The sequence below is a fragment of the Euprymna scolopes genome, chromosome 23 (assembly GCF_053919585.1).
Source record: "Euprymna scolopes isolate OS-2025 chromosome 23, ASM5391958v1, whole genome shotgun sequence".
Lineage (NCBI taxonomy): Eukaryota > Metazoa > Mollusca > Cephalopoda > Sepiida > Sepiolidae > Euprymna > Euprymna scolopes.
Window position 1 is genome coordinate 118,326,953 of NC_136504.1, and position 64,488 is coordinate 118,391,440.

General features: G+C 32.3%; 1 protein-coding gene across 1 annotated transcript; it reads right to left on the reverse strand.

Moving 5' to 3' along the window:
• Window positions 1–1,826: 1,826 nt before the first annotated feature.
• LOC145246167 (uncharacterized) lies at window positions 1,827–57,283 on the reverse strand. Its single transcript, XM_080108034.1, has 2 exons — window positions 57,192–57,283; window positions 1,827–5,699 (listed from the first exon to the last, which is right to left on the reverse strand). The coding sequence occupies exon 2, from the start codon at window positions 5,620–5,622 to the stop codon at window positions 2,611–2,613; it is 3,012 nt and encodes a 1,003-aa protein (XP_079964160.1). The 5' UTR covers window positions 5,623–5,699; window positions 57,192–57,283; the 3' UTR covers window positions 1,827–2,610.
• Between the last annotated feature and the right edge of the window lie 7,205 nt (window positions 57,284–64,488).

The window sequence follows — 64,488 nt, forward strand, 5'->3', positions numbered from 1 at the left end:
AATGCAAAGTACACCTGCATATACTGTACATATCAAAATAATTTACAATATATTTATAAATAATGTGTATTGCATTCTTAGTAGGTAGTAGATCATTTAGATTTAGTCATGTCATAACTTTTATGCTGAAAAAGTGTGTGCACCTCTGCCCTATTACAAGGAGATTCTGTTGTATTACTGACTTAAATGAGAGGTGACGGTGGTCAAGTGAACTGGACAAACAACCTGATTGTTCCGAGTTCAAATCCAGTTCATTCCACAAAAAATCACTTTCATTTAGGATGTTGGCAACCTTCACATGGTCTCTCCCATAAGTATCTGATTTCTTTATAGAAAGAATTCTGACTAGAAAAATATCAGGGAAACCAATGGCAACAATAAAGTCTTCAGATTTATACAATATGATGATTGGCTTAACTGATAGCAGTAATATAGGTATGAAGAAGAAAAAAAAAGGCGAATAGACATTTAGACTGCATTCGGATTATAAGTTTGTAAGTATACTGTAAAAAGGTGGCATTAGCTTAAACCCGACAGGTTATATCTAGTAGAGATAACTAAAAACTCAATTTTCACAAATTGTTTTTGAAAGCTTTTCATTAATAATTAATTTTCAGTCTTATCGTTTTTCACAATTTTTGGATATTCTAATGACTGTGACGCGACAACCTATTCTCTATCCCTACAAATCTATCAGACCATGAATAGAGTTGATTGTTGTCATATTTCGGCTGGTGAATCTATGTTCCATTTGAAGTTTCTTCATAAATTGCAGAAACGTATTTGTAATTTGATTGGCCTCCATCCTTTCATCTTCGCTGCAACCTCTCTTTCTCACACACGTGATGTTGCTAGTCTCAGTCTTTTCCACAAATACTATTATGGCATGTGTTCATCAGAATCGTCTGATATATTCCCTGCTTCCTTTGTTCCAGCTCGCTTGACTCATTGGTCCAGTGGTCTTCATCAATTCATTAAGTACCTCATCATAACACAGCTTCCTATTCCAATAGCTTCTTTCCAAGTTTGTGGAACTCTCTTCCTGCTCCCTGTTTTCCTTCTACTGACAGCCTTGGTCTTTTCAAGACTAAGGTTAATAGGCATCTCCTGTCTTTGCAATTATCATTTTTTTGTTCTTGTTAGCTCTTTACATCAAGTGGCTTCATGTCTTGTCTTGAGCAATTTCCATAAAAAAGAAAAAAAAAAAAAATGGTAGATACCATTGGTTTTTATTTGAAATTCATTAATTTGATTTTTATTAATGAAAACAGTTTTCGAAGACAACTTAGTGAAAATTGAGCTTTTAGTTATCTCCCCGAGATAAAACTTGTGGTTCGAACTATCGCGAAAAAAGGTCAATTTTACTGAGATCGATTTTTTGCTATTATTAATTTAAAATAAAAATATATTAAAACAGTCCATACTATTTTCGAACATCTTAAACAAAATTAGCTCAATAAATTTGATGAGTGAGAATTCCCTTTCAGAATGAAATCGTCTCGAAGCAATATTGCGTTAGCAGCTAAAAAAGATATCTGCTGACTTACTGGAAATGCTGCCTACGGGGTCGACCATCCTGAATCTTGGATTTCGTGGTTTGTGATAAGTACACCCTTGTCATAGCTGCACTAAAATTTGTACACCAAAGTCAAGTATTATGGTTGCGCTGTGCTTCTAAACCAAACATAAACAGTATTTTTTTCTGCGCAATGGGTGTGTCGATGAACAATGAAATGAATCACACTCGCTTATTCCCTGGAAAACCACGTTAAAAAAAAAATTGACATGAGCATAAGACAGAATGACGAAGAATAATCAAATAATTGGAACTTGGATAATTTGGTTTTCTTTGTGATGAAAATATTCAGTTTCTTAAATTTGGTTTGGAATTATTGTTTTTTTTTTAACTACGTTGTTTTGTCTTTTTTTTTTTACAAATCAAAAACGGGGAAAATCATTTGCATCTTTCATTGAAGGATCAGAAGTTTTGCCAAATCAAAGTCAATGTTTTTCAATCGGACAAATTCATATCAAGCTGAACGGCCATGTTTGCTTTTTAGGTTCTTACTTAGAATTCAGCCTAATTAAAAAAAAAAAAAAGAAAAGATACAAAAAAATCTTTACGATGTAGCATCTGTCACAGAATGAATATGTCATATTCCAAAAGTCACATAAATTGATCAACTAGGACAGATACAAAAAACTCTTTATATGATGTATGTAATGATAACAAAATGAAGATGTCATATTCCTAAAATCATATAAATTGATCAAGTAAAGCAGATAAGCCCACAATAATTAAAACCTGCGAGATCAGATTTGTAATGCCATCAGTTTCAAATTAATAACTTTAAATCGTTTACATAATGGTTTTCCTTACAAAAATAAAACTACTTGATCAATTTATGTGATTTTTGGAACGTGACATTTCTGTTCTGTGAAGAGTATGTATGTTATAAAGATTTTTCAGCAGTTTTTTTTTTTTTTTTAAATTAAGTTGAATCCTAAACATAAGTCTTTTTCTGTTGTTTTTTTTTGTTTCTAACGTTTATGGCTTCCCCCACTCCCCCGTCTTTCTCGATTTCTACATAATGACAATCAGTATGCATGCTAGGAATGTTGTTCTGTTTGCGTTTGATTCGAAATGCCAAAATCGGCATGCTGTTGGTGCGTGTGATGCGTGTGTTGAGTGTGGGGATTAGCTTGTTGTTGTGGCTGTTGAGGATGGGGTGGTTGTTGTTGTTGTTGCGGATGGGGTGGTTGTTGTTGTTGCGGCTGCTGCTGCTGTATTTGATGATGATGATGTTGATGCTGATGGTGGTGATGGTGATGGTAATGGTGGTGATGCATGTGGCGATGCTGAGCGGATGTCGTCACTGGCGTCATTTCGGCTATGGTCGGCAAAGGAGTCGTCGACTGCTTGTTGTGGCAATAAGAAGTGGCTGTCATGGCCGTGCTATTTATGGTCAAAGACGACGAAGTATTGTTAGGCGTACCAGGTACTTGTGCTTCCTCGTCATCATCGTCGTCGTCGTCGTCGTCGTCATCGTCATCATCGTCGTCGTCGTCATCCTCTTCTTCAGCATCGTTGTTGTTATCATCATTGTCATCATCATCGTCGTCATCATCCTCCTCCTCCTCTTCTTCTTCTACGTCATCATCGTTGTTGTTGTTGTTGTTGTTGATAGGCGAGACACTGTTTGCTGCATCTTCCGCAGCAACTGCAGCCGCATGAGTACGTACATGCCGATGCAGTCCATACTGGTGTGCAAACCCCTTACCGCAAGTAACGCAAATATACGGTTTGATACCAGAGTGGATGGTGATATGGTATTCGTATGACGATTTCTGAGCGAAAGATTTTCCACACTGCGAACACTTAAATAGACTTTCCCCTGTATGAGTGCGGGCATGCCGCAGTAACAACTGCCGAGTGCTGAATGACTTGCCACAGTCGATACAGCTGCACATTATTCTAGCACTTTCCTGTGGCATGCTGTCACTATTATTAACAGTAGTAGTAGCAGCAGCAGTAGTAGTAGTAGTAGTAGCAGCAGTAGTAGTGAGAGCGGTATCAGTAGTGGTGGCGGATACAGTGGGCGTAATTTTTGCATGGACAGTTATAATATGGTCGCGTAGGAGGGTGGCTTGCGTGAAGATCTTAGAGCACTGGAGACACTTAAAGGTCTCGATTACAGCCGGACTCTCCACTACTGCCAGTGGTGTCGACAGTTCTTCCATTTTCTCGACTTTTGCCGTCTCACTGTCGACAGTCGTGTGAACCAAGTTCATGTGATGCTGAAGTGCAATCTCCTCTCGGAAACTGTCTGTACAGTAGGTGCAGTGCCATAACTCCTGCAGCTGTTCCGAGTCGTCTGCCGAATGGGTTGTGGCCACGTGGTTCTTAAGGGACGAAAGTTCACAGAATGCCTTCTCGCACTGCGAGCACTGGTGCGGACGGACCCCCGTGTGGATGCGGAGATGCCGCTTGAGACCCGAATTTTGGGAGAATTTCTTCCCACAATGAACGCACAAATAGGGCTTTTCTCCAGTATGAGTTCGTTCATGCTGTTGCAATCCAACCTGTCGAAAAAATCCCTTACCGCAGTGATTGCATTTAAAGGGACGATCGCCAGAATGCAGCGTCGAATGTCTTTTCAGTGTCGCCTCGGTTGGGAACGATTTGTTACACTCGCTGCATTTGAATGCACCTTTCTTTGCTGCAGCTAAACTTGCCTTGGTTGGCTTGCGGGGTTTTTTTCCAACCTGTGGGTCTCCACCTGCCGCTGCTTCTGATTCTTCAGCGACGCCATTGTTGTCGGTAGAGGCTCCGTCTTGGAGACTTTTTGGAGACGGGTTATGACACGTGATGTGGTGCTTGAGGGAGGATTGGTTGTGGAATGCTTTGCCGCATTCAACGCAGGAATATGGCTTTTCATCCGTGTGGATACGCATATGACGCCGTAGGGAGGTTCGCTCTGAGAATGACCGGTTGCATTCAATGCATACAAAAGGCTTTTCGCCAGTATGAGTTCGGAGATGCGACTTTAGATGCGAAGCGTGGATAAACGACTTCTGGCATCGGACGCACTTATAAGGTTTATTCCCTGTATGCTTGGCAAGATGATTCTTGAGCGAAGTCTGGTTGTAGAACGCCTCCGAACAGTAGACACACACGTACGGACGTTCCCCACTGTGCAAACGTAGGTGGCGCTTCAATGACGACTGCTCTGAGAATGCCCGCGGGCACTTGAGACAACGATGAGGTTTCTCCCCCGTATGAGTCCTCAAGTGCGATTTGAGATGGGACGTTGTTGCGAAGCACTTCTCGCAGTGCAAGCACGTATATGGGCGGTCGATATTGCTGCGACGCAGATGCGAGAACAGCTGGTATTTTGTCTTGTATGGCTGGTTGCTCTCCTCGGGCTCGTCGAACGACCATTCGTAGATGCTTTCTCTCTCTTTCAAACTGAGCCCCGAGCTGCCCCCGAATTTCTCGGGGGCACCACCATCCATACTACCACCAGCGTCTCCACTGCCTCCACCTTCACGATTTACTTGTCCGTCACCAACATCATGCATGTCAGCATCACCACCAGTGTTGTGATTGGCGGATTCTTCTTTAAAATTATGGATCAGTTCCTCGTCATTATTATTATCATCATTGTCGTCTTCGTCATCATCATCATCATCATCATCCTGCTGCTGCTGTTGATCTAAACCATCTTCCAAGGATTCATTAGAGTTAACTATTGGTTGATGATGATGATGATGCTGATGTGGTTGCTGATGATGATTGCTAGTATTACAAGCTTTGTTATGTGATGCTGATGCACAGTACATCTTGAGGTAACTGTTGCCGCCTTTGGGGTGTGCCATCCCGACACCCCCGTCCGTCTTGGCAACTGGACCACTGCCATTGGAAATGGAATTACTAAACTTGGTTGCAGCAGAGAAACTATTGTTGCTGTTCCCGCTACTCACAGGGAACCTGTTATTGGTCGCGTTAGTTTCAATGTTTTGAACGGGTGATTGGAGCTTGCCGATCGACGGTAGTGGGCAGCGTACATAATTACTGGCAGCGTTTTGTTGAAGGTCATTGTCGTATTTTCCATGCTCCATCACTGTAAATCAGATGACCAAATACAAGTTGGTTTACTGACATCCGAGGGGGAAGATTTTCACACTGCCATTATTGCCTGTAAAAGAAAAGAAAAAAAAAAATATAAATAATAAATATATATATATATATATATATATATCAATAACAACAAATTACAATTATTATTCAAAGAATTTTATGTATTGATGGGACGATTCCAAAATTTTTCCCAATTCCAATCCAATTACCAATTCCGTTCTAAATTTCCGATTTCGATCTGATTCCGATTCTTTTAATATTTATAAATATTTAATTAGAGATTTGGGTTTTTTTTTGTTGTAAATTTTCAAATTATCACATAAATCCCTGGGTATATTTTTTCCCAAATGTTTTCTTGGAATGCATTGCAAACTGAAAGACAACAAAAGGTTTATTTTAAATAAAGCAAAATTGTATCAGTTCGTCGTTAGTGTACAACGTGCTACTTGAAAGTTTTCATAAACAGTTGAAAATAGTCGATGATTGGTAGGTAAAATGAGAAAACGATGTAAGAACAAAATATTAACAACCGGCCCCCACCCCATAGCTACAAACAAATTTCTGAATAACAATGTTACTATTTAGAAAACCATTTTTAACATGGAGAGGGCATTGGGATTTGTTAACTATTATGTGCCTTCCTTCTATGAATGTTCAAATTTTATTTTAATTATATAAATTTGGTGGGTTATTAAATTGATTTTCTTTGCTGTCAAAAAAGAAAAACAAAAACAAGATGCAAATAATAACAACTAGCGGGATCTGTGGAAATTCCACAGGGACTCATTCATATGTAATATATTGATGTTGGCATTCATGGCATAAATAGACATGTTCTGATATTATTGTAACTCCTGTTAAAACTACAAAAGTATTTATCTAGCAGGGACGCCCGACGTAGCCCGGTCGTAAAATACGCTTAAATATTATATTTTAATTCTTGCATATTTTGTATATATTATAATAGAGTTAATGTTCTATCAATTTTTATATATTATAAAGTTGCAATTTCAAAAATAAAAATATGACTTGAGTGTATTAGCTTGAGTTTTTTCAGCTATAATCGAAACTGAAACCAAAATTTATGAAGAATCTTTGATAAAATTATTTATTACAAAAAATGGACCACTGGAGTCCCATCAGCTATAATAGACACCATATGGCCATTTATCAAATAGGTGCGAAAAGCTTTTTAAAATCTGTGATATTGGATAGGCAAGTGAACTCTAGAATATTTACTTTGCTTACAATAAAAACTAATAAAAACAAATTAAATTAGGTTCGGAAAGTCTACATCTGGGAATGGGTTTTCAAATATGCTTGGAATAACAATTGCTACAACCGTGAAGGATTTCCTTGTCAAAAGAGGTGCCATAAAACTTTAATTATTTCAGAAGAAGCCGATGACAGAAAACCCAATGTACAGTTGGCTCCAACAAAATTTAACCCCCTCCCCCCGCCCAGAGTATTTAAAACTTATTAATATTCATAGGAACAACTTCTAATAAAAAAAATAAAAAATAAAAAAAATTTGTGCAGGTTTCATTTTTTATTTTCAAATTGTAAAGAATCGGTTTGGAATTTTCCGATTCTGATTCCGATTAATTGTACCAAGACTAATTTTATGTTTACTGAAAAGTTTGGAGTAGTTTATAAAATACTTTCTTTTTTTTTTTACATAGGCATCACCACATTATCAAGGCCAAGAGGCCACTCAAGGATAAGGGTTAAAGAGTGTACAGTAGAAATTGGACAATATAGTAATCATTAGTAATGAAAGTTTGGTAAATTTGATAACTTATATGGAACGGCTCATCAAGAACTTATTTACGTTAGACTTGAAGACAACCATATTGTAGTCAGCTGGAAAGCAGGAAAACGGAAGACAATTCCACAGGCGTGCAGTTCTAAGAAAGAAGCTTTGTTCATGGAATCTACGTTTAGGTTTAGGTACAGATAAAGAGCGGGGGGAATTATTGATAGTGCTTTCAGCTAAACGAGTGTTTCTTGTGAAAGTTTGGCGAGGGGGGACCATAGATTGAAGCTCATTCGAACACTTTCCATGAAAATAACGATACATCAGAGACAAACCCGCAACATCTCTTCTGTGAGATAGAGGTTGCAAGGAAGAGAAAAGGACATCTCCTACGAGGCTACGAAGTCTATTTTGAACTCTATCAAGGCAGGAGGACAAGTCCTTTCTAGCAGCTCCTGCCCAGATGTGGCAACAGTATTCCATCCTTGGACGTACCTGGCTCTTATATAGATAGAGAATAGCATCAGCAGTGAGATATCTACCGGATCGATAGAAAGATCCCACCATTTTTCCAGCGGCCTTGGCAACAGATTTGATGTACGTGTTCCATTTAAGATCAGGAGTAATGGTCAAGCCCAGAAGCTTGTCAAAACTTGAGGCCTCCTGAAGACGAGAGCCATTCATTTCAATTGATGCCAGATGTGGATCAGAATGTTGATGATGTAAAGAGAGAAGCTTTGTTTTAGATGCATTAAAAGTAACCAGCCACTCCTTACCCCATTGTACTACGTGCTCAAGATCAGGAGAGAGAATTGGAGAGAACTTGGTCGTTTACTGTCTTAGATGTGCTACCATAAATGGTAGTGTCGTCAGCATAAATGTCTACAAATGATGTAAGAATGTGATTTGGAAGATCATTAATGTAGATCAGGAAAAGAGTTGGGCCCAGGATGGACCCCTAAGGGACACCAGCATTAATACTGTGAGCTTTTGATTTTTGCCCCTCAACTAATACTCTTATGGACCTATCAGAAAGAAATGATTTAATAATTGAGAAGACATTTCCAGCTATACCATAGCTAGAGATCTTATGGAGTAAACCTTTATGCCATACCCTATCAAAGGCCTTAGATATGTCAAGAGCAATTGCCCTAGAAAGGTTGCCTCCGTCGAGAGATTTGCTAATCCTATGAGATATAACTGTAAGCACATCTGCTGTAGATCTAGCAGAACGGAAACCATATTGAGTGTCACTAAGAAGGTTATTTTTGTTGAGATGGTTGATTACTTCTGTATTTAACACAGATTCCAGCAACTTACTCATGACGCACAGGAGACTTATTGGCCTGTACTGAGAGGGGGATGAGCGATCACCTGAATTCTTAAATACAGGGCATACTGATGAAATTTTCCAGGGAGATGGGAAACTATTCTCCTTAAGACAACGTTTAAACAGTTTTGTAAGTATGGGCGCTAGTTCAGGTTGAAGTTTTTTGAGTACTATAATTGGAATACCGTCAGGGCCAGTTGCTTTACTGGAATCAAGGTTTTTGATTAGTTTGGCAACATCACGTACAGATATACGTATATCACATAGCGTGTTTTCTGATACAGGAGGAAATATTGGGGGTTGGCGGCCTTGATCGCAAAGGGTAGAATTAGCTACAAAGTTCTTGGCAAAGAGTTTGGCTATGTCTGATGCTGACGAGATTACCTCAGGTCCATTGATAATAGTTGGGACGGAGCACACGCTTCTGTTCAGGATTCTGTTTGCTATTTGCCAAAACTGGTGGGAACCAAGCCGCTGCTCAGCTACTTTGGACTTAACAGATTGAGCATACAACTCTCTTGCGTTCTTTATTACTTTCTTACAATGGTTGCTGGCAGTCCTGAAAGCGGCTTTAGTTTCCATACATCTATTACGTTGGAAACAGTGGAAAAAGTGATTTCTGTGCGCAATGGCAGCAGCACATTCTGGAGAGAACCATGGCTGGCTGTTAGGTTTTTGCTGAAACTTTTTTGAGGATATGAAACGGTCAATACCTACAATTAACCATTCCGTCAGGTCTAATACTATAGAGGACACATCCTTTTTAAACATGGAATGCAGAGGTAGATCAGATATAAATGTACGGAAGCTATCCCGGTCAGCCTTAGTGTATCGATATACTGTACGATGGAGAGGTACGTCTGGGGACTTATTACATTTCATTTTTATCTTAATTGATACAACAGAGTGGTCGGAAGATCCAAGAGACGACAGAACAGAAACTGAACATAGTTCAGGGCAAGTTGTGAGAAAAAGGTCTAGTAGGCTCGCATACTGGCCGTCATTGTCGGGCACATGGGTGGGTTCCTGAACAATCTGAATGAGGTCATAGGCAATGAAGAAATCATGACAGAACCTCCCCTCATCATCGGTCTTGTTTGAGTGGGTCAACCATTCGACGTTGTGAACATTGAAGTCTCCACATACGTGAATGTTAGCTGAAAGATAAGCAGATAGGACTTGGTCAATTTTCTCAGATATGCTTTGAAAGATAGTAACTCCGCTGTTGTGGGGGCGATAGAGAGTAAATATAAATGCAGTAGTGTGAGCTAAAGCAACCCGGAAGCACATATAAGGTAAGTTAGGATCTTCCCTGAAGATGTCCCTACCACATGGAAAGCTATCTTTAATATAGGCACATATTCCATGCCCATGACGATCTTGGGGGTCAGATTTAGAAATTAAGTTAGAGTATCCTTTAAATGCGAACTCTTCTAGGGAAATAGCCTGTCCAATGCCAGTTTCACTTAAAAATAAAAGGTCTGGTTTAGTTTCCTGTAATTGGGTTTCAACCTCTGGAAGGTTAGAACGTAGACCCCTGATGTTGGAGAAGGAGACATGGTAGTAGGGGTCTACGTTGGAACTTGGAGAACCGGGTTTAATCGTGTATTTTTTCTTGAAACTTGTCATGATGAAATTTTGGAATTTGTGGACTAGGTCGTCAGATTTACTTAGAGCAGGACAGAGAGGGGAAACTAAGAGAGAAAAAGAAACGAAGAATTTTTTTTTTTTTGTAGCTAATGATAAGGTAAAGCCGTAACAATTACCCACTAGTATGGCATCGAGAGGCCCCACCAGAAGCTACTGCATGGTCCAGAATCCATTCACCAAATGGCAATACAGCAGCCCCAGTTCTTTGCACTTGCTGATAGGACAGCCTCCTTAGTGGTTAATCCAAGGTTCGGGTCCCTGACTATCAGGTGGATAACGTCAGCCCAGACAAAACGTTTACCTCCAGCACCCTTACTAGTGACATGGCTACAAGGATAGACATAGACACAGAAAATTTCTGCCATCTCTGCCAACTGTTCGCGCAAAATACTGCCAACCTAGAAAACAGCTTTTTCTTCTCCCTTTGTCAGAAAAATCACTCATTAAAAAATGAGGACTGAGGGACAAATAAGAAGAAGCGAGAGTAACAGGAGCTGCCGATAACGCATCCACAATGCGTTTTCTACTCTCCATTAAAAAAAAAAAAAAAAAAAAATTATTAAGTATTCTACTTAATAAAAGTCCAACAGACGTGTTTAAGGGAAAGTATGGTGATAGATTCCCCTCTCACGAACTAAGAATGAGTACAATTTCGTAATCTATTTTTGCAATCAACTCGGTAGATAAATAAACATTTATGGACGAGAAAAAAAGCTAGCATTTAATAAAACAGAAATACATAAATTAAATACTGAAATAAAATGGAGTTATTAATATTTGAATCTAAAAATAAAAAGTATGATTAAAATTGAAATCACTTATCTCAACAAAAACACGTCCGTCTCCAAAATGCAAACTGTAGTGAAGAATTTAAGTTAACAGCGTTCAAAAGATATTTTTTAAATTAACCGTTAAAAGAAAAGCGTGATTTTATTCTGAACTTTAGCTAATCACTTGTTGACAATTACTGTTGAGACGATTAATCTGAATTGGAAAATGGAAAAATCAGAACTTTGGAGGGTATTGAAATCAGAAAAAAAAATTGCGCCTACTTTCCGATACCAAAAACGATTCTTTTGTCTTTTTCATTTGATTTTTCTTATTTATTGATTTTTAATTACTAATAAAACTAAAATCTATAGATCATCCTCACAAGAATATTTTTACGTTTAGAACGTGTTTTTAGTATTTTATTTGGAATTCATTATCGAGATGAGTATTATTTATTGATTTTATTTATTGAAGACTATTATCCTCATCTTTTCTTAAAATTAATGTGTTTTTAGGTTAATTGAGGAAAAATGTAGCAACTCTATAGTTAAATAGACATTTAATCAGAATCTGTAATTGTATTGGAATTGGAAATTTAGCACAAAATCGATGAATTGTGTTGAAATTGAGAAAAATATTGGAATCGTTCCATCTCTACTTGCAATCCTGGTGCAACCAGATCAGGCTGTCGAAAGATGACTCCATGACACAAATACACCTACATTAACACCTTTGTTTTTCTTTTTTAATTATTTGCACAACTAAGTCATGTTCTGCAAAGCCTAAAAACAACAGTCCCCTTCCCCTCCCTCCCCACCTTTTTTCTACACAACCACTTTCCTGTAAAATGCAAAAAAAGCAATACAATTGTGCAAAGCTACTCTATGCAAATTTAGTATACACCCAACAATCAGAAAACTTGAAATCCTTCAAAATATGCAGAGCCAAAACACGGCAAATAATCATTATTTTTGTTGTTTGTATTATTTAGTACATTATTATTTATTATTATTTAGTACATTATTATTTATTATTATTTAGTACATTATTATTTATTATTATTTAGTACATTATTATTATTTATTATTTAGTACATTATTATTATTTATTATTTAGTACATTATTATTTATTATTATTTAGTACATTATTATTTTTTATTATTTAGTACATTATTATTATTTATTATTCAGTACATTATTATTTATTATTATTTAGTACATTATTATTTATTATTATTTAGTACATTATTATTTTTTTTATTTAGTACATTATTATTTATTATTATTTAGTACATTATTATTTATTATTATTTAGTACATTATTATTTATTATTATTATTTATTATTTTTTAGTACATTATTATTTATTATTTTTTAGTACATTATTATTTATTATCTAGTACATTATTATTTTTTATGAATTAGTACATTATTATTTATTATTATTTAGTACATTATTATTTATTATTATTTAGTACATTATTATTTTTTATTTAGTACATTATTATTTATTATTATTTAGTACATTATTATTTTTTATTATTTAGTACATTAGTATTTTTTATTATTTAGTACATTATTATTATTAAGTACATTATTATTTATTATTATTATTTAGTACATTATTATTTAGTAAATTATTATTTTTTTATTATTTAGTACATTATTATTTATTATTATTTAGTACATTATTATTTATTATTATTTAGTACATTATTATTTTTTTTATTTAGTACATTAGTATTTTTTATTATTTAGTACATTATTATTTATTATTATTTAGTACATTATTATTTATTATTATTTAGTACATTATTATTTATTATTATTTAGTCCATTATTATTTATTATTATTTAGTCCATTATTATTTATTATTATTTAGTACATTATTATTATTTATTATTTAGTACATTATTATTTATCATTATATTTTAGTACATTATTATTTATTATTATTTAGTACATTATTATTTATTATTATTTAGTACATTATTATTTATTATTATTTTTATTATTTTGTACATTATTATTTATTATTATTATTTATTATTTTTTAGTACATTATTATTTATTATTTTTTAGTACATTATTATTTATTATCTAGTACATTATTATTTTTTATGAATTAGTACATTATTATTTATTATTATTTAGTACATTATTATTTATTATTATTTAGTACATTATTATTTTTTATTTAGTACATTATTATTTATTATTATTTAGTACATTATTATTTTTTATTATTTAGTACATTAGTATTTTTTATTATTTAGTACATTATTATTATTAAGTACATTATTATTTATTATTATTATTTAGTACATTATTATTTAGTAAATTATTATTTTTTTATTATTTAGTACATTATTATTTATTATTATTTAGTACATTATTATTTATTATTATTTAGTACATTATTATTTTTTTTATTTAGTACATTAGTATTTTTTATTATTTAGTACATTATTATTTATTATTATTTAGTACATTATTATTTATTATTATTTAGTACATTATTATTTATTATTATTTAGTCCATTATTATTTATTATTATTTAGTCCATTATTATTTATTATTATTTAGTACATTATTATTATTTATTATTTAGTACATTATTATTTATTATTATATTTTAGTACATTATTATTTATTATTATTTAGTACATTATTATTTATTATTATTTAGTACATTATTATTTATTATTTTTTAGTACATTATTATTTATTATCTAGTACATTATAATTTATTATTTTTTAGTACATTATTATTTATTATTTAGTACATTATTATTTATTATTATTTAGTACATTATTTTTTTTATTAAGTACATTATTATTTATTATTATTTAGTACATTATTATTTATTATTATTTAGTACATTATTATTTAGTACATTATTATTTATTATTATTTAGTCCATTATTATTTAGTCCATTATTATTTATTATTATTTAGTACATTAGTATTTTTTATTATTTAGTACATTAGTATTTTTTATTTAGTACATTATTAGTATTAAGTACATTAATGTTTATTATTATTTAGTACATTATTATTTAGTAAATTATTATTTTTTATTATTTAGTAAATTATTATTTTTTATTATTTAGTACATTATTATTTATTATTATTCAGTACATTATTATTTATTATTATTTAGTACATTATTATTTTTTTATTTAGTACATTAGTATTTTTTATTAGTTAGTACATTATTATTTATTATTTTTTAGTACATTATTATTTAGTCCATTATTATTTATTATTATTTAGTACATTATTATTTATTATTATTTAGTACATTATTATTTATTATTATTTAGTACATTATTATTTATTATTATTTAGTACATTATTATTTATTATTTTTTAGTACATTATTATTTATTATCTAGTACATTATTATTTTTTATTATTTAGTACATTATTATTTATTATTATTTAGTACATTATTATTTATTATTATTTAGTACATTATTATTTTTTATTTAGTACATTATTATTTATTATTATTTAGTACATTATTATTTATTATTATTTAGTACATTATTATTTATTATTATTTAGTACATTATTATTTAGTCCATTTTTATTTATTATAATTTAGTACATTATTATTTATTATTATTTAGTACATTATTATTTATTATTATTTAGTACATTATTATTATTTAGTACATTATTATTATTTAGTACATTATTATTTAGTCCATTATTATTTATATTATTTAGTACATTATTATTTATTATTATTTAGTACATTATTATTTATTATTTAGTACATTATTATTTATTATTTAGTACATTATTATTTATTATTATTTAGTACATTATTATTTATTATTATTTAGTACATTATTATTTATTTTTATTTAGTACATTATTATTTATTTTTATTTAGTACATTATTATTTATTATTATTTAGTACATTATTATTTATTATTATTTAGTACATTATTATTTATTATTATTTAGTACATTATTATTTATTATTATTTAGTACATTATTATTTATTATTATTTATTATTATTTAGTACATTATTATTATTTAGTACATTATTATTTAGTCCATTATTTATTATTATTTAGTACATTATTATTTATTATTATTTAGTACATTATTATTTATTATTATTTAGTACATTATTATTTAGTCCATTATTATTTATTATTATTTAGTACATTATTATTTATTATTATTTAGTACATTATTATTTATTATTATTTAGTACATTATTATTTATTATTATTTAGTACATTATTATTTATTATTATTTAGTACATTATTATTTATTATTATTAAGTACATTATTATTTATTATTATTTAGTACATTATTATTTATTATTATTTAGTACATTATTATTTATTATTATTTTGTACATTATTATTTATTATTATTTAGTACATTATTATTTATTATTATTTAGTACATTATTATTTATTATTATTTAGTACATTATTATTTTTTATTATTTAGTACATTATTATTTATTATTATTCAGTACATTATTATTTAGTACATTATTAATTATTATTTAGTACATTATTATTTATTATTATTTAGTACATTATTATTTTTTATTATTTAGTACATTATTATTATTTATTATTTAGTACATTATTTATTATTATTTAGTACATTATTATTTATTATTATTTAGTACATTATTATTTATTATAATTTAGTACATTAGTATTTATTATTATTTAGTACATTAGTATTTATTATTATTTAGTACATTATTATTTATTATTATTTAGTACATTATTATTTGTTATTATTATTTAGTACATTATTATTTATTATTTAGTACATTATTATTTATTATTATTTAGTACATTATTATTTAGTCCTTTATTATTTATTATTTAGTACATTAGTATTTATTATTATTTAGTACATTATTATTTTTTTATTTAGTACATTATTATTTATTATTATTTAGTACATTATTATTTATTATTATTTAGTACATTATTATTTATTATTATTTAGTACATTATTATTTATTATTATTTAGTACATTATTATTTATTATTATTTAGTACATTATTATTTATTATTATTTAGTACATTAGTATTTATTATTATTTAGTACATTATTATTTATTATTATTTAGTACATTATTATTTATTATTATTTAGTACATTATTATTTAGTCCTTTATTATTTATTATTATTTAGTCCATTATTATTTATTATTATTTAGTCCATTATTATTTATTATTATTTAGTACATTAGTATTTATTATTATTTAGTACATTATTATTCATTATTATTTCGTTGACATCTATGCTGATGACACGACTATCTATGGCAACACATCAAAGGCTGTAAATGATGAAGTTCTCTCTGATTCTCTCTCCTCTGATCTTGAGCGCGTGGTTCAGTGGGGGAAGAGGTGACTAGTTACCTTTAATGCATCTAAGACCAAGCTCTGGTCCCCATCTGGCATCAATTAAAATGGATGGCTCTCGTCTAGGGGAGGCCCCATGTTTTGATAAGCTTCTGGGTTTGACCTTTACTCCTGATCTTAAATGGAACACATACATCAAGTCTGTGGCCAAGGTCGCTGGGAAAATGGTAGGATCCTTCTACCGCTCCAGAAGATATCTTACTAATGATGCAATTCTCTATCTATATAAAAGTCAAGTACGTCCAAGGATGGAGTACTGCTGCCACATCTGGGCAGGAGCTGCTAAAACCAGCCTATCCAGCCTTGACAGAGTACAAAATAGACTTTGTGGCTTAGTGGGGGATGCCCTTTTCTCTTCCCTGCAACCTCTTTCCCACAGAAGAGACATAGCAAGCCTATCTTTGTTCTATCGTTATTTCCATGGCAAGTGCTCGTCTGAGCTTCATTCAATCTTTTTCAAAAAACACCTGACTAGCTGAAACCACCGTCAATAATTTCCCCCACTCCTTATCTGTGCCTAAATCAAAATGTAGATTCCATGAACAAAGCTTCTTTCTTAGAACTGCACGCCTGTGGAACTCTGTTCCGCTTGCCTGTTTCCCTCCCAACTTCAACCTGGATGTCTTCAAGTCCAACACAAATTCCTGATGAACCGCCCCCTTAAGTAATGACACTTTATCAATTCTCCAATACTCTTACTACGATACTATTATTTATTATTATTTAGTACATTATTATTTATTATTGTTTAAAGCGTATCTTGATGTTTATTGTTGAACCGTGTTCTTTTAATCATACATACGTTTGGTGGACAAGAGTTACCAGATCATGTGAAAGAACTGTCTCATGTCTGTGTTATTGAACTGTTTATTGTATACTAGGGGGGAACCCTGCTTTGCCCAATCATAAAATATGCTTAAATATGATATTGAACTCAACTAAAACAAATGCATCATACTTTCGCACTCACTATCAGCAATCTCGTACAAAGAATCAACTTCTGTTAAAATGTTTTTGATTGGTAGTGAGGGTACGACCCTAATGATTCCGACGATCTTACTTATAACTTACGGTTAGGATAATCAACCAATCAGAAGCCTTCAAATTTATTATAAAAAATATCGAATTTTGGATTCAACTCAGTTCGCTGTAAACCTCTGTCTCAAAATGACTGAATCGGGACTGCATTGATTCTTCGCCGCCATCTTTGTTACTAAGAATTAATCAACACTTGAGATTGTGACTGCATTTGATTCTTCGCCGATTTGATTTACTGCCGCCATCTTTGTTCAAGATAATGTCTCAACACTTAACAACTTCCTTACCCAAAACAAAGACATTACCTTCTGCTGGATACCCAGCCATATCGGACTGAGAGGGAACGAAAAAGTAGATACAGCAGCAAAACTATCACTCGAAATCGACTCAAGCAACACAAACGTACCCTACACTGACTACAAACCATCAATCAATAACTTCATCATATCCAAATGGCAAGAACTATGGAACTCCTACAAAGAAAACAAACTTTATCAAATTAAACCCATCCTCAAAGAATGGGCAGAAGTTAAAATCTCCAACAAGAAAATGACAAGAAAATAAGAAATAATAAAAGCAAGACTTAAAATAGGCCATACCGCTGCCACCCACTCATATCTACTTGAAGGCGAACAGTCACCAAGCTGTACACCATGTCAGGAACCCTACACAATGAAACATAGCCTAATCAACTGCATAGATTTCAATTAAACACAGAATATTATCAAGAAAACAATCTGAAAGACATTGATTCTAAAAACCTCTTAGAATTTCTAAAAGAAACAAAGTTCTACAATAAAATATAATTAGGAAAAACAAAAAAACATCCAGAAAACACAATATATAACTGTTACCTATCAAAAAAGCATTACTTTTCCTTAAATTTCCACACCAACAAAATCTAGAAAAATAACAAACAACAAATAAACAAAACAAAACCAATTCTTCAGCATTAAATTACGCAAAAGGGTTGATATGCTGGTAAAATAAACTACTTGCAATCTAAACTTTTAATATATATAATCTATATTAGTTCAGTTGGTGTTTTGTCTCAACCCTTTTCACGTTAAGGAATGTCAAATCTAGTCATTTTTAGTACACGTTTTTACACTTCACTCTCTTTACATTTTTTTTTAATATTTATTCAGGGTGTTTCGTTTAAATGTTGTTGTTTTGCACAGGAAAATTGTTGTTTTGTACATGAAAATTGTTGTTTTGTACATGAAAATTGTTGTTTTGTACATGAAAATTGTTGTTTTGGACATGAAAATTGTTGTTTTGTACAGGAAAATTGTTGTTTTGGACAGGAAAATTGTTGTTTTGTACAGGAAAATTGTTGTTTTGGACAGGAAAATTGTTGTTTTGTACAGGAAAATTATCGTTTTGTACAGGAAAATTGTCATTTTGTACAGGAAAATTGTCGTTTTGCACAGGAAAATTGTCGTTTTACACAGGAAAATTGTCATTTTGTACAGGAAAATTGTCATTTTGTACAGGAAAATTGTCATTTTGTACAGGAAAATTGTCAGTTTGCACAGGAAAATTGTCGTTTTGTACATGAAAATTATTGTTTTGTACAGGAAAAATGTTTTGTAGAGGAAAATTGTTGTTTTGGACTTTGCACAACATGACTGCATTTTGCAAAGAGGAAAAAATAATAAAAATCAATGTTTGGTGCATTTTAGGTCAGGAGGCCAGTATCTCCAGACAGCCTGATCTGGTAGCACCATATTCTTTATTAAACTAGCACAAAAAAATATGCTCTGGCCGATTGTATACTTTTGATAGACTGAAAGGATTATATCATCATGGCCTTTATTCATTCTCATGATACAATGGATATACTTTGTAAGGGTGGCTGCACATGTAATTGTGAAGCAAGGGTGCACAATCTCTAACCACAACTCTCTTAATTCGGCACTGCTTGATTACAATGACAAGGAAAACCCAAGAGTGACTGGAAACAATACCAATATAAGCACACACAGCACCTGGTATTCTTAAGTGGTCACCCATTCTAGTACTGACCATGCTCAAACATTACTTAACTTTGATCTAACGGGAACTGGAATGTTGACGTGATTATGTCGTATATGCCGTAAGGATTTTCATTTAATTGTGAAAGAAATACATACAATACAGAGTTAAAGCAAAATTGTTTGTGACTATCTATTATATAAATCTCATCTGTCTGTTTAAATGTATGTATGTATGTTTGTTTGTATGGCTGCCTAAAACTTTTGACAGAGGCAACAGATTTTCACAAGATCAGTATCCTTTTGAAGCTCAACCCTTCGGACGACAAATATCAAAAAATTGGCCAAAAACATTAATTCCTTCACCTTCAACTGGGCACTTTTCTACAAGGAAGGGTCGATTTTTTCACCGACATTTTTGCAAGTCATTCAAAGCTCGCGTCGCATAAAAGACGCTATTTCGACTGCCCATGATGTCACCATCGTGGTGGGCGCATCGATAAGACAGTTTGTTTTTTTTCACCTCCTTTTCCTCTGGCGCGTTACAGGTTTGAGTCTGCTTACTACTCCTAAATTTTTTTTTTTTTTTTGCTCAACCAACACCCTTACACACACCTCCACTTTCTTTTCTGCCTTTGCGTCGTGGGATCGAGCCTGCCTGCCTGCTATAACTTTTTTTTTTTTTTTGCTCAACACACAACTACAAACACCCGGGCAACACCAGGCACCCAAGCTAGTTTAAAATAATTTCCAATACTCATATAATCAATTATTCTGAATGTTTACTGTTGTTCTTTTAATTACACATGTTTTGTGGATTGGAGTTAACAGCTCATTTGAAAAACAAAAAAACTGTTTCATGCTCATATGTTTATTGTATGTGCAAACGGTGGAGACAAATAGGACCCCCCCCCCAACAATCTGGCCAAAGTGCAAGAAAGCCCCAGGACACAGACCACCTGATCCTACAATATCCAATCACCCGACTGGAAGGAGGCGATGCGACAATCCATCTATCTGAAGACAATTTCTCAGACTGGCTAAAAACTAGCAGTATAGAGGTCTAACCCATATGATACTAATACTACTATTACTAGTTAAAAAAAAAAATTATGTAATGTTTTTTTTAGTTTTTTTTGTGTATGTATTAACAAATCACCGCTTACCAAGATTCTAAGGCCATTGAAGGATAAGGGTTACTGAGTTGGGGTGGACGGTGAGACAAAACCTTGAAAATTGGTAACAATGGTTGAAACTGGGCAAGAGTTTAATTATTTAAAAGAATGATTCAACAAGAATTTGTTTACATTAGACTTAAAAACAATTGTAGTCAGCTGGAAAGCGGCCCCAAAGTATCGTGTTCCACAGACGTGCAGTTAATGGAAAGAAACTTTGCTCATGGAAATTGTTTAGTTTTATGTACACAGAAAGAAAAAGGCAAGTTATTGATAATGGTTGTAGCTGGACGAGTTTTGTGAATGTGTTACAAGGGCGGCGGCAACCATAGATTGGAGCTCAGTTGAGAATCTGCCATGAAAATGAAAAGAGTAGAGAAAGATTAGCAATGTCTCCTGTGAGAAATGGAAGAGCCTCTCCCCCCACTAAATTTTTAAGTCAGTTTTGTACTCTGTCCAGACGAGGAAGAGTGCTGTGGACAGCTCCTCCCAAGATGTGGCAACAGTACACATTGGTATATTGATATGCAGCATCTTATTTACTCTCGCAATGATGATGAAGCACTAACAGCATATTTAAAGACATCCACTGGTGTCTTTAAATATGCTGTTCGTATTATTTAGTATATTATTATTGTTTAAAGAAGTGTACCTTGATGTTTATTGTTGAACAGTGTTCTTTTAATCATATATACGTTTGGTGGACGAGAGTTAGCAGCTCATGTGAAAGAACTGTCTCATGTCTGCGTTATTGAACTGTTTATTGTACCTATTTACAATGCCTCCCCACTGGACAGAGTTAGACACCAGGGTCGTTTTTTAACGTGGAGAAAAGGTACAAAAATAAAAATTGTCTCAGTCGTGAAGGTTTTCTCCTTCACTGAAAGAGAACGAGAAATGGAAGTGCCGCATCTGAAGAACAGATACTACACTTTGATCTTGGTCAAAAGGAGGGAACCTGGCTTTGCGTGATTGCAAAATACGCTTAAATATGATATTTTAATTTGTCCAGATTTCGTATACATTATTATAGAGTCGTGATTTCAAAAGTAAAATAAAAAGTATTTAGGTGCCATCAGCTAGAACCAAAACGGAAAGCAAAACTGTAGCATTCAAAGCTGGTGACGTTACCACTATACCAACGTGAAACGCATATGAACTGATTAAAAATAAACTAAGGTAATTGTACGAAAATGTATAACGATTTTTTTTCAATTTTGACCCCTATTTGACCCTTTGAAAACTATTTTAACCGGCTAAATATCCATAAAAGAACGGTCCATAAAAAATCCAATCAATTGAGACACCTAGCGCCACTCTGCGACTTTTAATTTTAGAAGAGATAGAGTTTGAAAACAGACAGACAATCAGACATAGTGAGTTTTATAATAGACTAGCGAGGGGTACCCGGCGTTGCCCGGGTGTTTGGAGGTGTGTGTGTGGGGGGGGGGGGTTAAAAAAAAAAAAAAGTAAGTATGAGGATCGAACCCGAACCGTTGAGGCAAAGTTGTAAATTAAAGTGTGAAAAAAAAAAAAAAAGTGCAACGTTAACGATTGCCCCACCGCGAGATGCTAACAGAAACACGTTTGAATTTATTTAATTACTTGGATTTAGCAGGTACCCGTTTTAATGAGTTAATGAGATCAAGTTTGACTGCGGGATAGTATTCATTTACTGCTGAACGCTTCCCTCCCCCCCAAAATGTTATAGGAAAATGACTAACCCACATGCGGCGAGCGACAAATATTGAATATTTATCTTTCCGAAATCGAGCAAATTAAATAGACAGGCGAGCTTCGTTGTTAACTGTGAGATATTATGATTTATATGTGATATAAAAAGTTTTAAAAAGTTGTGAAGCGAGCGATCGCTTCTCTGAAAAAAGCCTTTTGTTGACATACAGAAAAAGCGAACACACATACATACATACATTTTTGCTTTTATATATATAGATGTTTACTCGTGTTACACGCACTCACCTGCACACACATTCCACGCATTGTTACTTTGATATGCTGTATGTAACAAGTTATGTGGGTTATAGTCAGCTAACATAATTTAACAAAATAGTCAGCTAACATAATTTAACAAAATTTAAAAAGCTATTTTTTCCATAGTATTTTCAAGTTAAATTCAGTTTTTACGATATTTTTGTTTATCAAATTGTAAGATAATTTGCTTGGATGACTTTTTAAATTTAGTACTCAAGTAGAAAGTGGGATTTTTACTTAAAGAAAATTTTTTAAATAAAAAATAAAAAATCGAAATTAGAAAAATGATTCTTGTTTTAATATAATTATCACTAGTTTTGCCTGGTCGTAAAATATGCTTAAATATGATATTTTAATTTGTCAAAATTTTGCATATATTATTATAGAGTTATGATTTCAAAAGTAAGAAAAAAAAATATTTAGGTGCCATCAGCTAGAATCGAAACCAAAAGCAAAATTTTAGCATTCAAAGCTGGTGATGTTACCACCGTACCAATGTGACACGCATTTGAACTGGTTAAAAATAAACTAGGATGAATGTACAAAATTATAACGATTTTTTTTTCAACTTTGACCCATTTTTGACCCCTTAAAAACAATTTTAACCGGCTAAAGAACCATAAAAGCACAGTCCATAAAATATCCGATCATTTGTGGCCCCTAGCGCTGCTCTGTAATTTTTAGTTTCAGAGTTTGAAAATATGGAGAGAGACAGATGTATAGCCTTTTATATGTTAGATTGTGTAAGAACTTATATCAATTTGAAAAATGTTAAACATTAAGAAAAAAAAAAAAAATTATTAATGACCGTTTTGGTAGAAAAAAAAAAGTCCACTGATATCGGCCCATTGCTATGAATTTGGAATAAGAGCATGTGAGCGAGAAAAAGAAAAAGTAGTTCAGGGAGACATCTCCCACAGAAGAACTGAAATTTGACTCTAATGAAAAAGTGATATTGGAGACTGAGGCATATTTTGAGGCTGAAAACAAATTGTTCTTAAAAAAGAAAAACGCATTGAATCGTTGAAGTGACCTACTTGTCTAACCAGTTGTCTTTGTTGTTAGTATTATTTAGTATAATAATTATTTAGTATATTATTATTATTAGTATATTAATTATTTAGTATATCATTATTAGTAGTATATTAATTATTTAGTATATCATTATTAGTAGTATATTAATTATTTAGTATATCATTATTAGTAGTATATTAATTATTTAGTATATCATTATTAGTAGTATATTAATTATTTAGTATATCATTATTAGTAGTATATTAATTATTTAGTATATCATTATTAGTAGTATATTAATTATTTAGTATATTATTATTAGTAGTATATTAATTATTTAGTATATTATTAGTAGTAGTATATTAATTATTTAGTATATTATTAGTAGTAGTATATTAATTATTTAGTATATTATTATTAGTAGTATATTAATTATTTAGTATATTATTAGTAGTAGTATATTAATTATTTAGTATATTATTAGTAGTAGTATATTAATTATTTAGTATATTATTAGTAGTAGTATATTAATTATTTAGTATATTATCATTAGTAGTATATTAATTATTTAGTACATTATTAGTAGTAGTATATTAATTATTTAGTATATTATTAGTAGTAGTATATTAATTATTTAGTATATTATTAGTAGTAGTATATTAATTATTTAGTATATTATTAGTAGTAGTATATTAATTATTTAGTACATTATTAGTAGTAGTATATTAATTATTTAGTATATTATTATTAGTAGTATATTAATTATTTAGTATATTATTAGTAGTAGTATATTAATTATTTAGTATATTATTAGTAGTAGTATATTAATTATTTAGTATATTATCATTAGTAGTATATTAATTATTTAGTACATTATTAGTAGTAGTATATTAATTATTTAGTATATTATTAGTAGTAGTATATTAATTATTTAGTATATTATTAGTAGTAGTATATTAATTATTTAGTATATTATTAGTAGTAGTATATTAATTATTTAGTACATTATTAGTAGTAGTATATTAATTATTTAGTATATTATTAGTAGTAGTATATTAATTATTTAGTATATTATTATTAGTAGTATATTAATTATTTAGTATATTATTAGTAGTAGTATATTAATTATTTAGTACATTATTAGTAGTAGTATATTAATTATTTAGTATATTATTAGTAGTAGTATATTAATTATTTAGTATATTATTATTAGTAGTATATTAATTATTTAGTATATTATTATTAGTAGTAGTATATTAATTATTTAGTATATTATTATTAGTAGTATATTAATTATTTAGTATATTATTATTAGTAGTATATTAATTATTTAGTATATTATTATTAGTAGTATATTAATTATTTAGTATATTATTATTAGTAGTATATTAATTATTTAGTATATTATTATTAGTAGTATATTAATTATTTAGTATATTATTATTATTAGTAGTATATTAATTATTTAGTATATTATTAGTAGTAGTATATTAATTATTTAGTACATTATTAGTAGTAGTATATTAATTATTTAGTATATTATTAGTAGTAGTATATTAATTATTTAGTATATTATTAGTAGTAGTATATTAATTATTTAGTATATTATTATTAGTAGTATATTAATTATTTAGTATATTATTATTAGTAGTATATTAATTATTTAGTATATTATTAGTAGTAGTATATTAATTATTTAGTATATTATTATTAGTAGTATATTAATTATTTAGTATATTATTAGTAGTAGTATATTAATTATTTAGTATATTATTATTAGTAGTATATTAATTATTTAGTATATTATTATTTATTACTAGCAGTTCAACCCAGCTTTGCTCGAGCCCTATGTACTGTTCATAACTTGCCCTTCGTGTGAATAGACTTTATGTAAAATTTCAAATGTTTAGACCAAAAGTTGTCTGAGTAATTTCGTAGAGACCGCAGAGGTAATTTAAAAAAAAATTTGACCCCAATTTTGACCCTTTACCACTTATTATTTTGGTCTCAAATCAAAATAGAAAGTTTGACCATGTCCAAGTTACCTACATCTAAAATTTCAAGTCTTTAGACCCAAAATTGTCGGAGAAATTTGGTAGAATCTGCAAAGGTAAACTCTTTCAACTTTGACCTTTTGGCAGCCAAATTTTTACCTCAAAACTGATTAAATGTCTGAATACCTGTTATGTATAAATTTCAAATGTTTAGACCCAAAATTGGTTGAGTAGTTTGCTAGACACCACAAAATTAAAATCTTTTGAACTTTGACCTCTTGGCAGCTCAAATTTTCGACCCAAACTGATAAAAAAGCTTGCACTATTTATGTATAATATCAAATTTTTAGCCCAGCAATTGGCTGAGTAATTTGGTAGAGGCCGCAGCACCATGGAAAAGAAACAAACATAAATAAAAAGATCCAGGTCAGTATTTTTTCTCTTTTTAATAAAAGCATTTATGACTGTTGCTCTTGACACGACTTAAAAAAGTCTCTCGCTGCCACATGTCCATCTAGCCTGGTAATATTTCTCCTTCTTAATATCGCACGCTGGCCTATTTTCGCCATCATTTTACATGCCCGTCTCCTTTGGTGTCATCTATATTCTCCCCCGACCATGTGGTATCCTTTTTTTCTTTTTTTTTCAGATGCAAGCCCGAGCACTCTTGCTAATTTGCATATGCATTCAAACACTGCTCCTGCTGCTAATACAATTGTTTGCCATCCATCCCTCGGCTGCTGCTAATGCTCCGTTACATCCTGATGCAATCCTCTGTTGCTATAAGAGTCAAATATGTCCTATGATGGAGTACTATCGTCACATCTACGAAGAAGCTACCCACAGCATTCTCTTCCGTCTGGACAGAGTACAAAACTGGCTTCAAAATTTAGTACGGTGGGGGGCTCTTCCATTTCTCACAGGAGACATTGCTAATCTTTTTCTACTCTTTTCATTTTCATGGCAGATTCTCAACTGAGCTCCAATCTATGGTTGCCCCCACCCTTGTAACACATTCACAAAACTCGTCCAGCTACAACCATTATCAATAACTTGTCTTTTTCTTTTTGTGTACATAAAACTAAACAGAACTTCCATGAGCCAAGTTTCTTTCCATTAACTGCACGCCTATGGAACACAATAATTTGGGGCCGCTTTCCAGCTGACTACAACATAACTGCTTTTAAGTCTAATATAAACAAATTCTTGTTGAATCATTCTCATTTCAGAGGGAAATAAATCAAGAAAACACTCTCAAAAATGTTAAAGTTTCGCATAAGTTTTAGGTAAAAACAAAAGCATGTTAAAAAAACACAATAACACAAAAAAAAAACTTTACTTATCGGAACATTTATTGAATTAAAATAAATTTTTTTAAATTCTAAAATGAACGAAAGTTATCATAGTAAAATGTATGACTTAAAATTTGTATTTGAATTGGTCAGATTATTGTTCTCATCTTGGTTGCTTTTTCCACAACGTTTCAGCCGATGTAACCTCCGACCATCTTGAGATGCATATACACTGAATCAAGCCTCATCTCAAAACCATACAAACATCATATCAGTAAAAAAAATGTAATGGACCCGGATTTTATTTTTTTAAAAATAGACTTACTGCTACTTTCACCGTTCACCAATAACATCCAGTGTGAATGCATCTGAAGACGGTCGGAGGTTACATCGGCTGAAACGTTGTGGAAAAACAACCAAGATAAGAACAATAGTCTGACCAATTCAAATACAAATTTTAAGTTCATTTTAGAATTTAAAAAATTTTATTTTAATTCAATAAATGTTCAGAGAATTAATGTTTTATTTTCTGTTATTGTCTTACTTTAATGTATTTTTCTTTTTAACTACAAGTTATGCAAAATTTTAACATTTTCAGATAGGTCTTCTTGTATTACCCCCCCCCCTCCTTAAAGAAGTTCTTAAAAAATAAAAACACACAAAAAAAAATGTCCAAAATAACAATAATGCAAGTGTCATCTTTTTTGACTAACTTTTTTCATTGTACTAGCTATAAAACATTAGAAGTTAGTCACCAACCTAATACCTCCTGAACTATCAACTAACTTTCAACCTCTGTCCCATCACAAAATGTGGCATCCTTGTGCCTGTTTTACAAGTATCTCAATGGCAAGTACTCTGACCAATTCTGAGCACTAGTATCCCTTCGACGACAATATCCTCAACAAACCCGACAAGCAGCCCTACACTGTAGAGATCCCTCGATGCCGTAAAGCCATCTACTTGAATAGCTTTTCCCCACCCGGACTGCTGCACTTTAAAATTCCCTCCTGGACCCCTGCATCCCTGACTGTACTGATATGCAAAAATTCAAGTGTAATTTGAACAGACATCTCGCGGCCTAACTCTATAAATAGTATCCATGCAAATCTGGTCCCAAATAGTAGCCGCTCACGAATAAGTGGCTCTGCACATTGTTTGGGGTGAAATGACAAAATAAAAAAAAATAAAAAAGATAAAGATGAAAATTGGCATACCCAGATACTAGTTAATTAGGTATGCCAATACCCAAACACAGCAAAAACAGAAGTTATAAACTAGTAATATAAGATTATTAGCGAACAAACATTTATAACTAGCTGTATCTATCCGATGTTGCCCGGGAGTATTTTTACTTTTAGTTTTATTTTGCACATATTTTTTAAAGACTATGTCATTTGTCATTTTTACCAAATCATTTTTTTAAGACTATGTCATTTGTCATTTTCACCAAATCATTTTTTTAAGACTATGTCATTTGTCATTTTTACCAAATTATTTTTTTAAGACTATGTCATTTGTCATTTTTACCAAATCATTTTTTTAAGACTATGTCATTTGTCATTTTTACCAAATCATTTTTTTTAAGACTATGTCATTTGTCATTTTTACCAAATCATTTTTTTTAAGACTATGTCATTTGTTATTTTTACCAAATCATTTTTTTTAAGACTATGTCATTTGTTATTTTTACCAAATCATTTTTTTTAAGACTATGTCATTTGTTATTTTTACCAAATCATTTTTTAAGACTATGTCATTTGTTATTTTTACCAAATCATTTTTTTAAGACTATGTCATTTGTCATTTTTACCAAATCATTTTTTTAAGACTATGTCATTTGTCATTTTTACCAAATCATTTTTTTAAGACTATGTCGTTTGTCATTTTTACCAAATCATTTTTTTAAGACTATGTGATTCGTCATTTTTACCAACTATTTTTTTTAAGACTGTCGTTTGTTATTTTTACAAAATCATTTTTTTAAGACTATGTCGTTTGTTATTTTTACCAAATCATTTTTTTAAGACTATGTCGTTTGTTATTTTTACCAAATCATTTTTTTAAGACTATGTGATTCGTCATTTTTACAAAATCATTTTTTTAAGACTATGTCATTTGTCATTTTTACCAAATCATTTTTTAAGACTATGTCATTTGTCATTTTTACCAAATCATTTTTTTAAGACTATGTGATTCGTCATTTTTACCAAATCATTTTTTTTAAGACTATGTCATTAGTCATTTTTACCAAATCATTTTTTTTAAGACTATGTCGTTTGTCATTTTTACCAAATCATTTTTTTAAGACTATGTCATTTGTCATTTTTACCAAATCATTTTTTTAAGACTATGTCGTTTGTCATTTTTACCAAATCATTTTTTAAGACTATGTCATTTGTTATTTTTACCAAATCATTTTTTTAAGACTATGTCATTTGTCATTTTTACCAAATCATTTTTTTTAAGACTATGTCATTTGTTATTTTTACCAAATCATTTTTTTTTAAACTATGTCATTTGTCATTTTTACCAAATTATTTTTTTAAGACTATGTCATTTGTCATTTTTACCAAATCATTTTTTTAAGACTATGTCATTCGTCATTTTTACCAAATCATTTTTTTTAAGACTATGTCATTTGTCATTTTTACCAAATCATTTTTTTTTAAGACTATGTCATTTGTTATTTTTACCAAATCATTTTTTTAAGACTATGTCATTTGTTATTTTTACCAAATCATTTTTTTAAGACTATGTCATTTGTCATTTTTACCAAATCATTTTTTTAAGACTATGTCATTTGTCATTTTTACAAAATAATTTTTTTTAAGACTATGTCATTTGTTATTTTTACCAAATCATTTTTTAAGACTATGTCATTTGTTATTTTTACCAAATCATTTTTTTAAGACTATGTCATTTGTCATTTTTACCAAATCATTTTTTTTAAGACTATGTCATTTGTTATTTTTACCAAATCATTTTTTTTTAAGACTATGTCATTTGTCATTTTTACTAAATCATTTTTTTTTAAGACTATGTCATTTGTCATTTTTACCAATCATTTTTTTTAAGACTATGTCGTTTGTCATTTTTACCAAATCATTTTTTTTAAGACTATGTCGTTTGTCATTTTTACCAAATCATTTTTTTTAAGACTATGTCGTTTGTCATTTTTACCAAATCATTTTTTTAAGACTATGTGATTCGTCATTTTTACCAAATCATTTTTTTTAAGACTATGTCATTTGTCATTTTTACCAAATCATTTTTTTTAAGACTATGTCGTTTGTCATTTTTACCAAATCATTTTTTTAAGACTATGTCATTTGTCATTTTTACCAAATCATTTTTTTAAGACTGTCGTTTGTCCTTTTTACCAAATCATTTTTTTAAGACTATGTCATTTGTCATTTTTACCAAATCATTTTTTTAAGACTATGTCATTTGTCATTTTTACCAAATCATTTTTTTAAGACTATGTCATTTGTTATTTTTACCAAATCATTTTTTTAAGACTATGCCATTTGTCATTTTTACCAAATCATTTTTTTAAGACTATGTCATTTGTCATTTTTACAAAATAATTTTTTTTAAGACTATGTCATTTGTTATTTTTACCAAATCATTTTTTTTTAAGACTATGTCATTTGTCATTTTTACCAAATCATTTTTTTTAAGACTGTCATTTGTCATTTTTACCAAATCATTTTTTTTAAGACTATGTCGTTTGTCATTTTTACCAAATCATTTTTTTAAGACTATGTCATTTGTCATTTTTACCAAATCATCTTTTTAAGACTATGTCGTTTGTCCTTTTTACCAAATCATTTTTTTTAAGACTATGTCATTTGTCATTTTTACCAAATCATTTTTTTAAGACTATGTCATTTGTCATTTTTACCAAATCATTTTTTTAAGACTATGTCATTTGTCATTTTTACCAAATCATTTTTTTTAAGACTATGTCATTTGTCATTTTTACCAATCATTTTTTTAAGACTATGTCGTTTGTCATTTTTACCAAATCATTTTTTTTAAGACTATGTCGTTTGTCATTTTTACCAAATCATTTTTTTTAAGACTATGTCATTTGTCATTTTTACCAATCATTTTTTTAAGACTATGTCGTTTGTCATTTTTACCAAATCATTTTTTTTAAGACTATGTCGTTTGTCATTTTTACCAAATCATTTTTTTAAGACTATGTGATTCGTCATTTTTACCAAATCATTTTTTTTAAGACTATGTCATTTGTCATTTTTACCAAATCATTTTTTTTAAGACTATGTCGTTTGTCATTTTTACCAAATCATTTTTTTAAGACTATGTCATTTGTCATTTTTACCAAATCATTTTTTTAAGACTGTCGTTTGTCCTTTTTACCAAATCATTTTTTTAAGACTATGTCATTTGTCATTTTTACCAAATCATTTTTTTAAGACTATGTCATTTGTCATTTTTACCAAATCATTTTTTTAAGACTATGTCATTTGTCATTTTTACCAAATCATTTTTTTAAGACTATGCCATTTGTCATTTTTACCAAATCATTTTTTTAAGACTATGTCATTTGTCATTTTTACAAAATAATTTTTTTTAAGACTATGTCATTTGTTATTTTTACCAAATCATTTTTTTTAAGACTATGTCATTTGTCATTTTTACCAAATCATTTTTTTTAAGACTGTCATTTGTCATTTTTACCAAATCATTTTTTTTAAGACTATGTCGTTTGTCATTTTTACCAAATCATTTTTTTAAGACTATGTCATTTGTCATTTTTACCAAATCATCTTTTTAAGACTATGTCGTTTGTCCTTTTTACCAAATCATTTTTTTTAAGACTATGTCATTTGTCATTTTTACCAAATCATTTTTTTAAGACTATGTCATTTGTCATTTTTACCAAATCATTTTTTTAAGACTATGTCATTTGTCATTTTTACCAAATCATTTTTTTTAAGACTATGTCATTTGTCATTTTTACCAATCATTTTTTTTAAGACTATGTCGTTTGTCATTTTTACCAAATCATTTTTTTTAAGACTATGTCGTTTGTCATTTTTACCAAATCATTTTTTTAAGACTATGTGATTCGTCATTTTTACCAAATCATTTTTTTTAAGACTATGTCGTTTGTCATTTTTACCAAATCATTTTTTTAAGACTATGTCGTTTGTCATTTTTACAAACTAAAAACAAAAGTTGAGGAAACTTTTGGATTTCTAGATAAGAAATCTTGTCCATTTCCTGGTTGACAAGTAAAGTTAACACAAAAATGTTGCTACATTTTAGGGTTGCAGTGTGGCTGACACAGTTCTGTACGATGCAGCTAAGTGTAACAAGGCAAGTGATTTATCTGTTTTCCTACCCCCCTTCTCTCTCTCTCCCTTGCGTGCATCAGCGTGATATTACCAACGTCATCACTCCTCCAAATGTTAGAAAGTTAAAAAATAAAAATAAAAAAAGCAAATACATTTATAAGCAAAATAAACATATAAGTTTTATACCAAGGCACATAAAAGAAAGCTAAAATAGGTTGTTTATCAAGGTGTGCCAGTAATAAAAAAAAAATCAATAAACATATTTTAGAGTTAGTTTTAGAAGTGGAAATCTATTACTCCAATAAATTTTGTTTTCTGTGTCTTGATTTTCATATTAAAAACCTTTTTTCAATTTATTTAAAACTAGCGGGGGGTACCCGACGATGCCCGGATGTTTTGAGGTGTGTGTGGTTTTGGGTAAATCAAAACTCCGGGAAGGGGGGGGGGGATAAAAAAAAAAGTTTTGGTAGGTGAGTATGAAGATCGAACCCTTGAGGCAAAGTTGGAAATTAAAGTGTTAAAAGAAACCGTGCGACGCTAACCACTGGGCCACCTCGACATACAACGAAACATGCTTGAATTTATTTATTTAACTATTGACAGGTGGCTGCAATAAAAGTTAACTCTGCTGCTTCTATTTGACCTAATTATTGAGGTCAAATAGAACAGTTAACTTGTTAACTGGTTTTTTCCCCAACAGATGTTGGGGAGGGGGAAAACCAGCCCCCCATTGTCCAGATTGAATAGCAATTGTCTGATATAACAGGAGTTTGTCCCCACATTGATCAAAGCTGATTGCTTCTGGACGTTCCCCAGTGTGATGCCGAGAACACACAGTTTGAATTTTTAGTTTCACTTTATTTATACTAAAAAGCAGGACAAACAGGCGACAGAGCGAAATAGCGCAAATCTCATAAAAGTCGACGTAAATAAATGTAGAGGCGACCCGCATTCCCAAATCGTAGATATTATTATCTAGGGGCTATATAAACAGTTGTAAGCGATCGTAACAACCTCGGGAGCGTGTGCAAAAGAAGCCTTTGCGAGACATACACGAAATGGTCACACACATTTTGCCTTTTATATATATAGAAGAAAATACAACTTTGTTATATATGGGTCATGATATTGCATTCATCTGCAAAAGATCTAGCTAATTTGCATATTCTTTTAAGCATTCATTTTAATTAATTCCCTATTAGTTTTCTCGGTTTTCTTATGGGATGATCATCTTTAGTTAGCAGTACAAGCGTATGTTGTATTTTCGTGGACATCGGCAATGTTACATACCTAATGTGCTTCACCAAGTCATATCTTTTTTATTTGTGGGTCAATTTTGAAAAGAATTACATTGATGGAAAGAGAATAGAATAAGCATTCCAATGATGTTAATTTTCTTTTATGCATTCAATATTTTTATGCTCCAAGTTAAAAATGAAAGAACGGTCAAAAATTACAACAGCAGAAAGGGAAACTTTTTTCAATGTTTACATTTGGATACACATGCGCGGGGTCAAATTTGATTGGATATGGCTGAAATATTTACAGGCTATATAAAAATAGAAGTACATCTCTACTGGACTTTGATTTATATTTTTACGACCACAGGAAGCAAAGTTACAACCGAGCAAAGTTGACAAAGAATATTTCAAAATTGATAAGATAAATCAGCATATATCATCCATTTTCATATAGATAATAGTTTCAGAATTATTTTCATGTATAATATGTAAATATTTGATAATTATTAATTGTGTGGAAATTTCTTTAAAATGTTAGAAATTCAAATCCGCTTAACGGGGAAAACGGCTTGCTAATGCGCTAAGCTGACTAAAGTCAATGCATTAACGAGTTTCGTTTGTATTCTCTTAAAAATAGAAAACTTTTTATGCATTTGTTTTATTAGACTAGTCATTTTTTATTCTGAGTTTGTCCGTTTAAAAAAAAAATTATTTTCAAGTTTTTCAAATTTTAATTTCAAACAATACTATTTTGCTGTTTTTAACGTTTTTAGTACAATGTACTAAAAACGTTAAAAAAAACAACAAAATGTACTATATATCTCAAAATGTACACTATATCTCACTCCCTATCACAAATTGTTATGTTTCCAACCCGTTTCCCTGACCAGGAAGAACAACACGCATCACTTCTAGATCTGTTTTTGACCACAGTTCCCGATGACTGCATAACGAAGGCCCACAGCCCACTTGGGAACGCTGATCATGCAGTGATAATGGTTGAAATCGCCCTAAACTCTAGACCCAAAACTGAAGAGCCAGTGCTCAAAACAACGAGAATATAATAAGGCTGACTGGGAAGCCATCAGGGAACTAATTAGAGATGCTTCATGGAAAAATATTTTCTCTCTCCCTGCTGAACAATGTGCAAACGAGACCACTGACTGGTTCAAAACTGCAATCGCAGCGCATGTTCCCATGCGGAAATTTTATAGTAAGCCCCACTCTCCCCAATGGTTTATGTCGACTTGTGCAACTGCCATTGCTCAAAAGCAGCATGCGTACCGTAGGTTTAACCGACATCAGTCTAATTCAAACAGACTGAAGTATATAGAAGCTAGAAATAACGTTAAGAAAGAAATAGCGACAGCTAAGAGAGAATTTACGGAAACCACTAAAAAGCGCATCGAAGCACAAAAACTAGGAACTCGAGACTTCTGGAAAATCTACAACAGTGTAGTAAATAATGGGCAATCAACAATTCCCCCACTAACCAACAATCACGAGGTTGTCTCTTCAGCAACTGACAAGGCTAACATGCTTGCCAGTCGGTTTGCCTCAAACTCCACACTGGACCCTTCCAACCACCCCCTACCTGACTTTCCTATGCAGACAGACGCCACACTAGACGATCTGAAAACCACCCCTGCTCAGGTGCATGCTATCATAAAAAACCTTGACACCTCAAAAGCATGTGGACCTGATCTTATCCCAGCTGTGCTATTAAAAAAGTGCTCAGCCGAAGTAGCTCGAGTTCTCTCCAAACTCTACAACAAATGCCTTAATGAAGCTTGCTTTCCGGGCTGTTGGAAAACTGCTTCTGTTGTACCAGTATTCAAGAATTCTGGCGAAAGGACAGACCCATCAAATTATCGCCCCATTAGCCTCCTCCCACTTTTTGCCAAAATATTTGAGACCATAATTAACCATGCTCTAGTCCATCATCTTACAGATGCTAAACTACTGACTGACAAACAATATGGATTTAGACAAGCCCGTTCCACAGCAGACATCCTAACTGCGATCTCTGAACGTATATACCATTCACTGGACAAAGCGGGGGAGGGCAGAGCAGTAGCTCTAGATATATCTAAGGCTTTTGACAGGGTATGGCATGAGGGTCTCCTTAGTAAAATCAGATCATACGGTATCACTGGTAGGATACTTAACATAATTAAATCCTTCTTAGATAAGAGAAAAATCCAGGTTGTCCTCGATGGTCGTACATCTAAACAATATGATATAAATGCAGGGGTGCCCCAGGGTTCTATCCTTGGACCTCTATTGTTCTTGATATTCATAAATGACCTCCCCGACAACATTGCCTCTGAGATGGGTATATATGCTGATGACACTACACTCTATGGCAGGCACGACAGGAAGACGAATGAACACATTTCTAAAGAAATGGCAGAAACACTAGAGGAAGACCTCCAATCTGTAGTGGAATGGGGACAAAAGTGGTTGGTCGCGTTCAATGCTGCCAAGACTAAACTAGTTTCATTCAATAATTACAAGAAACCTTCTCTACCACCCATAGCAATGGCCAACGACTCTTTATCTGAGAGTACATCTTTCAAACTCCTTGGCCTAACGTTCACAGGAAACATGAGTTGGAACAATTACATTGAAGGCATTGGCAGGGCCGCTGCAAGAAAGGTGGGCTCTCTCTACCGTGCTAGAAAACTACTAACACCCGAAAGTATCCTGTACCTCTATAAGGCAACCATTCGCCCATGTATGGAGTATTGCTGCCACATCTGGGCTGGTGCATCTGCTACTAGTCTCTCGCTCCTTGACAAGGTTCAAAAGAGAGTCGCAAACCTGATAGGCCCTGAACTGGCATCTAAGCTTCAGCCTCTGTCCCATCGACGAAATGTTGCATCCCTCTGCCTTTTCTACAAGTATTTTAGTGGTGAATGCTCTGACGAACTGCAATCACTTGTGCCCCCACGACGTGAGCACCCTCGACAAACCCGACAGGCTGCTAAATCCCACCCTCACACTGTAGAGATCCCTAGATGTAAAAGATCTTTTTACTCCAATAGTTTCTTCCCCGGAACCGCTAGACTGTGGAATTCCATTCCAGGTCCCTGCTTCCCCAACAGTACTGACGTGCAGAAGTTCAAGTGTAACGTGAACCGACACCTTGCTGCCCAAATCCCTACATAGTACCCCAGTAGTGTTGCCCCTGTTGTAGCCCTCTACACCAAAGTGGCAATTTGCCTTGTTTGGGGTGAAAATGTAATAAAAAAAAATTAAAAAAAAAAAAAAAAAAGTACATGCATTTCTATTATCATGGTATTTATAACATCTTACTTGTACTTCAGGTAGAATCGCATTTTTTTAGTGGTAAAATAATAACAAATATATAACAAATAAAAGGTACTTGTGCACTTATGCTACCATGCTGAAATAATAACGTTATTTAGAAACTTATTCTTAACATGGGGAGGGAAGCATGTTTTGTTAACTATTCTGTACTTTCACCTAACAATTAAATAAAAAAAGGATATTGTGAAACTGTAATTTAACTTGAAAATACTATTTGAAAAAATAGCACGATAACATAACTGCATAAGTAACCAAATAAATATTACTAAAGGCAAGTTACTCTTCTACCTAGTTGGATAAGTTTTTAGTGTATTTAATGTAAAATGTTTGTTTATTTCGAAAATTAGTGTCGAGCCTTACACAAGCACAAGAAAAATAGCCACGTCTCATATTTCATGTCTTTGAAATCTTGACAATGACTAAAAATATACAAAATATTGTTAGAAATCCAACCAAAAAATGTTCTCGTTACATTTATTGGGTGGATTTCTAATAGTATTTTGTATAATTTTTTTTATTTTTAACTCTTTGTCAAGACCATTTTTTCAAATCTGCAAAACAAACCACTTTCTTTTTAACTGAGTATATCTAAATAATAATAATAATAATAATAATAATAATAATTAGGCGGTTCGATAAAGAATTTCATTGTGATGCATTTTGTAAATTTTTACCTTGTTTCCACCTGAACATTTTTCTTTAAAATGACTACCTCTTAAGGTTTTCGAGTAGGCTGAAAACGAATATCGCATTTAAATTTTCCGCAATTAAGTAGCTTTCCAGATACTCAGCAATGTCATTTCTTATGTTATTGCTGGTGGCCATTTTTGTACGTGCGTTTACACAGTTTATCGCGGTTGCGTTTACACACTTGTGCGTACCAAAATGGCCACCAATGATAACATAAGAAATGACATTGCTTAATATCTGGAAAACTACCTATTTGCAGAAAATTTAAAAGTGATATTCGTTTTCAGCATATCCTAAAACCTGTAAAAGTAACCATTTTAAATGTTAAGGTGGAAACAAGGTAAAAAATTACCGTTTTATTTTTTTGTTTACATAGTTAAATTTTCAGTAAAACAACAGAATAGAAATGACAAAAATTACCATCAACTGGTGAATATATAGTTGTTGCTTATCAGGATTCCTGGTATCCTGGTACTATGAAAGCTACATCGAGGATTCATGTAGAGTATGATTTATGGTTGCATCTCAGAAAATAGGGGTATATTTTGGGCCAGATCGAGAGGATTTACAAAATTGAAAATTGGACTGGTCCCAAAATGCATAACTTCTGGTCAACTATGGGAATTTCCATCTTTTACAGAAATCCAAAATCTATATGAAAAATTTTCTTCGATTTATTTCTGAGATTAATTCATATCTATTTTTTTCTTTTGTTTGAGGGGAGTAGTAAATACCGGCCATGAATGCTCTTTAGGCATTTAATGGCTACATCCCAGATTAAGCTCTACTTTGGTGAGGAGACAGGAAAATATCTACTCTCAATAAAGCTATATTTAAATACAACTATAATACTTAGTTTTCTTCATAAATAGACAACCACTGTATGATACCATGCGCCAGTTTACAAAAAAATTGAAATTTGTACATCTGAATTCATAATTCATGGCTTATGGTAAAGAGATACATCAGATTTGACTGCATAATCAGAATACGCATACAATTTTACATACGAATGCCAAGTTTCAGTAGAATAGCTTGAAAAATAAATAAATGGTGACGAAATTACCAAATTTCTTGAAATGTTGAGGTCCGTAATTTAGCCTACTTTTTCTAAAGAAAAATGTCCACGGAAAAGCATAAATTTTGGTATTTAAAATTCTCATAACTTTTGAACTACTAATGGTATTTGCAGAATTCAAACGATTTTAAGCATCTTTTACATGCAGGTTGATAAAATAATTATCTACAAAGAAAAAATCAACTTGTGATGCTAATTTAGTTAACTACTAACGGGAGTACCTGGCGTTACCTAGGTGTTTGGAGGTGTGTGTTGAGCACAAAAAAAAAGTCTTAGTAGGCAGACAGGCTTGAACCCGTGATGCGAAAGCGGAAAAGAAAGTGAAAGAAAACCTGAACTTTTATCGCTACTCCATGACACCACAGGAATTGAAAAGCGTTCAAATTTAGCAATGTCAATCAAAAAGTTGTCAACTCAATGAAAATTAAGTTAAAAATCATAGGAGTCGGCGAAGAAATGAAATTGGCTTTTAAACTTGGACTGGGGCCAGTCAAGCTTTCCGCTTTCTCTCGTAGTATTTATTTGCTTCCCCGCGAGGTCATTCCCCCGAAAAAGGGGGAACTCTGGCAGCGTCAAAATCAATAGCAATTGTCTGATATGACGGGTTTCCCTGACATTGATCAAAACTAATTGCTTTCAAGACGTCCAAGCACGAAAGGCCAGGCGTTGTACCTTCACTCCGATTAGGTTCGCTTTATTTATACGAAAAAGACCAAACATGCAAGAGGACGGGATAGAGGGAATTTTTTAAAAGTCGATGTAAATAAATGTAGATACGACATCCGTTCGCATTCATTTAAATTGAGTCCCTATTAGTTTTTTCGGTTTTCTTATGGGATGATCATGTTTAGTTAACTATTACGTGTAATTATATTCATGCAGATATTCTACATGATTTATACTTGCATAATATTTGTGTAAAAAGGTTATAGTAAACACAAACCTCTTTCTATATATACTAGCAGTTCCGCCCGGCTTTGGTCGGGCCCTATGTACTGTTCATAACTTTATATATATATATATATATATAAAAAGGTGTTAATATGTACAGTAGGGAAGTGTACACAGACACATTTTCAGTTTTATAGATATTGGACGCAATATATAATAACTAGCTGGGGATACCTGGCGTTGTTCGGGTATTTGTAAGTGTGTGTGTTGGGAAGGGGGGGGGTTAAATCAGAACAAAAAAGAAACTTAACGATAGTGATGGGGATTGGTGGCATGGGAGCTTGAACTCGGAGCCTTGAGGCCTATAGACTGAGCCTGAACGCCTGTGCTACGGCGACAATGTTAATGTAAGAGCGATTAAAATGAGTCAAGCCAAGGAGGTTTGATTGACAGGTGGACGCTTAATGAGGTCATCACGGGAGCGTTACGATGACGGGGTAGTTTTTTGGTGTTTGTTTACTTTGTTTCACTGCGGGATCATTTTTTCATTTACTGCGGGGCAGTTTGGGCTTCCCCAAGATGATGGGAGGAGGGAAACCAGTTCCCTATTAAAAGGGGATTGTCCAAATTCAATAGCAATTGTCTGATATAAGGAAAAAAACGCATTGATTGCTTTTGGACGTTCTGGCGATCGCACCAGGAACGATGCAACAACCTTTGTATTAGTTTCACTTTTATTATACGAAAAAGGCAAATCTACACACGCCGATCGAAAAATGTTGAATATTTAGCTTTTGAAAGTCGGGCAAATTAAATACACACACGATCTCCGTTCGTAACTCGTAGATATTATGATTTCAATGTGATATAAAAAGTTTTTAAAATGAGCGACGGCCTAGAAAAGTCGCTAGAAAAAAATCCTTTTGCGGACATACACAAAAACAGTCATCTTTTCCTCTACAACTAGCGTTACATAGCAAAGTCTGTGTGTGAATATCTTTTTTTCAATGATTTTTCACTTTTTATTGATAACAGTGTTTTAATTCATGAATAATTGATGTGTGTATGTGTGAATATCTTCTTTTTTTTTTAATTATATTTCACCTTTTTTATAAGTCTTTTAATTCATGAAGCTCAATGTAACATATGACAAAAGTCTACATTCCAAATTTCAAGAGTTTGGCCATCTTACAATTTATTCCTTTAAGTATGTTGGCATGCACAATTCTTGACCACAGGTCCCGCTAGTTTGGATTCATCGGACTACTGTTCTCATCTTAAATGTCATTTTCACGATGTCTGCAAGGACCCTTAACGCAGTGGTTACAGTACTTGAAAAAAAAAAAAAATTTTAACAGTTACCTTCTCTTGAAGGTTCAATCCTCAGTGGATGATTGAAAAATACAATTCCGAATTACTTAGGACCTCTATCCAGTCATGGCTGACAGGACAAGAGCATGCAACCCCTGTCAAGTAAATAAAAGGGTTTCAAAATTCTGTCCAGATTTTTTGTGTTCGGCAAGATACACTTGAAGAAGGTCAGAGGTTACATCAACCAAAATCTATCTCTATTGATTATTATATTGTACCCAATATATAGTAGTGAATTCAAAAGTTAAAAAAACAAAAATAACTTGGATGCCATCAACTAGAATTGAAACTAAAACATTTAACTCTCCAGCATTATTCGTTACCATCTAAGTCTATATGCATCTAAAAACTTCATCAATGTTGTTAAAAGTATAAATGTATATTTGTGCATGCATAGAAGTACTACGTTTAGTTAACTTACGCCTGCCAAATTCCAACTTTTTTCCATTTTGACCCATTAGCAGCTATTTTGACCAGCTAAAAACCAAATTGAATTTGTCCCACAGGTCCAAATCCGCTATATATCAAGTTTCAAATCTATAGCACAAAAATTGACAGAAACCATTCCGCATATAGACAAATAAGGTCATTTTATGAAAATATTTTCATAGCACGCTCCCTTTGTGTAACTTGATTGCCATAAATAGATTTTCATAACTTACTACCTAGCTTTACTTAGGTATTAAGCACTGTTGAAGTAAATACTGAAAAAGGATATATAAAATATATATATATTCCTCAAAACTCTGGCCTTCATGGCGGGGGAGACTAAAACTTGCTGCTATGGTTTCCAATGGTTTCCAATTAACAGCAAGGGGAGACTTGATTCCAAATATTTCTCATTTTTTATATCTCCCCTCTTTCGGAAATAGGGTATGATTATGAATATCTCCAGTATCAAATAATCCTTATAAACTGTAAAATTTACTTGATGTATGAAAACTAAAGAAGGGAGATATAACCTGAGAAATATTTGGAATCAAGTCTCCCCTTGCTGTTTTGAAACCATAGCAGCAAGTTTTAGTCTCCCCTCCATCAAAGCCAGAGGTTTTGGGAAAATATCAGCTATTTTGTAATTCATATGTAAAACTAGGAAAATAAATTACTATTGTTAAAACATTATATGGCTGTAAAAATGTGCCAAAAATAGGCTCTGGCTGATCCACTTCATGTGCGACTTTAAGGGTGAATGTCACATAGCCTACTACACAATTCAGATCATAACTTTTCCAATTTCCCAACATTAATATATATATATATATATATATATATATATATATATATATACAGGGTGACCCCCCAAAAAAACAGAGGACATTCAATTGTTTTTCTGAGCATTTTACAGTCAACAGAGAAAAAAAAGGCCAAAGACCCTTGTGTTTTGATGTGATGTTTTGAATATAATAAACTAGTTATGACCAAAGTTTCATTTCATTCGGACAAAACACTAAGAAACAGGGCCTAATTAGAGTTGGGGACCGTTTTTTTGGGTCGCCCTGTATGTATATACACACACACACACACAGAGTAATACCTCAGTCATTGAACGTTTTTGCAGTCAACCATTTTCGCAAAGTGTTGAACAAAAGCAAAAGAAACAACGTTTCATTGGATAAATATTTTAAATATAACGAACACCCCGTTTAGGAATCGTCTTCATCCACGAAATTTGCCAAAGAGAGAACGCAGCATATTACAATTTGCCTTTTGTTTTGAAGTGGATTTCCCCTCTCTCCCCGTCTCTTCATCCACCCATTTGCGGCACAAGCTGATCATTAAAAGGTAAGAAATAAAAACAGTTTAATTGGAATTACATTTTACTCTCTAAGTACATAGATAGATTAGAATATTTGTTTGTTGGTGACTTTCTGTCCGATTAAACGTATAAAATCATCAAAGTTTGCAGACAGAAAAGTATTAGGAATTCTATTTCAGTTAATTTAAAGAATAAATATCATTTTGCTTGTTAAACGTCTGGAACGAATTATGAGCACAGAGGTACTACCATATATATGAAGAGAATTTTCGAAATCTAAAACTTTTTGGTATAAAAATAAAAATAGTAAAACTAGTGTTTCCAAAGGTATTTCAAAAATACTTATAAGTCATCTTATTAAAAAAAGTTTTCAAACAGGAAACAAAATATTACTTCAAATTATAGGCATTCCAACGGGTTTAGATCATGCACCATTTTGAGCAAATCTTACACAGACGCAGCTGGTAGCATAACACATAGCTTCTCCATATCATTCCCTATCATAGACAGTTACGTTTCCAACACGTTTCCCAGATCAGCAAGATCAACTTCTAGATCTATTTCTAACCACAGTTCCCGATGATTGTGTAACAAATGCCTGTAGGCCAATCGGGAATGCTGATCACGCTGTGATAATGGTAGAAATCGCCCTAAATTCTCAACGCAAAGCTGAAGAGTGATTACTCAAAAGGACAAGGTATTATAAGAAGGCTGACTGGGAAGCCATTAGGGATTGCATCAGAGATGCTCCATAAAGAAATGTCTTTTCCTGCAGAACAGTGTGTAAATGAGACCACTGAATGGTTCAAAGCGGCAATTGAAGGTTATAAATTGTTTGATTTATGGTAATTCTAATGTTTGTAGTTCAGTTAGAGATTAGCAATAACTGTGTATAGGTGTTACCACTGAGAATTATGGAAAAGCAAAATCCTTTGGTAGCCTCCCCCCCCCCCAAAAAAAAAAAATTTTCTCCTGCATTGAGTAGGGGTTGCTATGAATGATAGAGGACTTTCTTCTAGTCAAATTAAGGCGGTTACAGTTGCTGATTGCAGTCCAATAACCATCAGATGACATTTACAACAAAAAGGCATGGTAAATAAAAAGCATAAACAAATTCCACATCACAAAGTGGATCGCTTAAGATTTGGTCGTGAATACCAAACCTGGGACGTTGAGAAGTGGAAGAAAGTCCTGTTTTCTGATGAGAAAAAATTCAATTTAGATGGTCCTGATGGCTTCCAGCGATATTGGCATGACAAAAACATGTGAATTGAAATTTTTTCCACATTTCATAGTGGTGGAGGGTCCGTAATGGTATAGGGTGCCTTTTCTTACAGAGGGACGATGGAGCTCCAGGCAGCAGATGGTTATGTTAGCATGCTACAAAAAGCATCTTTGATGATGGAGGGTCATCGTTTGTGTGGGGATGGATGGTTATTCCAACAAAATGATGCTGCAATCCATATTGCAAGACGGACCTTAAGCTTTCTACAAGAAAACGGAGTGCATCTCTTCGGACATCCTGCATGCTCACCGGACTTGAATCCAATTGCAAATGTTTGGGAATGGATGACAAGAGAGGTTTATGGAAATGGCAAACAATATTCAACAAAAAATAAACTTTGTGAAGCCATCTTCAGAAACTGGAGCAGAATCCCCCCGCACCTTAATGGAAACCCTTATTTCTAGCGTGCCCCAAAGAAGTTTTGAAGTCATCAAAAGCAGTGGATGTAGAACTCATTATTAAGTTTGATTGTTGAATGTTTTCATACACTTTTTGTACAATTTAATAGAATTTTTGTCTCTGGTCTTATAATTTTGATTATGTGTAAAAAGCCTAATTTAATAAAAATGTAAATTTTAAAAATAAATCTTTGGAATGTAACTTTTTGTTTCCATAACCTTTTAGATTGTAGTATTGGTAACCTTAAGTCGGAAGAGTTTAAAATCTATCCTTAAAAAAAAAGTTTTTTTTTTAAAAAGATCTTTAAGTGGTCTTAAATTTTTGATCAGCAGTATATATATATATATATATATATATATATATATATGTCATCCACATACAGTACTGTTTCGCTGTTTCACAGTTCATCAGTGCGGCTAGACAAGCAACTACCTCAAGCCAGGATCGAAACTCGATCGTCTAAACAAGTCGGAGCCTCTAACCGTTGCGCTATACGGCTGCTGCTATGCGGGCAGTGAATTAACAATGTTTTGACATTGTCCATACACCTAAGCTCAATTTTTTTACACAAAGAGCATCGCTTCATACACTACTGGTAGTTTGAATATCACTTCCCAATGTGCTCATCCCAACATTGTCACACACAGTAGATCTCTTCAAGTAAGATATTATATATATATATATATATAGATGTAGTTTGAAATATTTCTTAAAACACCCAATTAGATCCTCTTACTGAATGTGAAAACTTACACAAGCTAGTGACGTCATTAAGCAATGTGTAATGTGTAAACCATGCTTATAATGCATATTTCTTTTTGTTTTTATTAGTTAGGATGTTTCTGCTGTAATGTTTAGAGAAACTGAAAGGAATATTGAAGCATTTAAACTGTTGAATCGAAAATTAGAGTTCTGAAAAACCCTATAATCAATCAAATAGTGTGGCCGTAAATTTCACGTAAGAAATTGTCTCAAAGTTTTACATAGAAGAAGCTGAAGAAAAAAAAAAAGTGAATAAAAACAAAAATAACGAAGATCGTGAGAAAGAAAAAAGATGGAAAAAGAAGAATGCAAATTTGAAGACAAAGAAGATTCAAAAAAAGAAAACATGTAAAAAAAAAGATGAAGAAAACGCTGAAGAAGACAGAGTTCAAAATAGACTTCATAGCTGAGTGAGGATGCTCTTTTCTCTTCCCTCCGAATCTGTCTCTGCTTTATCGTAATTTTCATGGCAAGTGCTCATCTGAGCTTCAATCTATAGTCCCGCCTTGCCAAACTTCCACTAAAAACACTCATCTAGCCAAAACCACTATCAATAATTTCCCACACTCTTTATCTCTGCCTAAAACTAAACGTAGATTCCATGAACACAGCTTCTTTTTTAGAATTGCACGCCTGTGGAACTCTCTTCCATTTGCCTGCTTTCCAGCTGACTACAATCTGATTGTCTTCAAGTCTAACGTAAACAAGCTCTTGATGAACCGTCCCCCTAAGTAATTTCGAAATTCCCACTACTTATGTTTACTATGCTATAATCACATTGACTAATGTATACCCATTGACCTTTACCCTCGAGTGGCCTCCGGGCCTTGATAAGTAGTGACTCCTTTGTATAAAAAAAAAAAAACTAAAAAAGGTGAAGATGAAGTAGAAGACGCTCAAAAAGATAAAGAAGAAAAAGAAGAATTTGAAGACGAAGAAGGTGACGCGATAAAAGGAAGAAGATACGTAAAAATGGAAAAGCTGAAGACGTGGAAAACAAGATGGTAAAAAATAATAGGAAGAAGAAGAAGAGCCTAAAAAAGACGAAAGTTTTACTGAAAAAGAAGAAGAAATGCCAGCAAAGAAGCAGGAGCAACTGGCTGACGGCCAGTTTTAAACAACATGTTTGTTTATCTACTCCCCATAATAAAAGAATTATGGACTATGTGGATTGTAATGTATAAACTTTAACAGGTAACACACATGTGAATTTAATAAAAAAATGTAGCCGGAACAATTAGGGAAAACTTGTTAAAATGATAATTTATGTATTTTATGTTGTGAGTAAAGTTTTTGTTTCAAGTAACATGTCCGACAGCAATACAGAGAAAGCGTTTTCTAATTTTGAAAATCAGAATGACTGGTTCTAATGCTAAGATGTTTGTCCGAGTGCCATCCTGTCATTCTGCTGAACTTAGAATTGAAAGGGAGCGTTCCGTATTATCTAATGCTATTATACCATAATATGTAAGAAACTAATGCATCTAAGTGAAATAATAAACTGAGTTCTTGTAGCTAAGTATGACTTTGAAGAAAAGAATCGCTGATTTAGAGTTTTGTAGAAGGACTAAAATTAAAGAGGAGAAAATATTTGCTACTATCATTGTGAGATTATGTTGGTGAGGGAGCGAGTCAAGGAAGAGAAAATATAACTTTTATGAAAAGATGTGCGTATTGTTGTATGAAAACACACTGCAGAATGAGTTTGGAATGGTGAGTGAAGAAACTGTATAGGAATTGCCTCATTGGGTTCCTATAGTGTTGGAAATTGCCAGCAAAAAAATGTTATCATTTTAGTAATATAGAAAGGGAAGATATTATTGAGAAAAAAAAACGATTTTTTAAACATAATAATGATTTTATGCCCATATTTTATTTACAACTTCAATGTAAGTGAAATAAATAATGGGTTTATAAATATATATATATATATATCATAAATTAGTAATTTAAATTCTATGATGTGAAATGGTTAAGTTTGAAATCTAGAATTTTTATTAAATGCAAGACAAAGAATACAATTCCAAAAGCATATCTCCCCCACCGATAGGTTTTCGATGTCCACCTAGAGGAGAAAATATTAGTAAATTATAATGGTTTATACCTAATTTGCTAAATATCTAATTTAGAATTCAAATTACTAATTTATGATTTATTTGCTCTATCTGGTATATTGAGCAATTTTTTTATTTAGCTGGGATTGTCTTTATAAAATATTACAGCCAATAATATTTTGTAAGATCAATAATCACTGGATTTCCACACCAGTAGATCTGTTGCATTACACTATTTTGAAGTGTATACATATATATATATATATATATATATATATATATATATACTTCAAAATTTTCTATTGATTGTTATATTGTACCTAATATATTGTAGTGATTTCAAAAGTAAAAATAAAATATGACTTGGGTGCCATCAACTAAGATCAAAACCAAAACATAATTCTCCAGCGTTATTCGTTAGCTAATTTGAGAACAAAATTTATGTTGTTAAATGTATAAATATATATTTAACTTGTCAAGTTCCATACCTGTCAAGTTCCATCTTTTTTTTTTCTTTCAATTTTAACCTTTTAGCAGCTATTTTTACCAGCTAAAAACCAAATCAAATTTGTTCTACAGGTCCGAATAAGTCTGTAGACTAAAGTTTAGTAGACACCATTCCACACATACAGACAGGGAGAGAACTTAAATGCCTACTAGACACTGTCCTCGAGTGTCTAAGGTCTCTCTGTACAGGGGTTTGTCAGAACAACCTGACATGAGGATACTATATATAGCAATACACATGAAAAAATTGAAATAGCTTAAAATATTTCAATATTGATATGCATAGAAAGAGCTTGATGAGCTAAGAAAGAATCTTTTTAAATTTTTAAAATCTGATTAAAATTAAGGAAGTTATGGCTATTTTTGTGCCTCACACGTTTGGATATTTTTCCCTCTTTAAGACCATATGCGTTTCGTCACATTTTTTACACTACTTTTTCAGTAAAAATGTCATATCTTTGTTAAAACACAAGACTAAGAAATGAAATTTACCATATAAGTGTATTTTTGTACAAGGAATCAGAATATGCAACTGAAAATCTCCCAAAGTTTATGGTTTCCAAATAATCTGCAGTAAATGTGCATAAATATGCAGCAATTCCTTAAAAATGCCATGTATCCATAAACAGAAAAGAAGTTGGAGAACTCAAAGTTGAATTGTAATGTGCTTTATGTACAAAAAACTTAAATCTAAACATAAGACCATTTAAAAATGAATATATTGCAATATTTCTTTGGTATTATTGTAGATTAACACCTTCTGTTTAACCCCACTCAACTCCTTCTGACCACCCCTCCAAAATGTGATTCTACCTTTTTAGGAAATTATGTATAAAATGCCATGAAAAACTTTAATGAAAGATAAACAAATTATTTTAGAATTCAATGTAAAATAATTTCCTAATATAGGTCATTCTAGCATTTTAGGGCAGTTAACTGTTTATTTTTTTATTTTTTTAAGATGATTATGTGTAGTTTTAAGAGGGTTTCTATGCAATGAGAATATGGGGAGGGTTGCCATTCGGACTTTGAATTAATTGTAGGGGCTAAGGAAAATTATGTGTGAACATACTGAAAACCTGACAGAGACAAAGCTAACAAAAACAATATTAGAGGGGGGAGCGGTTAGTTTCACAAAAATTTAATGTAAAATAATTCACCATTTCCTGGCCATTCTAGCATTTTAGGACAGTTAACCAATTTATTTTCATGTGCATTTTTCTTTAAGGAAGGATCTATTTTTTGTTTGTTTGTTTTAGATGCTTGTATGTGGCTTACAAAGGTATTTTATTGGGGGGGGGGGGGCTTGCCACTCGAACTTAGTGTTATTGTTAGGGCTAAAGAGTGTTTTAGGAATACGAACCGTTACTTCATTTTTGTTTTGTTGTCCTAACTGCAAAATGCCGTTATACATATATATGTGTGTGTGTATTCGACAGGTAAATAAGTCAGCAAATGTTATATTTTAATTTAATAAGAAACTGCGTTGCGAAATTTCAAAGAAAATTCCATAAATTTGTTGATTTCTATTTTCGAGGTTGAAGGTGTTAATTCCATAGGCCGTTTATACTACGCTGGAGCAGGTTGTAAAAATATCTTTCGCTTAATAAGTAGAAAAAAAAAATAACGAAATAAAAAGCTTCCTAATTGTAGTTTGATGTGTTTTCTTTTAAAATTTCAAGAATATTGATATAGATTTTGAGGGTTTGTATTACTATACACATAGATTCGAAAAAGTTGTCAAAAAACAAATATATAACAAATAAATGTTATCAAAAGCAAGTTACTTTTCTACATAACTGGATAATTTTTTAGTGTTTTTATTTAATGTAACATGTTTATTCAGCTTGAAAACAGTGTTTACCGATGTTTTGGAAAATTTAAAATGGCGCCCGACTCTTGAAACGGTAAGTTTGTGGAAAAGAGTTAAAAATAAAAAAGTAGACAAAATACTGCTAGAAACTCGCTCAATATATGTTACCGTGACATGTGACATAGGCTGACATATATTCGGTGAGTTTTTAACAGTATTTTGTATAGTTTTTTTTTATTTTTAACTCTTTTTCTCAAACTTACCATGTCAAAGAGAGTCGGGCCGGGCGCCATTTTTAATTTTCCAATACATCGGTAAACACTGTACGTTTTTCAAGCTGAATAAACATGTTACATTAAATAAAAACACTAGAAAATTATCCAGTTAGGTAGAAAAGTAACTTATCTTGCCTTTGATAACATTTATTTGTTATATATTTGTTTTTTGACAACTTTTTCGAATCTATGTATAGACGAGATTTTGATACTTATTTTGATTTTGAAAAAAAACATTTGTGGCTGTTCGCAGTAAAACATTGTTTTAATTCGCTGTTCAAAACTAATTTAAAGAATAAAAGTGCATGCAATCTACAAAAGTTTTTGTTTTTTTAACCATGTTTTTAAATTTGACGAGAAATGTGAGAAATTGCAACAGATTCAATGAATGTCCGCGTATTCAATCACCGCGAGCGGATATTTTGTCAACACGGTTTTTTAACAAATAAGAAATAATATTTTTATTATGTTTGAAACAACTTTAATAGTTTATTTTGGAAGTATATTCCATAAATAAAATAAAAAACCCACTTTAAAAACAGAAATTACGATTTTTTTATATTTTATTCGCAGTTTTGTCTTAGGGGTGTCAAATTTGTAATGGCGATTTTCCCAAAGATTCTGACACTGCTACAGATTCATAATGCCGAATTGGTTGGGATTGTTGTTATTATACATTCTGAAAACCGAATAGTTCTAAACTAATGTTATTCTGATAACAAAATAGCTCTAATTAAAACATATAAGAACATTTATATTCATATTTTCATGTTTTTCTTAATTCGTTCTTGAATAAAAATTAAAGAACGCGTGTTGTTTACACTGTGTGCTGTGCTATGGCTGATTCTACAGGCTGGAGCTGCTGCTGCTGCTAGTAATACTAACTTCATTTGACCAAATTCGAGAAATAGAAACAATTTTTTTTTCGGGTAGGTCCTTTTAAATTATCAATTACCGCGGTCCTACTCAACATAAAATAATACTTTTAATTGATAAAGATAGTAAAAAGATTGATTTACTTACTACTGGGTGTCCGAAGAATTTTTTTTTCAAAATGTTCGATACTAGTCATATTAAAGTCTTATTTTTAACACAACAAAAAAAGAAATGGTCAAAAATATTTCGGACACTTGACAGTATTAAGATTAACACCTCTACTGATTGGTTCCCAAATTTCATGATGAAATTCTACATACAATCATGGTACAGACCTTTAGAAAACATGGGGGGTCATTACAAAACCTTACCGAAAACGCCATTTTATGACGTTCACATTTTTATCACTTTATTTGCTTAAAACTCTTAAAATATATAATGTACATTCATATTTATTAATTCATTTGAAAGTATATTCATTTCCGAACAAAACAGTAGTAATTTGAAGACTTGAAGTGCTTTGGTTTAAAAAATATGGCTATTTTAGTAGAACTACCTTGAAATCTGTGATTATCCAAAGCGTTTTTTCGTCCGTGTGTATTACTACTATATATATATATATATATATATATATATATATATATATATATATATATATTTTATGCAAATATGTATGAATAAAAATCAATACGAAAAATATAGAAATGTTTATATCTTTTCTGTATTTATTTCCTATGTGTTGACGTGCAGGAATCCAAAAAGTCTTTTGAAAAATAACAAGAATGTTTCTTTCAAAAGCACATATTTTCGACCGATCCTTCAGTCTTCCTCAGTGTAAATAATGGAAACATGAGTGTAATAGGACGGGCAGGGTTAGCAGCAGGAGGGTCACGGGTTAGCAGCAGGAGGGTCACAGGTTAGCAGCAGGAGGGGCACAGGTATAGCCAATAAGGTTAAGATCTATTTGAATATGACCCTTCCAACATTTTTGACTTGGAACGGTCAGCAACTTGTGTGGCCTCTATTCAAAAGCAAGTTTTTCATAAAACTTTGAATTGGACACCCACGCATCCCACGAACACACTCGCATATGTGAACATACATGCATATACACCCGCAAACTACATGAAATTTTTGATACGTAAATATATATATATATATGTATCGAAAATTTCATGAAAATTTGACCATTAGTTGATTTTTGCTAGATTTTTTAAACATGGGTATGTTTACACTTTCAAAATGATCACTACATAAGAATGTTCGGGTTTGTATTACTGTACACATAAATTCGAAAAAGTTGTCAAAAAACAAATATATAACAAATAAATGTTATCAAAGGCAAGATAAGTTACTTTTCTGCCAAACTGGATATATTTTTTGTGTTTTTATTCAATGTAACATATTTATTCAGCTCGAAAAACATACAGTGTTTACCGATGTATTCGAAAATTCAAGATGGCGTCTCACATCCTTTTTAACACCGTAAGTATGGAAAAAGGTGTTAAAAATAAAAAACTATACAAAATACTATTAAAAACCCGTCGAATATATGTTAACCTATATCACGGTAACATATATTGACCGAGTTTTTAACAGTATTTTATCCGTTTTTTTTATTTATAACTTCTTTTCCCACACTTACCGTGTTAAGGAAAGAATAAGACGCCATCTTGAATGTTCCAATACATCGGTAAACACTGTATGGTTTTCGAGCTGAATAAACATGTTACATTGGATAAAAACACGAAAAATATATCCAGTTTGGTAGAAAAGTAACTTATCTTGCCTTTGATAACATTTATTTGTTCTATATTTGTTTTTTGACAACTTTTTTGAATCTATGTGTACAGTAATACAAACCCGAATGTTGTTTTAAAGCATTGATAATGTCAACACGATTTTCGTCTCACATTTTCATTATTTTTGTACGCTATAAAAATATTTGAAAAATATTAGTTTTATTTGTATTATTTCCGCTTTTAAATCGTAAAAAAGTTATAAAATTAAATTAAATTACAGTTACACCATGTTATATATAGGTGAGAGTAAATCCGCGTCGCACGTTGAAGATCCCTATCTCAATCAAAATATAGACCATGCTGAAATATTAACGCTATTATTTAGAAACCCATTCTTAACACAAGGATGGGAGAGCATTTATTTTAACTATTCTATAATTTCATCTAATAATTTTATAAACAGAAGATATTGTAAAAATAAAATTTAACTTGAAATCCTATCTAAAACTAGAATGGTCTGTATTCTGCATAAGCACCGAAATTGTTACAAAACTATAATTTGATTAAGATAATGTTGTTTATATTTCAATACCAGCTACCTTAAAGCTGAAAAGTTCAAGATAACCATGAAATATTTACTATTGCATTTGCAATATAAAAATTATCTGAAATCTCGATAATGGCTCAAAAATAGAAAATTAAAGTAAAATACTGGTAAAAAAAAAAAAAAAAAAAAAACACCCTAAAATCTTAGTGACATTTATTGGGTGGGTTTTTAACAGTTTTGTTGTTTTATTTTTAACTTTTAAGCCATTATTATGACTTAAACGATGTAAGAGTCTCATCGCAGCCAATTTTTTTTTGTTCTCACGTAATGCTCGACACAGTCTGTTTTTCAAATTGAATAAACAAGGCCACCATGTACCCATGCATAGAATATTGTTGCCACATCTGGGTTAGTGCATTTTCCACTATTATCTCCCTCTTTGATAGCATCCAAAAGAGTGTTTCCAATCTAATAGGTCCCACTGTCCCATCGTCACAATGTTGCATCTCTGTGCCAGTTTTCCAAATATTTTAATGGAATGTGCTCTGATGAACTTGTTACACTTATGCCCCCTCGACGTACATATACCCGACAAACTCGCTTAACAACAAAATCTCACCCCTTCGCTGTTGAGGTTCCTAAATGCCAGAAAGCTTTCTACTCTAATAATTTTTTTCCCCCTCGAACAGCTAGACTTTGGAATTCACTTCCTGCTACCTGCTTCCCTGACTGTACTGATATGCAGAAGTTTCAATCAACATTTTGTTATTCTTTCCTAGGCATGTTCCCAAATAATAGTCCCTTATGTGTCTTGTTCGGGGTGAACAGGAGTGAAAAATAAAAAAATAAAAACCTTTTTAAGTGAGTAAAATCCAGCTTGGCAGAAAGAGTAACTTCCTTTGATAGCACTTTTTTTTTTTTTTTTTTTTTTTTTTACATTTTCACCCCAAACAAGGCACATTGCCACTTTGGTGTAGGGGGCTACTATCAGGGGCAACAGCTACTGGGGTACTATGTAGGAGTTGGCCAGCAAGATGTCGGTTCACGTTACACTTGAACTTCTGCATGTCAGTACAGTTGGGGAAGCAGGGGCCTGGAATGGAATTCCAAAGTCTAGCGGTTCTGGAGAAGAAACTACTGGAGTAGAAAGCTCTTTTACATCTAGGGATCTCTACTGTGTGGGGTGGGATTTAGCTGCCTGTCGGGTTTGTCGAGAGTGTTTACGTCATGGGGGTACAAGTGCTTGCAGTTTGTCAGAGCATTCACCATTAAATTACTTGTAGAACAGGCAGAGGGATGCAACGTTTCGTCGGTGGGACAAAAGCTGAAGCTTAGATAACCGTCAGGACCTATCAGGTTGGCGACTCTCTTTTGAACCTTGTCCAGGAGTGAGAGTCTAGTAGCAGATGCACCAGCCCAAATATGACAGCAATACTCCATACATGGGCGAATGGTGGCCTTATAGAGGTACAGGATACTTTCAGGTGTCAGTAGTTTTCTAGCACGGTAGAGAGAACCTACCTTCTTTGCAACGGTCCTGGCAATGCTTTCAATATAATTGTTCCAACTCATGTTTCCTGTGAATTTAAAGGAGTTTGAAAGATGTACTCTCAGATAAAAAGCCACTGGCCATTGCTATTGGTGGCAGAGAAGGTTTCTTGTAATTATTGAAGGAAACTAGTTTAGTCTTGTCAGCATTGAATGTGACCATCCATTTTTGTCCCCATTCCACTACAGATCGGAGGTCATTCTCTAGTGTTTCTGCCATTTCTTTAGATATGTGTTCATTTGTTTTCCTGTCGTGTCTGTTATAGAGTGTGGTGTCATCAGCATATATACCCATTTCAGAGGCAATTTTGTCGGCGAGGTCAGTTATGAATATTAGGAATAACAGAGGTCCAAGAATAGACCCCTGGGGCACTCCCACATTTATATCGTATTGCTTAGATGTACGACCGTCGAGGACAACCTGGATTTTTCTCTTATCTAAGAAGGATCTAATTATGTTAAGTATTCTTCCAGTGATACCGTATGATCTGATTTTCCTGAGGAGACCCTCATACCATACCCCATCATGTTATGTTATATATCTGCTTTTAACCAATTTTTCATACGTCCATTATCAAATAAAACCTCAGTTTGTAGACATTAAATTGCACAAGTGCCAAACTTTAGTGAGGGCGGAAATAGTTTATTTTGTACAGAAGCACATTAAATTCAGTACCAAAGGTATTTTCAGTGCTTGTTAAAATAAAGTCGACAGATCGATTGTTTTTTAAACGTGGTTTTAAGCAAGACAACAGTACTTACTTGTCGTCGAAAATAGTAATATATCCAAAAATTACAAATATTCATTAAGTAGAACAACTGCTATTGTGTTTTTGATATACATAAGTAAGACTAAAAGAGTATGCCTGCCATTAAAGTGTCGAAAAGGAAGATAAGTATGCCCCCCCCTATGTTCGCAATCTTCAAGATGTTTACATCTAGGGAAAGTGTAATTTCCCCCAATCTTCCATAAAAATTACGGTAAATGTTTTTTTACTTGGTTTCCACTTAACATCTTACTTTAAAATGACTTTTATAGGTTTTCAGGTATGCGCCAAAAATATGCACGTACAACAATGGCCACCATTTATGACAAAGAATGACATTGCTTAATATCCGGAAAACTACTTATTTGTGGCAAATTTAAATGCGATATTCGTTTTCAGCATACTCGAAAATGTATATTTTAAAAGAAAATGTTATGATGGAAACCAAATAAAAATTCAGGTACTTCTAGAGTTTATCGCCGAAAATGGGGACGCCATTTTTTTTCGGGCACCTGTCGTTAAAATCAGAGGGAGAAATCAGTATTTACAAATAATTACTTCTAAGGTAAATTTTCAGATTAGGTCCACCTCCACAACTTTCTTTTAAATGACGACTTTTAAAGGTTCTCGACTATGCTGAATACGACGATTGCACTGAAAGTTTGCAGAAATAAGTAGTTATCGAGATATAAAAAGTTGTATTATGCACTGTATTCTTTGGCGGCCATCTTTTTTAGGCGCGTGCGCGCGCCATAAACAAATCTACTCATCTATGACTGACACTGCACGCGCCTAAAAAAGATGGCCGCCAAAGAATACAATGCATAATATAACTTTTTATATTTCGATAAGTATTTATTTCTGCAAACTTTCAATGCGATTTTCGTATTCAGCATAGTCGAAAACCTACTCAAGTTGTCATTTAAAAGAAAATTGTGGAGGTGGAGGTGGACCTAATCTAAAAAATACCTAATCTTGTTCGAAATATATATATATATATATATATATATATATATATATGTATCATAAAGTATATACAGGTTATAGGTATTCAAGAGTGATAACTAATGAATTTAATGAGGTTATTAAATGCTCAATAAAAGAGCAAGATATATGGTGTTTATACAATTTTGTTACCGCGAGATTTTTTTAAAAATAGTATTTTTAAGTTAAATTCAAGTTCTACGATCTCTTATATTAAATTGTCAAGTGAAAGTAGAAGGTAGTTAGAAAACACCCTTCTCATGTTAAGAATGGCTTTCTAAATAATAACGTTATTATTTCAGCGCGGTAACAAAAGTGCATAAATACAGAATATATATATATAATATTATGTTAGCTGATCATAACCGAACAATACCAAGTGGTCATAAAGTAGGTGACCAGTTTATATATTGAAAAACATTAAAAACAAGACCTCCACTTTATGACCGGTTTGTGTACGACTTATTTTAAAGCGAGGTGGTTTGAAAATAAAGGCAACATTTATGCTTTCTTCTTTTTCTTTCTAGCAAGTTCCGGTGTTATTGTATGAAGTACGAGATAAATATATGGTAAATGCATTCGAATGTGAACTAAATTAAATATAAGGGGGAAAAGAAGACGTTCAAAGGTAGAAGATCGCTAGACGACGCCATGACGTTCACAGAAGAAAAAACCCATTTCATCTTTTGTTTTATTCGTACGAACCCCCCCCCCCCTTTAATTTCATTTTAAAAAAATGTTTGGTTTAGATCGGGAAGAAGAAAAAAAAATGGACACAATCTCATTCTTCCGGTTTTCTAAATATATAAAATGGCATTCGAATGTGGCTAGGATGTCCGTTAATTTTGAAACGGAACGTTTATTCACGTAGAATTTTTCCTTACCTCTGGACGACGACAAGGATTTCTTGGTTTCTCCTGCGGCTGCTTTTTGGTTTCTCGACGCGGGGACCATCCAAATGACGGAATGCCGGAAACCCGGAAAACGGGATGAAATAAACGAAACAAACGAAAAACGAAATTAATTTTTTATTAATTCTGAAATATTTTCTTTTTGTTTTTGTTTAGTTATTCGATTTTATAATTTTTCTATTGATATCCAATTTCTACAAATTTATATTTTGAAACACATTTTGAAGCACACACACACACACACTTATATATATATATATATATATATATATATATATATATATATATATATATATATATATATATATATATATATAATATATATATATATTATATATATATATATAATATATAATATATATATCTGTGTGTGTGTGTGTGTGTGCGCGCGCACGCGCGCTAGTTCGTGGGATAGAACCAAAGCAAAGAGCTCTATTAGGAAGAAAATATAAAAAAATACCGTAATATTTATTTATCTTTGTGTCACAGAAGACCAGAAAAATCATCGGCTTTTTTTTTATCTTGTGTACACACACACACATATACACGCACACACTCATTCATATATATATATATATATATATATATATATATATATATATATATATATATATATATATATATATCGATCGTTTATTTATTTATTAAATTTCTTTCTTTCACTTTTCCAGAAATAACACTGACTTGGTTTTCGTCTGTTTTAAATTATATTTGCACTTATCAATTTCAAATAAAAAAAAAGGAAAGGAGCAATTAACGAAATAATTACTTATTAGCATTTTTTTAAATTTTATAGCTTTATATTGCTTGATACGAAAAATATGTTTACGCAACTCTGACAATTTTTTTTATTTGCGTGAAAATTGCGTTTTTGTTTTGTTTTGTTTCGGTTTAAATTGCTAGTTTTCTTTTTTTTTTTTTTTTTTTTTTTTTGTCTTTGTCTTATGCTAGTTACCCGTAAGTATTTTATTTATATTTACTTTTATTTAGTGAAATAAGGAACTACTGTGCTGGAAATATATCAACGTGCATTAAATCCGAGAAATAGATTTAAAACAAGGCATAAGAATGTCGGGAAAAAGCCAAACAATCAAAAATGAAAACGAACATCTATTTCGTCCACGATTTCGAAACAGATTTTTTGCGGTCATTTAATTTTTAGCAAAATCTTGTCAATCAAGACAAAAATACTTACAAACTTAGTTTTTTTTTTTGTTGTTTTTTTTTTTTTAGATTAAATAATAATAATAATAATAATAATAATAATAATAATAATAATAATAATAATAATAACATCATTCGTTGAACCTCCCACCCAACATTCCCCACCAAAAAATGAGATTTTACTTTTTTAGGCGATTACTTTAAAAATTATCGAAAAGAAGAAACAAACAAACAAACAATTATTTTAAAATTTAGAGTAAGGGATCAGTTTATATAAATTTAGCGTAAAATTATTGCCCGTTTCCGGGCCGCCTCCTTTTTTACGACTACTCTTAAATCGCCTTTTATCTCATATAAGATCTTTTGTTTATTTTTAACTGCCCCAAAACGCTAAAACGGCTAAGAAATGGAGCCATCTTACGTTAAGTTGTGGAACTGACCCCCCCCCCTCCGTTTAAATTCTAAACTAATTGTTGTCTGTCTCTTTCTGCCAAGCTTTTCAGGGTGTTCACACGTAACCACCTAAATAAAAGTAGAATTTTATTTTGCTCGCTGTTTCTTGTTAATCCGCAGTAATAATGAAACAATAGATGGCAATATAGCTCGTAATTGTCAAACCAATTATTTTATTTTATTTTTATTTATTTTTTTTTTTCAGTCACCTAAATTATTTGGTATGAAATTGGTTTTGGCATTATTCCGAAATAACTCATTTTTACTCCAACCATGTTTTTATTTCGTTTTAATAGCATTAATAACAATAACATTTAAAAATTACGGCGAGTTTCATCATACGCGTGAAACGCCGAAATGAAAATTAGACCAGAAAAATATAGTCGCAATCTTTTTTTAAAAATCGAGAAACAGGCTACCTAAGGAAGACCGATAACTCAAGTTCATAACTTTCTAGTTAAGTACTATAATTAGAAAACTCGAGTTATCGTTCTTCCTTGGGTAGCCTCTTCCTCAATTTGTTTATAATGATGGTGACTATGTTTTTCTGACCTAGTTTCACAATGACGCTCGCTATAATTTTATTTTTAATGTTTTTTTTTTCTTTTTTTCTTTCTTTTTTCAGTAAAACATTGTTTAGATGTAAGAGAAAAAATAATATTTCTGCAGAATAAATATCCAAGAATTTAACGGCGATTTCCGAGTTGTGACGACAAATTCAGAAATTAGCCGAGTTCTTCTTTATTTTCGGCGGTGGGGGGGGGAAGAAGAAGAAGAAGAAACTACAGCACACTTGTTATTACTTCTTAGTCTTTTTTATTTTTTATTTATTTATTTATTGTTTTTGGCTAATACTTTGTAAATATGGCCAATTCCAATTTATAAGCCTCTTTCTCTGTTTGAAGTCTCCCACTCATTCCAAAAGTACTGGAACTAACTCTAATAACTAACCCTAAGTTCAAGTGGTAACTCACATTGTCTACTGAAAACAGAAAAATAAAAGATGCTTGTGCAGTTTACAGACCGTACTATTATTTAGATAGGAATTTCAAGTTAAATTCAATTTTTACTTTATCCTTTGAATATTAAATTGTTAGGCGAAAGTACAGAATAGTTAACAAAGCCTAAACCCCATTCCCATGTTAAGGATGTGTTTTTATAACGTTATTATTTCAACACGGTGCGTAAATGACATAAGTAACAAATAAAGCTAAGAAGGTAGAAACATGTTATTTATCTATCACAGCGGAATGATGCGACACAAGGGTTGGAAAATGGGATTTGAAGAGCAAGTGACCCAGAGGAAGAACGCGTTGGCCTGCAAAAAACGCCCTGGCAGCCCCATCCACATTCCCCAGTGGGGGAATCAGGTGATTAACAATAAACTACTCCTCCCTATCTTAAAGGGTGAAGGTAAAACCTAGGATGTAGAATTACACAGAACCAACAAACATCGCTGGCAACAGAGAAAATGCCATTTCTGAAATGACCTAGAATTTGTTCGAAAAAATAGGCGTGGAAACAAATTTTTAAAAAGTAGAATCTAAACAGGAGGGACATGCGGTGATATCTGGATTTCGCGCCACACGAAATGTACACAGACACGTGTGTCAAACCCACGTGGGCAGGAATAAAAAAAAGGAAAACAAAAAATATACACATGCGTCTATTTGCACACACAAACACACGCGCGTGTGCGAAAGGAAAAAAGAAGAGACAGAGAAATTTAATGACATGTGCTTATTTATTTTTTTTTTCCATTAGTCGGTCCAACACACAGACACATAATATGAACGCACACACATTCACAAAGACCACACAGCCATGTCCACCCCCCCCTCACACACATAGTACCATATCACCACGCACACACAGACATAACCACCAGATCTAAAAATAAACCCCATGTTCAAAGCACACACATACACAAAATGCTTCAACACACACACACACACACACACACACACACACACACACACACACACACACACACCTGCACATGGCAAATGGAATTACACAAAGACACAAAGCGAAATGCTTGTTTGTAAATATAGTTATAAATAGAAACCAGGGTGTTATGCACACATGTTTGGACAGACACCTGCAGATAAATGCACATGCTGCACTTTTTGGAATGTCTGGAGAAAGCAACAAGTGCATATTCATGCACATGTCATTCAACAGTGTATCTAAGAAAGTGGGCTCCCTCTAACATGCTAGAAAATTACATGCATGGAATATTGTTGCCACTTCTGGGCTGGTGCATCTAATCTACCACTAGTCTCTCACGGTCCAAAAAAGAGTCTCAAATCTAATAGGCCTCACACTGTTAGCCAAGCTCCAACCTCTGCCCCATCACCACAATCTTGCATCCTTTGTGACTGTTTTATAAGTATTTTAAAGGAATGTGCTCTGATGAACTCATTGCACTTGTGCTTCCTTGACATACATATCCCCGACCAAACCCACTCAGTAGCAAAATCACACCTCTTATCTTTCTTTAATGGAATGTGGGAGTGTATGCCAAGATAAAGTCTATACTGGGATCACGGACTGTGAAACCTAATATAGTTCTATGGAATAAGTCCGAGAGAGTTGCAACCTTGGTTGAAGTGAGTGTTCCTAATGATGGAGGTCTGAATAAAGCTGAAAGAGAGAAACAGATCAAGGTCTCATGTATGATATGAAAAGAAACTGGAATCTCAAGGAGATATCAATCATACCAGTTATCATAGGTGCCATAGAAGAATTATGAAGAAGAACCTGAGGTCCTACCTTTTTTTTTTATTACAATTTCACCCCAAACAAGGCACATTGCCACTTTGGTGTAGGGGGCTACTATCAGGGGCAGCAACTACTGGGGCACTATGTTGGGATTTGGGCAGCAAAATGTCGGTTCACGTTACACTTGAATTTCTGCATGTCAGTACAGTTAGGGAAGCAGGAACCTGGAATGGAATTCCACAGTCTAGCGGTTCTGGAGAAGAAAGTACTGGAGTAGAAAGCTCTTTTACATCTAGGGATCTCTACTGTGTGAGGGTGGGATTTAGCTGCCTGTCGGGTTTGTCAAGGGTGTCTACGTCGTGGGGGCACAAGTGTCTGCAGTTCGTCAGAGCATTCACCATTAAAATACTTGTAGAACAGGCAGAGGGATGCAACATTTCATCAATGGGACAGAGGCTGTAGCTTAGATGCCAGTTCAGGGTCTATCAGATTGGTGACTCTCTTTTGAACCTTGTCTAGGAACGAGAGACTAGCAGCAGATGCACCAGCATGTGACAACAATACTGCATACATGGGTGAATGGTGGCCTTATAGGGGTACTGGAGACTTTCAAGTGTTAGTAGTTTTCTAACACGGTAGAGAGAGCCTACCTTTTTCGCAGCGGCCCTTGCAATGTTTTCAATATAATTGTTCCAACTCATGTTTCCTGTGAACGTTAAGCCAAGCAGTTTGAAAGATGTACTCTCAGACAGGGAGTCACTGGCCATTGCTATTGGTGGCAGAGAAGGTAATTCTTAGACGTTTCCATTAGAATGCAGGGGTAAATCAGCGAAGTACGTATAAAATGATTTCGAGCAAAAATAAATTTTCCCTCCAATCAAAGAAATATGGGCTGTTTATATGCGCAAATTGAACATATACAAATTAAAACGCGGTCAAATTTGAGCATATGTCGCCTTTTCGTTTCCTTTCAGTCGGGTTTCGAGTTTTGACTATCACAAACGCCACCCTTGCCCGCTTGTTTCCTTGGCTGTCGTCATATACTGATAAAGAGAGAAGAATTGCAGTTTTCAAGGCCAGAATCGAACCCTAACCTTTCCCATCTAACATTTATCGTTGTCAAGTTTTTGATCTTGTGGTAGTATTTTCCTTTAGCTCGTTACATCAAGTGGATTTTATGCCATCTTTGGAATGATTTCCATACAAAAAAGAAAACCTGTGATACATTGTGCACTGGCCTTGAAATCATTCTTTCTGCTGGTGGCGGTTATATTGAAATATACTACTTTTCCTAAATAAACTGTTGGGTCATATTGAAAAATAATGTCATACTTTTTCTAAATAAACTGCTGGGTCATATTGATGTCGCCAATTCAAATATTGGTCAAAACCTGCCAACGATAAGTCTTATATCGACACCTTAACATTTTTAACTTTTTTATGACCCCTTAACATTTATTGTTTTGGACTCAAATCAAGTTATTAAGTTAGATCCATGTCCAAGGAACCTATATCTAAAATTTCAAGGGTTTAGACCCAAAATTGTCGGAGGAGTTTGGTAGAGTTCTCGAAGGTCAAATCATTGAACTTTGACCCCTTAACAGCCAAATTTCTTGTGGAATATCGATCCCAGAAAATTTCCCAAATCTCAGTACCCTGTATATCAAATTTCGAGTCTGTAGATTTAAAATTGAAAGAGTTATTGCATAGGGAAATGTACACACACAGACAGACAGATACACAGACACGTTCACTTTTATAGATAGAAAGGTAGATAAAATAATGAAATCAAAGGAGATTCAGTGTTTACTTGATATAAGCGAGAGTGAACCAGTATTTATTATATATATTTATTATATATATTTATTATACATAAATATTTTAATCCAAACCAAATAAAAAAGATCAATATGCACACAACAGAAAAATTAAAACTGTAAGTTGAACTTTACAATAAAAATTTATTGTTCGACTAAATACTCCAAAAATCAATTTACAAAGTCCTTATTCCGTGGAGTTTCAAATAATGCTATTCTTGTTATTCTTCTCTTCAGAGGACAGAAATAAATCAGCAAATTATATCTGTAGCAATGCTAGAATTTGCTGGTTACGACATTAAATGAAACTACAATTTATTGTAGTCAAAAATCGCAAGGATTTACATGTCCTTTAAAAAAAACAATGAGTGAAAAAAGTAGGAGATATAGAAAAATAATAAAAACAAACCGGGCATAAAATTGCATGAACGCTCTTTCAAAGGTAATCCAAAAGGTGAAAATAATTCTTTTAGAAAGAATCAAATCCAAATTTCAATCCAGTTGAGTACAATTAGTTCGGTTGGAAAATTTTCAATGCACCTGAAATTCATGGAAATTGTTTTTGCGGTTAGTGCAGTAGTCCAAGGTAGATTGATCTCCAGTTGAGTGAATTCAAGAGTACATACATGCACATATACATATATATATATATATATATATATATATATATATATATATATATATATATATATATATATATGAGCAAACAGTTAATGAAATATGTTAAAAAACGCTTTGAAATGAGTTAAAAACATATTTAATCTGAAAAGGAAACACTAGATAAATGGATAGACATAGTTATAAGGTAATCCAAAATCTGGGCTGGTGCATCTGCTGCTTGTCTCTCGCTCCTGGACAGGGTTCAAAAAAGAGTCGCCAACCTGATAGGTCCTGAACTGTCATCTAGGCTTCAACCTCTGTCCCATCGACGAGATGTTGCATCCCTCTGCCTGTTCTACAAGTACTTTAATGGTGAATGCTCTGACGAACTGCAAACACTTGTACCTCCCCGACGTAACTACCCCCGACAAACCCGACAAGCTACTAAGTCTCATCCCTTTACAGTAGAGATCCCTAGGTGCAAGAAAGCCTTTTACTCCAATAGTTTCTTC

Bases quoted from the DNA above. Each gene is read 5' to 3' on its own strand.
- LOC145246167 (XM_080108034.1), bottom strand. From the start codon at position 5,622: ATGGAGCATGGAAAATACGACAATGACCTTCAACAAAACGCTGCCAGT.